The sequence below is a fragment of the Leptodactylus fuscus genome, chromosome 2 (genome assembly GCF_031893055.1).
Source record: "Leptodactylus fuscus isolate aLepFus1 chromosome 2, aLepFus1.hap2, whole genome shotgun sequence".
Lineage (NCBI taxonomy): Eukaryota > Metazoa > Chordata > Amphibia > Anura > Leptodactylidae > Leptodactylus > Leptodactylus fuscus.
The window spans coordinates 229,113,526-229,185,614 of record NC_134266.1 but is presented as its reverse complement, the minus strand read 5'-3'; the positions used below and the strand labels follow the sequence as shown (position 1 = coordinate 229,185,614).

General features: G+C 42.4%; 4 protein-coding genes across 4 annotated transcripts in view; all 4 read left to right on the top strand.

Moving 5' to 3' along the window:
* Nucleotides 1–3,113, top strand: part of LOC142193886 (keratin, type II cytoskeletal cochleal-like) — a 3,924-nt gene extending 811 nt beyond the window's left edge. Inside the window, exons 2-9 of the mRNA XM_075262900.1 lie at nt 155–363; nt 452–512; nt 598–693; nt 1,221–1,385; nt 1,521–1,646; nt 1,941–2,161; nt 2,256–2,290; nt 2,866–3,113. Of these exons, the coding sequence (XP_075119001.1) occupies nt 155–363; nt 452–512; nt 598–693; nt 1,221–1,385; nt 1,521–1,646; nt 1,941–2,161; nt 2,256–2,290; nt 2,866–3,113 (1,161 nt within the window). The remainder of the gene's footprint in view (nt 1–154; nt 364–451; nt 513–597; nt 694–1,220; nt 1,386–1,520; nt 1,647–1,940; nt 2,162–2,255; nt 2,291–2,865) is intronic.
* A 5,931-nt stretch (nt 3,114–9,044) lies between these two features.
* LOC142195789 (keratin, type II cytoskeletal cochleal-like) lies at nt 9,045–16,477 on the top strand. The gene is made up of 9 exons (XM_075265822.1): nt 9,045–9,522; nt 11,026–11,234; nt 11,357–11,417; nt 11,505–11,600; nt 13,285–13,449; nt 14,146–14,271; nt 15,542–15,762; nt 15,856–15,890; nt 16,349–16,477. The coding sequence occupies exons 1-9, from the start codon at nt 9,085–9,087 to the stop codon at nt 16,447–16,449; spliced, it is 1,452 nt and encodes a 483-aa protein (XP_075121923.1). The 5' UTR covers nt 9,045–9,084; the 3' UTR covers nt 16,450–16,477.
* Nucleotides 16,478–40,823: 24,346 nt separating this feature from the next.
* LOC142193885 (keratin, type II cytoskeletal cochleal-like) lies at nt 40,824–53,159 on the top strand. Its single transcript, XM_075262899.1, has 9 exons — nt 40,824–41,279; nt 43,821–44,029; nt 44,195–44,255; nt 45,710–45,805; nt 50,024–50,188; nt 50,769–50,894; nt 50,978–51,198; nt 51,885–51,919; nt 53,011–53,159. Exons 1-9 carry the CDS (start codon nt 40,860–40,862, stop codon nt 53,127–53,129), a joined length of 1,452 nt encoding a protein of 483 aa, XP_075119000.1. The 5' UTR covers nt 40,824–40,859; the 3' UTR covers nt 53,130–53,159.
* A 15,402-nt stretch (nt 53,160–68,561) lies between these two features.
* Nucleotides 68,562–71,881, top strand: LOC142195788 (keratin, type II cytoskeletal cochleal-like). Its single transcript, XM_075265821.1, has 9 exons — nt 68,562–69,025; nt 69,165–69,373; nt 69,685–69,745; nt 69,838–69,933; nt 70,018–70,182; nt 70,370–70,495; nt 70,750–70,970; nt 71,254–71,282; nt 71,612–71,881. The coding sequence occupies exons 1-9, from the start codon at nt 68,597–68,599 to the stop codon at nt 71,779–71,781; spliced, it is 1,506 nt and encodes a 501-aa protein (XP_075121922.1). The 5' UTR covers nt 68,562–68,596; the 3' UTR covers nt 71,782–71,881.
* The last annotated feature ends 208 nt before the right edge of the window (nt 71,882–72,089 follow it).

The window sequence follows — 72,089 nt, the reverse complement described above, 5'->3', positions numbered from 1 at the left end:
ATCCGTGTTGCTGGACATCCCATTTTATCATATACTGATCATTTTTACCACCTTTTTTACAATGTTCCTTATTTTATTTTTATTTTTTTTTACATTTTCTAATAATGTAGTAATAAATATTATGTAATATCAATATATAAATGTCATTTTATAGGTGCGGTTTTTAGAACAGCAAAACAAAATGTTGGAGACCAAATGGCAATTGTTGCAAGACCAGAAAACTTCTCAAAGCAATGCCCAGCCACTTTTTGACTCCTACATAAGCAACCTCAGAAGGCAGTTGGACTCATTGGAATGTGAGAAGTCCCGTCTTGAAGGAGAGAGAAGACACGCGCAAGATTTATTGGAAGACTTCAAGAAAAAGTATGGTTCTATTTCAATGTTTCATAAATGCTAATACAATGTACCACCCGAGTAACTAATTCCCAATGACTTGTGATTTTCTACAAAGGTATGAAGATGAACAGTGCAAGCGTACAGCAGCAGAAAATCAGTTTGTCGTACTGAAAAAGGTAACAAATCTACAATATAGGATTTCTGTGAGAGTAAAAGGTGAACGATCACTAGGGGTAAGTGAAATTTGTTTTCTACCTACAGGATGTTGATGTAGCATTTATGAACAAGGCTGATCTTCAGGCAAAGGTCGATTCCTTAACCGATGAGATCAACTTCACAAGGGCTATGTATGAGTTGGTAAGTTCAAATTTGGGCTGAAGTATTACATACATACTTTACATTATATAAACATTATATACTTTTAGAAATGGCCATGTCTAGTTATGTGTAAAACCCCACCTATTAGATCAAATGATTATTCTGAGAGTTCAAAAAATGTTTATAAAAATTTGATACATTTTATGGAATTCAGCACAATATGGAATTCTACCCTTTGCTACAAACACATTTCTTTAAGTTTCAAGATCAACTATAAAAACTTTCCAACTTTTTGGGACTTCTGATCGAGACCAGATTTTTGTGACCGATTTTTAGTTCCTTATATCTCCATATATCCCGCTAGACCATTTTTCATGAGAATTGAGACCTCGCTGTACGATGACACTTAATACTACCACTTTGGAAGACTAGCCCTTTATCTATAGCAAATTTCCCGTGATAGAGCTTCATATCCCTCATATACATCCGGGATATCTTCTTTGTCATGAACACTTCAAATTGGTTTTACTGAATATTCTGCAATAATACAATTTACTTCTTCATAGGAAATAAATCAACTTGAAACTCAGATCTCTGACACCTCCGTTATTGTGTCCATGGATAACAGCCGAAACCTAGATATGGAAGGCATCATTGCTGAGGTCAAGGTCCAATATGAAGAGATTGCCAAGAACAGCAGAGCTGAGGCTGAATCCTGGTATCAATCAAAAGTAAGAACAGTCTGACAAAAACAGCGCCTAAATCTAGACAATGCACTTTTTGTGAATGACGCAGTACAATCTGAAATCTACTATATGGACGTATATTCCATTGACTTGCTGAAAAGATGTCTTTGCTTTGTCCAGTATGAAGAGCTGCAGACTACAGCAGGAAAGCATGGAGATGACCTTAGAAATACCAAGAATGAGATTGCAGATCTGAGCAGAACAGTTAACAGGCTCAGAGGAGAGATTGAAACCGTAAAGGCCCAGGTAAATAAGCAATATAACCACCATATAGTTAACCATATAATAGCAAAAAAATACATTTACCTACATACATTTGTATATATTTCTAAATTTGTCAATTTGTGTGTATGATTTGCATACATTTTCAGAATTTTGTAAAAAATTACAATACGATATAAAGGCCTTGTTACTGGACTATGACTAGAACTGGTTATGGCCACAAATACTTGAGTTGACGCGTACGTGCACATATGTTCATGAAAGTACTGTCACAGCTACTATATAGTTTTACAGTAGAATTTACATTCATGTTTCTAGAGAGCCAAGCTGGAGTCTTCCATAGCTGAAGCGGAGAAACGTGGGGAGATGGCTATCAAAGATGCCAAGGATAAACTGGCTGATCTTGAAGAAGCCCTACAGAAGGCTAAGCAGGAAATGGCTCGCCAACTGAGAGCGTACCAAGAACTGATGAATGTTAAACTGGCTCTGGATATTGAGATCGCCACCTACAGGAAACTGCTGGAAGGAGAAGAATGCAGGTAAACATAATACAAACGTAATTTTAAGTGGAAATTCAGAAGTCACGATGATGTCACTTGATAAAGACACTAAACCAAATTTTTTAATTTGTAGGATTTCTGGAGAATGTGCCGGACCTGTTAAGATATGTAAGTATTGTTATGTTATGCCATGACTGCATTATCCCTGTTGTCATCCATAATATGTCAGCCAAAAGTTATGCTAGGGTCACACTATTGTTTGGGTTTCCATTCTTTGGGTTTGCTTGAGGATCCAAAAAAACAGAAACCCTATCTATTTAAAAAGCAGTTATTTGACCCACATGTAGTTCTCCATGCAGAGAAAAAAGTCCTGCTTTCATGGGGGAATTGGTGGACAGAGTCACCAAATGGTCACACAATGCTAGTGTGACCGTACCCTTCATTTGTTTGCCCACTACAAGCAAAATGCCAACAAAGGACACCAACATTAAACATATAGCTAAAAAGAAGTAAAATGGTGAAAGGTCACATAAGAAAAGGTGCTGATGCTGTAGTGTATCAAAGCAACTGCATATTATACTAACCCATATTTTCAAGCAATATTAACCCCACATACCTATGATGTAAGAGTAAGGGTAGAATAAATATACTGACACATACAGACCACAATTGCCTGAACACTCATTTTTTGTTTTTCTATCAATATTTCATATATAATATTTCTGCAATCTTTTCTTATATAGCTGTCGTTACAAACACCGTGGGAAGTTCCTCTTACAATGCAGGAGGCTTTCAACATGATGGTGGAATGAGTTCTGGAGGTGCCAGCGGAGGAATGAGCGGAATGAGTGGCAGCCGTTTCGGTGGTGGAAGCAATTTTAGCTCTGGCAATGTCAACAGAAGTCACAGCTCTGGATCCGCATATAATTCTGGAAGCAGCTCTAGTATGACCTCATCTAGAGTCACCTCTTCAAGCTGCAGGAAAATGTAATCCTAAATCGGTCTGAATGATTGAATGAGAAGTATTTCTGGCTGGCTTATCTGGGGTTTTCCCATATTCTTGTCCCCTTTGCCTGCCTGTGTTACCCTAATAAGTACATGACAAAATAATGTAAGCTTACTAGTTAATGGTCAAGGAATTATTAATATTGCCAAAATAAATTGGATTCCAATTCAGATGACAAATCATATAAATCATTAAATCCAATTATAAGGACTGAAAATAAAATGAGTAAATAATTCTGTTAAACTTTTCTAATTCTCAAAATGATAACTAGCAAATGTATATAATATGAGACACCAAAGTGCCACACACCATTAACTTGTCAATCCTTTTTCGCTGGTTGTTCATGTGCCATTCTTCTTCGCTTTAACCACTGCCTTCTACTTTCTGTACAATTTCACTCTTTATTTCAATTCAATAAACTTTAGTTCATGAATATTTTCTTGGTATAGTTTTTCTTTCAGTCATGGTATGATATGCATCCATCATGAGAGCATTGTGTTTCCTTAAAGTAGTTGTCTCGGGTCCACTGGGTTTCCACCAGAAAAATGCAGAGAGAAAAGTCCTGCTTGTAAGACTTTTCTCTCTGTATTTTTCAAGTGGAATGGGGGATGGAATCCCCGAATGGTCATTCAGTACAAGTATGACCATAGACTTATGCTTTAGTTACAGGGGTTGCTAATGAAAGAGACAATGACCAACTATGCATAAGATATGTGGGATTACTGGGGATCCAACTGCTGTGACTTCCAGAGATCACAAGAATGTGGCTCCTGTATCCCCCATTGGAATGGAGCAGTGGTCATGTATGTGTGGTCTCAATTGGATGGATAGATATTGTACCTGAGTACTTTAAGCACCACTTTTATATTATCTCTGGTAGTCCCATGGACTTTGAATGGAGCAGTAGTACTGTGAAGGATCTTGCCTCTCCAAAGCCACTTTGACCCAGCCTCTAGCCTACCTGGCCTTGCCATGGGCAAAACTGCGATCACCTACTTACCTTTACCGTCCGCTCTCACCTTGAGAGAGGGACCCGGTCTTATAGGATAATATGAGACGAACTTTCTAAAGTTTTATATTTATTAACCCAAGAGGGTCGATACTAGACAATCAACATACATAGAGTTATATGCTAGTGTATACAAGCTTATATGGTTACAGAAAGGTATGTTACAGTGCAATAAAATAAAAAGAATAAAAGATTAGAAACAGAATTATAATACCCAGTTGGATCTCCGGCGTTAACCTCATGAAATCCAGGGCACAGTCCTTTAGAGTCCATAAGTAGTTTGAGTCCATAAGTATTCCTTAGGTGGTAAGGGTTTGACTGCCCATTAGCAGAATAGTCCAGGGTGCATAGTATCTCCATAGGCAATAGGGACCTTAGTCCAAGGGATTAGCTTCCACAGCATCACAGCACTTTGTGACACATCCCAGCAGTCCAGGAAAAAAAAAAAAAAAAGAGCCCGGGGTTTTATCATGTGTGACAATATATCTCCACTCAGCCCCCTCCCACGATGAGGTCAGCAAGGTGGGCAGCTCTCCCCCTCAACTTGTACCAGTATGACTATATACGGTCATAACTCTTTGAAAGTCTCCTATGGAGTCAGCTTGTCTGCTAAAAGGTGATAGCAAGGCTCTCAGTCCACTGATCCCAGACACCCCCTGCTAAGAATAATGAAGTTAGCACAATCATGACAATGCTGTGCCCAGGTTGGGACAAAGGGATGAGCCAAGCTACTTCCAGGGAGGACTTAGGTTTGGACAATTGGACACTATCTCTGTCATCTTGCTAATCAGGTCGAGTAAATTAACAGGGCAAAAGGGAAATATATCTGAGAAGGCAGTGGAAAAAAAAAACCATAACTCAGGGCCATTCATCACAAGTACACATGACCACACCTCTATTCAGTCAGGGAAACAGAAACTCTAATATCATGTTCAGTAGGGGTCTTAAAAATTGGACCCCTAGAAATCATATATCCTTTGATATGTGTTTCATGCAGCAGTCCCTTTAATTTTGTTTTAATGGGGGGTCTCCCATGTACGTGACCATATTTAGAGTTGTAGCCAATTAAAAGTAAAAAAATTTACATATAAATAATTAAAGATTTTCTTTAACCATCTTAATGGAGACAGTCTGTTGTCTTGAACGGTTATGGCCATGAATGTAGGAACTTTCTATGGTCTGGGATTTGTCAGAAACCCAGCCATGATTTCCTTATTGTGGCTTGGTTATTAGACGGGGGTAATACATGCACAAGAAGATAACCCGACCACAATAACAAAATAGTGGCTGGATTCAGGGTATAAAAAGTTCTTGCATGTACGGTTGTATCCATTGGCAACCACTCAAGACAATAGACTGTCACCACTAGAAGGTTTTAGAAAATCTTACACTTATTATCCCATTCATGAATAATAAGCTTTGTGCGTTGCATCAGTATTCTGCTGATGTCAGTTTCAAATTCCTTTCTTCTATTCTTAACTCTGCCACTATAGCTTATGAGTAATGTACTATAGTTAAATATTACTCATAATATAGTTCCCTGAATCCCTAATATTACAGTATATCATTTGCTCCAAACAGAAAACTTCACATTAAAGTATGAGTTTTCACTATTTTTGCTATTGTGTTGAGAGGGGTTTGCAATCTACATTACTGACTTTGAGGCCCCACATTGTGGAAATGCAGTTTTATTTGTTGCAGATTTTGCTGCGTTTTTTGAGCCAAAGCCAGGAATCAATTGAAGAAAAGGTAGAAGTATAAGACCTTCCTATATATTCCCCATTTCATTCTTGGCTTTGGCTCAAAAAAACTGCAACAAAATCTGCAACAGAAAAAGCTGCAATGTGGGGCCTTAACCTTATTGTACTTTCTTTTAGCAGAAAACAAGTTCTAAAGTTATTTGTTAATCTATATAGCACCATTGAAACCTATGGTGCTGTATCTTCGTGAAGGAATTTACCTATATAGTACAAGAACCATACAGGGTATATAAGTATAAACAAGAAACTAACCATAGAACGGTAAATTAGAGCTGTAACTAAGAGTTATTACGGAGATCCCTGTATTGCCAGTATATACAGAGATAGCATCAAATAGCTATATCTTCAGTTTTATACTACCTGAAATACTACCCAGTATATGCAGTACATAAAATATTCTAGACTTTGTTTTTAACTAGAGATTTTTTTGTTTCTCTTCTAGAGCTTCAAGATTGGTAGCATATGAAAGATGGGAGTCTCAGCTATCAAATGACACCAGAAGAACTTTTCTATGTGTCAAAAAATAACACTTAGTTACAGCATTGCTAGGGAGAATTTGACATTTTTTTTGCTATAAGAAGCAAAATAGATTAATAAAGTATATCACAAAAATGTTCAGCGAAAAAAAAATGTAAAGCAACACTTACACTTTAACATTAGCAATTGGAATGAGAACTGAAATATATAATATTTCACACTTTGTTTCCCCAAAGTGACTGTTCCACCAGTAAGCTCTATATTATATATTGTACAGAGTTTGAAAAATTAACATTATTTGTAACCCCAATTCCAAAAATTAAAAATGTAAAATGTAAAGAAAATAAGAATGCCATGATTTGGAAATATCATATAACCATATTTTGAAACACAGAACATATATCAGAAGTTGAATGTTAGAAATTTTTTCCATTTCATGGCAAAAAAAAAAAAATTAACTCATTTAGAAAATCTCAAAAACATTGGGACAAAGCCATGTCTCCCAGTGTGCAACAACCAGGTATCGGTTCCCAATTGGCCACTGGTGCACAAACACCCCCTCACCAATTCTGTCAACCTGTACAAAACAGAATGCATGAGTATGGTAGAAATATGCAAATCTCTTCTCCAGGATGTAATTAAGAGAACAGTGCCTCTGTAGGCCACCCTCTAGAGGGCAGCCCCCTTAACATCATGCATGACTCAGTTAATAAGTCTACTAACATGATGCAGATTTTATTGCCAAATTAGTATTTCTATCCCAAAAGGAACAGATTCCCAGCTATGGACAGCGCTGTTTCGGTCTTTTGGACCTCCTCAGCATAGCGCAGGGATACTGATTTGGCAGAGTGAGAGACTATAGACCAGGGTCAGGGGATAATCATGTAGGCACACACTCTCCCTAATGTGTATGATTATCTCCTGACCCTGGTCTATAGTCTGTAATTAATATAATAATGTACAGCACCATGAAATTAATATAATATTGTACAGAGCACCATGGAATTAATAGAATAATGTACAGAGAACCATGGAATTAATAAAATAATATACAGCACCATGGCATTAATATAATATTGTACAGCACCTAGGGGCCACACGGTGGCTCAGTGGTTAGCACTGTAGCCTTGCAGCGCTGGAGTCCTGGTGTTCAAATCCCGCCAAGGGCATAAAACCATCTGTAAGGAGTTTGTATGTTCTCCCTGTGTTTGCATGGATTTCCATCCCATATTCCAAAAAAGACATAATGATAGGGAAAAATGTACATTGTGAGCTCTATGTGGGGCTCACAATCTACATTAAAAAAATAATAATAATAATAATAATATTGTACAGCACCATGGAATTAATATAATAATGTACAGAGAACCATGGAATTAATATAATAATATACAGCACCATGGAATTAATATAATAATGTACAGAGCACCATGGAATTAATATAATAATGTACAGAGAACCATGGAATTAATATAATAATATACAGCACCATGGAATTAATATAATATTGTACAGAGCACCATGGAATTAATAGAATAATGTACAGAGAACCATGGAATTAATATAATAATATACAGCACCATGGAATTAATATAATATTGTACAGCACCATGGAATTTATATAATAATGTACAGCACCATGGAATTAATATAATAATGTACAGAGCACCATGGAATTAATATAATAATGTACAGAGCACCATGGAATTAATGGTGCTATATAAATAAACAATAATAATGTGTTAAGAGTCAGATTCCCACCTATCTGACATTTTTTGTCTCATGTTATACTTCAAACATGTTTTCCTTTGTGCATGGATTGGAAATAATAATAATAATAATAATAATAATAATAATAATAATAATAATAATAATAATATAAATAATGATAAGAGTAAAAGGAGGACATTGAAAAGGTGGCCACGAGTTGGAGAGGTATGGTCTGCTTGGTGGAGGGATCACCATGGAACGTAGCTGGCGACTGCAAATAGGGTGTACAGATGGGTAGAAGTGAGTGAATCACCGATGGAAAATGTATTATACTGATGTGTATTATGCATTAATATATTTTTTTTTTTTACTGTCATATTTCAGTGATAAATTTTACAAAAAGACAAAATTAATCAAATAAAACAATTACATTTATTGACATGGATTTAGCAGGTTGATTTACAGTCGATCACGATAAGTTATACTAATACACCTTATTAATTTGGCATTAATGGTCTTTCTCCCCAGACATTTTATCACAATATAAAATTAAACAAAGTCCCTATAAACCGGAGTAACTTGGAGTTTATATGACACCGTGTGACAAAGTGAGGACTATACAGTCTAGTAAAGAGCAGTTTACAAGCTGACCCCATTTACGTAAATGACAGTCGTGACACTCAAAAACAGAAGATAAGGTGTGCTGGCTTGCTGAGAAAAGTCACCAGTATTAAGTGCTTTTCATCTTTACTAATATTCTAGGTGTGTTGTCCCTATGAGTTTTATTTAACTGTTCCATTAAATTTCATTAAATTGCGATGATGGAGGTGTAAAAATGCCAAAAATGAAGCTCACATGATGCAATTATAAGGTCTTAGCGTTCTTTAATGTCACCAAGCCCACAACTCCAGATGTATAAAAGGGACAAATTTCAGCATTGAGTTCAGAGGCATTCATCTGAAGCTTATTCTACAACTAGCACCACAGATACTCCTCAAGTATGTCTCACCAGTCTGGACATAGCAGCCACGGAATCAGGAGCTTCAGCTCATCCTCAGCTTGCTTACCATCCGTGAGTAAGCATAGTTCCATTGGTTCCATCACATCTAAGAAGATATCAATTGGCCACAAAATGCACCCATCATTCAGCAGTAAGAGCGTCTATAGTGTTGTACCTGGAGGACATAAGATTTCAAGTGGATTCAAGAGTGGACATGCCTATAGTTTGTCTGGACATGGATATGGACATGGATGGAGTGCTGCCGGTCATGGATTTGGTGGATCATTTTGTTCCCCTGGTATCAACCCGGTTACCGTTAACCAAAGTCTCCTGGCTCCTCTCAATTTGGAGATTGATCCCAATATCCAGAAAGTCAGAATTGATGAAAAGGACCAGATTAAAGGTCTGAACAATAAGTTTGCCTCCTTTATCGACAAGGTAAGTAAGACTGGTCCTATTATACACATTAGAAAGTTATTCCTTAATATGCACGCATGGTTCGCTTGCTAGGGCATGCATATATTTTCAATATGGAGAGGGGAGTAAATGCTGAGAGATGCTTCTGGTAGTGAGTTATATCCCCATAGAACAAATGGAGAAGACATTGAAATTAAACATAAGCAATCCTTTATTTTTACCCTGACATTACCAGTCACAGGGATTCAAGAGACGCCATATGCATAAGATGGTCAGCTGGTCCCCCAGGGGTTAATCTGACATAAAATGTAATGTGTGTGGCCCTACGAACCATACATACCTCTCCTTGAGATTGTCATGTAGAAAACCTAATGGACAACGATTATAATGGCCAACCAATCTATGTAAGAAATATAGAAATCTTCATACAGAACCCAATAGGACAGGGATACAAGGGAATCCATTTAATACAGTTGTCTTTGTGTATAAAGTATTATTCCATTGAAGGGCCTGGTTTGGGCATAGTAGCATGTTTATAGGATCATACATAGAAGAGCTATTCATAGAATGACAGAATTGGAAAACCGTATAAAGATTTGGTGTCGTTGTCGTATCCAACCATTACATGACAAAACTTTATCTGCTTCTTTTTGAAAATTTTTAAATTCATTCCCTAAATTACAGCCATAATTCTTTTCCAATTCATATTTTAACTTGCAATAGGTTTAGTGACCGGCACAACCACAGGTCTATGCACGTTTCTGTGCCTTGGTAACCAAAGATGGGGATAGTGAGCTCATTGGAGCGTCAAAAGTTTCAGACCATCACCGGTCTAATAAATGGCTTGTACAAAGGATAGACCCTCAATATTAAACATAAAAATTTCTTTAAGCTGAATACATTGAAGAAAACCTTTCACCACCCTCACTAACTCCAACTCTTTGCCTCCTTCAGTTGGTGTTGCTCCACTGATTCCAACGTAGCTGGAATTTCTCTCTAGCACCCACTATTCCTGAGCAATCGGTGCTATTAGTTTCAGCACCCAATATGCTAACTAAGCTCTTTTTGTCAGGTAGGTGGTCCTTGGCTGGAGCAGATAGACAAGGACCACCCACCTGACAGTAGAGAACATAATGAGTATACTGAGTATCCTCAAAATAACAGCAGAGATTGATCTAGAGAAGCGAGGGCTAGAGAAAAAATTCCAACTGGAAATTGTGAAAGGTCCTTTTTTAATAATATAATGCTCTTACTTTTGAAGACGGTTTGGGATATGAATAGAGATGAGCGAACACTGTTCGCATCAGCCGATCCGAACAGCACGCACCCATAGAAATGAATGGAAGCACCTGGCACGTACACTTTGCCGGCGGCCAGTCGCCGTGCCAGGTGCTTCCATTCATTTCTATGGGTGCGTGATGTTCGGATCGGCTCAGTTGCTCATCTCTAGATATGAATATTTAGCCCCAAAGTTTTTATTCTTTAATTTCACTTCTAATTTTCCCCCTATCATGTTTATTGTAGGTGAGATTTCTAGAGCAGCAGAATAAGATGCTAGAGACAAAATGGTGTCTTCTGCAAGATAAGAAACCTGCAAAAAGCCACATCGAACCTCTCTTTGAGGCCTACATCAACAACCTCCGAAAACAGCTAGAGAGTCTTGGGAGTGAAAGAGTTCGTCTAGAGGCAGAAAGAAGGAGCATGGAAGATGCAGTGGAGGAATTCAAGAAAAAGTAAGTGATTCAATTAAATAATGAATTAAAAAATAGTATAAATTCTAACAAAAATATATCTTAGATGGATTGTGATAGCAAATTGATGTCCTTCTAATAATTAGCCATGTATAACCCAACAGGTATGAGGATGAGATCAACAGACGTACTGCAGCCGAGAATGAATTTGTTGGACTTAAGAGAGTATGTATAAAATGTTATATGAGGATTGTACTATTGTAATGTACATTAGCTATACTGTACTAGCAAATAATCATCTATACCTTGCAGGATGTTGACGCTGCTTTCATCAACAAATCTGAACTACAAGCTAAAGTGGACTCACTAACTGATGAGATTAACTTCCTGAGAGCCCTCTTTGATGCTGTAAGTACTTTGTAAACTTGTCTGCAGATCTCCACCCGTCTGTTACTTGCTGTACATTAGGTTGTGTCATAGTACATAGTCTATTGAATTAAAAGTTTTTTGACTGAGTAGTGTGGATGGCAGAGAATACGTCATCTTCCCCTATACCACCAGCCCCAGGGTGCATCTGATACCTCCATACCCCCTATAGCTATGTCCATGACTGTACCTTTGTGTCACTCAGATTTTATTTAGACTCGTTCAGAAATACTTTTAGATAATATTAGCATATTTTCCCCATTGTGTTATGGAACAGAATTTGAAACCTCATGGGGGCAAAAGAGGGTGACATGCAGATTGCTAGTAGATCTATAATACAGACCAATGGGATTCTCTTCATGTGGTTTTTCTATTTGCATGGCCACTAATATCTACAATGATTTGATAGCTTGTACTGGTACTAGCTTAATATAATAGTTTAAATAACAAGGCACTATTGCAGATGCCAAGGGAAGCATATGGCTAGATCTGAAGGACTTTCTGTACCCCTTTATTGCTACCCCATGTGTTTGTTATACTTTTAATGCACCATTTGGGTATGAGGCTTAAGGTGCCCATATACACAATAATAAAGTCAGCCTAGCCCACTGATGCTGATGGAACCAAGTGACTGTTATGTGTATGGATGTCGGGCTGGCTGAAGGATTGGGCATGATGAATTTCAATGCCAAATCCTTTAGTTTCTCTGGGAGATAAGTTGTCAGGCAGTGACTAACTCTACATTGACCACTGTAATTAATAATAATAATAATAATAATACATTTTATTTATATAGCGCCAACATATTCCGCAGCGCTGTACAATTTATAGGGTTCAGATACAGACATACATAACAAAGAACGTCATTTCACACAATGGGACTGAGGGCCCTGCTCAAAAGAGCTTACAATCTATGAGGTAGAGGGGGTGACACAAGAGGTAGCAGGGGCGGCATTGCTTATACAGTGTTCAGACAATTTTGTGCATTAGGAATTGTGATAGGCCTGTCTGAAAAGATGCGTCTTTAGTTTGCGTTTGAAACTGTAGAAGTTGGGAGTTAATCTGATTGTCCGGGGTAGAGCATTCCAGAGAAGTGGTGCAGCTCGGGAGAAGTCTTGTATACGAGTGTGGGAGGTTCTGATAATAGAGGATGTAAGTGTTAGGTCATTGAGTGAGCGGAGAGCACGGGTTGGGCGGTAGACAGAGATGAGGGAAGAAATGTAGGGAGGTGCGGCATTATGGAGAGCCTTGTGGATGAGAGTAATAACTTTATATTTTATTCTATAATGAATAGGCAGCCAATGTAGCGACTGGCACAGACCGGAGGCATCGCTGTAGCGTCTAGCCTGATAGATGAGCCTGGCCGCTGCATTCAGAATAGATTGTAGAGGAGAGAGTTTAGTGAGGGGAAGACCGATTAGTAAGGAGTTACAGTAGTCAAGGCGAGAATGAATCAGAAAGACAATAAGTGTCTTTAGTGTATCTCTGGTAAGGAAAGGGCGTATGTAATTCTCCATATTGGTCAGAACATTAAATAACCTGGATCTGCATAACTTCCTTTCTTCCTTTCCTCCCTTCCTTCCTTCCTTCCTTCCTTTCTTCCCTCATTCATTCATTCATTCATTCACACATCATTTACAACATTGTGTTACTTTCCTCTTCTTAGGAGATTGCTCAGCTCCAGGCTCAGATCTCAGACGTCTCCGTCATTGTGTCCATGGACAATAGCAGAGAATTGGACATGGACAGTATCATTGCCGAGGTTAAAGCTCAATATGAAGAGATTGCTAACAGGAGCAGAGCTGAGGCCGAGGCCATGTACCAGTCAAGGGTGAGTCAAACTCAGATTTGGTTACTCATTTCTGAAAAATCAGTGCTGCCCTCAACAATCCCTGCTAATCCACAAGGCATGTTAACATGGTTTAGTAGTCTGAAGCTATTTTGTTAGTAACCACACTTTAATCTACCCATGTTTACTCCTACAAAATACACTTGCCATATAAATTAATTATACTTAATCTGTGGGATTATCTGTATTACCTCGATCTGCCATGTTGTTCAAAGTTCTAGGGTTCTGAGTCCTGACCAACTTGCTAATCCGCTCCAATGTCAAATACTGCATAGTGAATATAGTGACGACATCACAGAGTGGAGAAAAAAATACTGAATTATAGCATCATGATGTACTAAGGTTTGGATTATACGGTAGCACAAAATGATATTGAAGGGATATCCCAATATAAAAATAAAGAGGTCTGGAGTGGAAAGTTTTGAGCTGAGTTTCGTAACTGAAGCCTTCCCGCTTGAGCTGCAATACCAGACACAAGCCATAGTCAAGAGCGGAGCTGTTTCCTAGAAAATAAAGCTCCACTTGGGAGGTCTCCTTAGAGCGCCCAAATAAAGCAATACCACAGTTTGTTAAGGCATATAATAAAGACTATATAGCACTATCAAGATATAGTAGTACACTTGACTTCATTGTAGATATGTTTCCTAAGTTTTTTTTAACCTGTTTTCTCCTACTTAGTATGAGGAGCTGCGCTTGACCGCTGGAAGACATTGTGATGACCTGAGAAACACTAAGCATGAAATTACTGAACTGACCCGCCTGATCCAGAGACTGAAGGGTGAAATAGAGAGTGTGAAGGCGCAGGTAAATAACATGTACAATATGGAGATATGGCTTTGTTTTAGCCAAGGGAGCAATTGTTTACTATATAACCATGTGGCATTGGAGTATATAGGACTAGAATATAATGCAGATGACCTAAGGATACTTGTTTTAGTCATTTGTTCTTTAAGATGGTAACACTGATATAGTCATTCACCTTGGGTAGTCTTTTGTTGGATGGTTCTCTCCAATAGCAAAGATAATCTTCTTAGGCCAATGATGCTTAGATAGGATATTGTTATATCAAACATTCTTGAGACTACTTTTTCATTATTTTAGTATTCTGAGCTTTCAGATACCATTGACATGAGGGTGCCCTAACATTCAATAGAATTGCCAAGCAAGGCAGAATATTATGGACGAAGCTGGAAGCAGGAAGGAGCTTGTGGCAGGGAAAGATTAACCCAGTACGATCTGGCAATGGCCTCAGGTCTGGCACAATATTAGGCATCAAACAACAGGTTACCAAAAATACAGAAGACAACCCATTTTCAGTTGACACCATTGTTATTCAGTTTCCATTAAAGTCTACTTTTTATGGGTTCTTTCATAAATATTAGTAAAGGACAAAACATACCAGTATAGACTTCCAAGATAGACTGTAGCATAATGTTATAGAAACTCACTGGCATTAGTCATTGCAACATTAGAATGCTAAATCTGAGTACGTGTATATTGTAAGCCAGTCTGTAGTCAATATAAGACGCCTGCTTAATATGAGATAATTCACAAAGTAATAGGAAGGAGGTGGAACTGGTTGAGATCCTAGGTGAGGCGTGGGAGAGCTTGTTAAAGAGGATGTTCTGATATTACTCACATTGTTGCACTGATTTACTTGTCATACATAGGCCTGTGATTCATCTGACACTATGACACCATGAAAGTATTGCATACAACATGGACCATTGTCTCACAGTTGGTAACCATGACTAAAACATTTAGGGTTAATGGGATCATTTATGAACACTGTAGAGGTGCAGCACGATGATAGGTGCAGAGATGTCCATGACAGTCAGAAAGTGTCCAAATTAGAGTAAAACATACAAATGATCAGAGAACCTTTTGTAATGACAAGGTTTATATGAGTGTGACCAGTGTTTGGTGTCCCTGCAGCACCACCACTGGGGATAGGAAGTATTACACCATGCCGATCAATTGGTTACTCACATAAATGTATTGCATTTTATGAGTATTTTTGTTTTTGTATGTTTTCCTTACTAAAAAGTTCAATGCTAAATCTTCTTATACCTAGCGTGCTAAACTAGAAGCTGCTATCACAGAAGCTGAGGAACGTGGAGAAGCTGCTGTCAAAGATGCCAAGAACAAACTGGCCGAACTGGAGGCGGCTCTACAGAAGGCCAAGCAGGACATGGCTCGCCAACTGCGCGAATACCAGGAACTCATGAATGTCAAACTGGCTCTGGATATTGAGATCGCCACCTACAGGAAGCTGCTGGAAGGAGAGGAGTGCAGGTGTGTAAGATTTTCAGCAACAGATTTTTTATTAAAAAATACTTTGTAACAAATATATAAATTAATTTTTGTACATATTTTTTTTATTTTCAGACTTGTTACTGATGGGCATGGAGCTGTTAGCATCTGTAAGTATAGAAAATGTAACTCACAACTTTTTCAAACCATCTCTGTACAAGGGCTCAATTGAAGTTGACTGATGCGTCCATGCGTAACTTAGCTCATTTATGGTTAAGGACTCAAATATCTCATGGAACCAAATAAATTAAATCACAGAACCCTTAAGTGACTGTAACACATAACACAGACACTGGGTGACCATACATAGACACACAGACACATAGAACAACACCACAAAACAATATTGATAAGATGGTCATCCCATAACTGGTCACATATCTGGACATGTGCAGCAAAGAACAAAGATGAAGAAAGACGCATTTGCATATTGTATGCTCTTATATATAATATTTGTAGGCCAACTCTCCTGACAAATCTCTTCAGCACATATAAAGACCAGCAAATTAGAAATATCTTTTCCGCAAATGTCCAAACTTTGTATTGATATTTATTTTATACGTTTCAGCCGTGGTCAGCAACTCCAGTGGACATAGCTCCAGTGGCCAACATCATCATGTGGGAAGCTTCAGCTCCAGCAGTTTATCCAAGGGGAAGCATCACTTTTAAGCCTCAGCCATCTTGGACACGCCACACAAATAACTGCACTGTAATGAGCCAATCTTCAGTGGGTTGTGCCACGAGATATGAGCTACAATATGCCCCTTGTCTAAGCTAAATCTACAGCCCTTCTTCTCTGCAATTATATTCTATTTCTGTGAAGTGGCTTTTGTCTTCCGCTAACCAGATTTCTGTGTTAACCTCTATGTGTTTATTGTATGTTGACCCCCATCCCCATCATTAAAATGATGAACAGCAATATTACCTTGCATGTCTTTTTTTCACAATTTATATAATACTTTATAATACATTCAGAACATGGCATAAATGACTACATAAACCTATGTAACCTACTAACTGTATGTGATACTGATTGAGTTTGGCAATAACCAATGTAACAGAAAAGACAGAACATTATATAGTATATAAGCATACAGTATAGGTCCCATAGCGGCATACATTTCATAGGAGTCCTCAAGAAGCTCCAGGCCTGGGTAGGTCAAAGATGAAGAGACAAAAAAAAATGTTGACATTCATTCCTTGTACGATAAAATATAATATATAATAACTATATACACTATTCCACTTAGTGCCACCATACAGTAGAATAGGTGTAAGGGAGGAAAGGAAGGGGTTGGGGTGGTGTAGGGGTGAGTGGTCCACCTTGTACATGCCTGCTCATCTCAATGAATTTGGTAATCCTTTAGTTTGCATCTAAAGACTTTCCAAGGAGACCAGATTTGTTCAAAAATCTCCTTCATCCTGCATTTATTTTCTACCTTCTCTTACCACCTATGTAAGCTTGACAGGGAAAAAGAAATATATTTTAGGACAGGGCTTCATGTAGCATAAACGCTGCGACGGAAGAAAATGTGCCATTTTATGGTTACTCTGTAGTGGATGACCTTCTCAGGTGTGTGGAGACTTATACAGCCATAGTTGCTCCACTGCAAGGAAACATGGGAAGAATATGCAAATCTGTCTCCCAAGATGTGAACAGGGAGACAGTGCCTCTGTTATGCTGCCCTCTATAGCAAGCACCCTGAACAACATGCCCGACTTCCCAGAAGCCTTCACTGCATGATGTGAGGTTATAACCAAATCAATTTCGCAGCTACGGACGGCACCGTTTCTGTCTCTTTGGACGTCATCAGCGCAGCCTAGAGAGAATTGATTTGGTTGACTTCCAAAGAGACAGAAACTGTGCTATCCGTAGCTGAGAAATTGATTTGGTTATAACCCCGCATCATGCAGTAAAGGCTTCTGGGAAGTCCGGCATGTTGTTCAGGGTGCTTGCTATAGAGGGCAGCATAACAGAGGCACTGTCTCCGTGTTTACATCTTGGGAGACAGATTTGCATATTCTTCCCATGTGTAGTGGATGGGATTCTAGCGAATTCTAACCTCACAGTGCAGTAAAATAAGTGCAGCGGACGACACACGGCAATTTCCTAAACCGTATAGTGGAAGCAGAAAGTCCACAGAGGAAACCTCTGCGAATCTTCTGTAAAAAGTGCTGTGGTTTTTCCCAAAGTGTTTTTTTTGCTGCAGCATGCAACGTGAGGCCTTAGCGGGATAGGCAATTTCAGTGCAGCTAGGAGTTGGGTAGACAGATCCTCTTTATAGGGATTGGAAGTGGTCATTGGGTTCCAGAGCAAAATTAGAATGAGGAGGGAGCAATCTTACACTCTGTTATATGCTCGGTGATTTTAAGAACATCCTGCTAAATAGGCTGTCTGAGGAAGCAATGTCTTCTTTACAGCAGCAGCAGTGACACTGCAGAGAGAATTCATTTAGCTATTCTATTTATTTTCCTCCCCTTGTAGTATATTGTTAGTTTGTGGTCTGACTACTGCTTCCTCTTGGTTCACACTAGCGCTTGGGTCTCCGTTCTTTGGGTCAGGGACTCGAAAAACAGAGACCCAATAGCCTTAATGGGGTCCACTGGGTTTCCGCAGAGAGAAAAGCAGGACTTTTCTCCTCGCAATTTTCAAGCAGATTCAGAGATGCAAACCCTGAACGGAGTGCGAGCACTGGTGTGAATTCACCAATACTAGTAGTCTGCGACACACCTCATGTCTCATTATTGGGTTAGGCTGATGCTCTCTACCTCCCTCTACAGCTCTGGCTCCTGAAATTGGCTACTAAATATAAAGTCTATCACCGGTACACCAGAAGGTCAATGCTTAAGACTACATTTGAAGTGTGAAACATACAGTTGCAATTGCTATGGGCCCCAATCACTAAGGGGGCGCATTACCATGAGGCTTAAAATGCAATTTTGGATGATTGAAGAAGTTGTGAAAACTGAATGCTCCTACTGGAGGTAGCTAGAGGAGGACATTATATTGTATAGGGCCAATAGGGAGGCATTATACTGTGTGAGGGCCACTGAGGGGGCATTATAATTTGTGCAAGTGTGGTATTTCTAGGTGATGGCGATGGGGGGGGGGGCATTTATGAAACCTTTGCACTGGGCCCACTAATGTGTTAAAACGGCGCTGATTGGAAGTTTCGGCCATAATCAACTAAGTGCCCCAAATACACCCCCCTCTGCCCCCCTATGGCTTTTGTGCAGTAATTTTCCTGTGTCACCCTATGACACAGGGGCTCCCTACTGAATTGGAAACCCATAGCCTTGAATGACCAAGAAGAAGATTAGAAAAAGGAGAAAAAAATTTGGATTTTCAGCCCCTCAGAAACAATGAAGACGTAAATGGCTCCATTGGGTATGTTGCCCATGTGCTTGAGCTTTTCACAGAAAAGAACTTACAGAGACCCCTACAATGCATAGAATGTATTAGTCGTATATATGAAGGATTCTGTATAGTATTATTTGGGGTTATACATGTTACTTTGAGTATTTTGTGCGCGGATTAATCTAAACATTTCTTTAGAGACGATTATAAAGCTTTTAGCATTTACTGTAAATCGTGGATTCAGATTTTATGGGCTTGGAGCCAGTTCACATCACTTAATATCCTTTGTCAGATTATAAACCTGTTCTACAAGAGAAGTGGTAATGCGGTCTTACTGTATATGTTTTCTTTAGGATTTGTGCGTTACACATCTTAATAAATCTTTCATTGCTGTCACACATTAGTTTTTGACAGAATAATAATCTTTTATGTGGCTGAAAGACTTCAGTGCAACAAAAATTGCTGATTTTCTCACACTTTTGAAACACAAGTCTTGGGGCATTTTCATCTCCATCTTCTTCCATGTACTATAATAGTCGCAGGTGCTATTTTTGGTCAAGTGCCAGAGATCTATGTATGTTACCATGTTTGGACTAGCCCACCAGGGCACTGGTAAATCCCCTGATTGCCCCATGCATTTAGGGGGCCCTACTGAACCCCCAATATTTTTTTAAATCAAGATTACACCAGCCGGTGATGGCTCCTATTAACTTACAGATCCCAGCTCCTGCCTTTGGACTTCCACTACCTCTTCAGCCTCCAGGGTGCACCATGCACCAGACTTTACATCATCATGTCACAGCATGATGTGCTCCATACAGGGCCCCTTGAAGGCTGAAGTGTGAAGGAGAAGCCAAATTGAATTTGTTGTCTACAAGTTGCGTGGAATAAGTGGTAAGTATTTAAACTTACCTTTCTGCTCCCCAACCCCTCACACTCCTTCCCGTCTGGGCGCACATGACATCACAGCAGTGAGTCCAGAGCAGAGAGACAGAGTAGTACCAGGGAGCAGACAGGTAAAGAGACAATGAAGGGGTCATTATATGGCCCATACAATGGTCCCTTTATTGGTCCCCCCATACAGTGGTTCATTCACTGATCCCCCTATACAGTGGCCCCTTCACTAGTCCTCCCCCTTCTAGTCCTCCCCCTTCACTAATCTCCCATACTGTATGGAGACCAGTGATAAGGTCACTGTATGAGGGATCAGTAATGGTGTCATTATAGTATACGGGGGCCAATATCCTGTGGAGAGACCTTAAAGTGTGTAAGGCATTAGTGGTGAATATTAAAGGGGTTGTTTATGAATTGGAGCGACCCCAGTGGTGGCCGGAAAAGTGTAAAACATTTTTTTTTAAATCTCGCCATACAATGTGTAGTGCTGGGTTTTAATACTGCAGAGATGCACTGCATATGGTGGCTCCTGACATGTTAATACCTGTTGCATACCTCCCAACTTTCGAAGAACTGAAAGAGGGACAAAATGTGCGGCAAATTTAGCCCCGCCCACTTTTGTGTTGACTCCGCCCATTCTCATTAATTTTTCATGTGCCCACACACAGTATAATCCTCCTACAGTCACCCGTAAATTATATGTTCCCCCACTATCTGTCCCCCAGTTTCATATACACCCTTCATCTGCCCCCAGTTTCATGTCCCCCCTCCATCTCTGCCCCCAGTTTCATGTCCCCTCCATCTCTGTCCCCAGATTCATGTCCTCCATCTCTGCCCCCAGATTCATGTCCCTGCTCCATCTCTGCCCCCAGATTCATGTCCCTCCATCTCTGCCCCCAGATTCATGTCCCCCATCTCTGCCCCCAGATTCATGTCCTCTCCATCTCTGCCCCCAGATTCATGTCCCCTCCATCTCTGCCCCCAGATTCATGTCCCCTCCATCTCTGCCCCCAGATTCATGTACCCCCATCTCTGCCCCCAGATTCATGTCCTCTCCATCTCTGCCCCCAGATTCATGTCCCCTCCATCTCTGCCCCCAGATTCATGTCCACATTAATTATTGACCATTTCAGATAATTGAAGATCGATAAACTAATAGGACAATGGAGCTCAGTAGAGATCAGAGCCTAGAAAGGAATAACTTCTAATCTTCACTGACACAGGACAGCTTTAACAGCATTCTTCTAGTATACCTGTGAACGTATTGAGCAAAGAATATACTAAAACAATGAAAATGTGAGATCAGCATATACTGCAATGATCCAGCATGCCACTAGGTGTCAGCCTACTATATCATTTATAATGTACTACTGAAGGCAATTAAATAAATCAGCAAACTGTCTAAACCTGGAGTGCATCATACGGGGATGAAATGTTGTGTAGCTATATTACTAGATGCCATATTTCACCTATGCTAGGTTCACACCTGCGTTTGGGTTTCTGTTCTTTCGGTCCTCTTGGGGACCTGAAAAACGAAAGCCAACCCGCTTAAAAAACAGTTACCTGCAGAAACTCATGGACTCAATTGATTATAATGGATTCCGTCGGGTTTCCTCCCAAAAATATGGAGAGAACAGTCCTGCTTACAGGACACATTTATCAAGCGGAATGGGGGACAAGATCCCTGAATGGTCATTGAGCGCAGGTGTGAACCCAGCCTTATTCACTTAATCTTTTAGTTACCATATGTCAAATAAGAATATTTGACAGAACATTTTGCCACATGGCATACAATCCTTGATGGCTTTTGATAGTAATTTAGCTCTTTATTGGCATTACAGATGAGCGAACCTTTTAGACTTGGTTTGGCTTGGGGTTAATTGGTCCAGGTTCTGTTCTGAACCAGGAGCGCAAAAAAAAAAATAGTTTTAAAAAGATGTGCTAGACACGGATGTCATTGTGTGCTGCTTGTGCACCGACCGTGCTTCTGTTGCCCCATTCATTCAATGATTAGTAGCTGTGGAAGTGGATGCAAAACTGGACAGAAATAGGACCTGGATGGTCGGCCCACACACAGGACCATGTAATTCATGGTTCTGTACGTGGGCCAAAAGAAATGTATGGTTCAGTGCCATCCGGGAAAAACCCACATAGCATGCTGACACACGCCACAGTCATTTGCAAGGGGCCTTAGAGATATTAAAATGAAAGCAACAAATATAATTATGGGTAAATCAATGGTAGTCCCTGGCAACAGTCTAAACACTGCCGGTAGTCGCTAGTAACAGTTTAAACCAGGGGTGCTCACACTTTTTCAGAATGTGAGCTACTTTATAAACTGACCAAGGGATAAGATCTACTACCCACTTATTGTGGGCGGGGCTGGGATGGGGCCTGTGGGCGCAGCGGCGTGTGAGAGCAGGAGACAGCTCTCCAGTGTCTGCTTGTTCACAGCGCAGGCTGAGAATCATCTCTGGACACTGGCAGGCCGGAGCCTTGCACTCGTTCGCAGTCAAGGCCCCGCCTGCAAGTGTCCAGAGATGACTCTCAGCCTGCGCTGTGAACAAGCAGCACCCCGGCTCCCTTCATCCCTAAGAGCGGGGAGCACGTCATCCCCCGGAGCTACTGCTGCCCGACCTGCAAGTGTCCGGAGTGTTTGTTCACAGCGCAGGCTGAGAGTCATCTCCGGACACTTGCAGGCGGGGCCACCGCAGCCCTAACTGCGAACGAGTGCAAGGCCCCGGCCTGCCTGTGTCCAGAGATGATTCTCAGCCTGCGCTGTGAACAAGCAGACACTGGGGATCCCTGGCTGCATCCCGCGATCGACCCATACGTCCTTCGCTATCGACTGGTAGATCGCGATCGACGTATTAGGCACCCCTGGTCTACACACTGCCAGTAGTCCCTGGTAATAGTCTAAACATTGCCGGTAGTCCCTGGTAACAGTCTTAACACTGCTGGTAGTCTCTGGCAACAGTCTAAACATTGCCCTTAGTCTCTGGCAACAGTCTTAACACCGTTTGTAGTCCCTGGTAACAGTCTAAACACTGCTGGTAGTCCCTGGTAATAGTCTAAACACTGCTGGTAGTCCCTGGTAACAGTCTACTTAATAACACACTGGCTAGTTGTTATTGTTTACACTTTTTAAAATTTCAGGGTTTTTTGCTGTTCGATATAGTGTGTTTTGGCGCATAGAAAAAAAAATGAAATAAAAAAAAATGAAACTAAATTGTCTGTTACAGTACAGACTGAATGAAAATATTTTGTCTCTGAGAATTGAGAATGAGGTGTCTTCTGCAGTACAATAACACATTCCTCCACTGACACACATCGGGCGACAGACACACAAAGTGACTGCTCTCTCTGTGAATTAGGCTGAGGCCCCACATTATGGAAAGACAGCTGTTTCTGCTGCATTTTTTAGAGCCAAACTAAGTAGTGGCAGCACAATGAATGGGAAATATATAGTAAGTTCTTATACTTCTGCCTTCTGCCCAATCCACTCCTGATTTTGGCTAAAAAAAAAAAAAAAAAAAAGCAGCAAAATCTGCAACAAAAAAAGCAGCTTTCCTGAAAAGTGGGGCCTTAGTCTTAAAGGGGTTCTCCCATGTCAGCCTTTCAGCCAGGCTGTATGCAGCGTCTGCTTCTCACTTCCTGTATTTCTCTCCCTCCCCCTCCTCCCTCCTGCTGAATGGACAAACAACACTTCTGCAGGTCAGATAATCTGCAGATTCTTGCACAGAACAAAGTGTTATCTGTGTGTTTAATTAGAGAGATAACAGATTTATCAGATAACTGCAATTATCTGAACTGATTACCCTTTCGGCAAGAGAGGTGAGTGAGTGACGTCACTTGTCCTATAGGTCTGTGGTTATAAGGTAGCAACACAGTGTAAACAATGGGGGGAATAAATTTACATACCAGGCAAACAAAGCAGAATTTCTAAAGTAATATATTTAGGAAAAGGCTTCAATTTACATAAGCTACCAGCATAGATGGGATCATTGAGCTGGGACAACCCCTTTAAGGTTTTTTAAGGCTATATAATTTATGACCTATTCATAACATAGGTCATCAATTACAGATTGGCACAGCGCTGTACAGTGGTTGTGCTTGGTATTGCAGCTATTCACTTGAGTCGGACTGAACTGTGATCATGCCATGTGACTCCTGAATGTGACATCAAAAGGCCTGTGAAGCGAAATCAGTATTTAGGGAGTCCCACTGCTGGTTCAACTGGCTGGTCCAGTGTCGGACCATCAAGGGTCTTCAATTGATAACCTATCCAGATATTTCAGATAAAAAATATGCTATAATATCATTATTTGCTATGTGAATAGTTCCCGTCATACTCGGAAACTAGCAAGTCTATGTTTAATGGTTCCCTCCTCTATCCTTCTACATCCCGTCTGGACTAGTGGTCTTTTTTCTATATCTCTTACATAACTGCCTCTGCCTAGTGCAAGGGGTCACAGTAAAGCCAACTCAAAAGCTGAAAGACAGCACCAATTGGTACATTGTGTAAAACCAAAAAACGGGCAAAATTCAGATATGCAAATTAGGAAATATTCTCATGTTGGTATGTTGTGAACTAGGTCACAGCAACCATAAATCGCGATAGAACCAATTTAGCAGAGGGTTTCTCTCTGGGCAGATGTAACAGCGAGTTCCAATGTCACCCGGGGGTGTCAGAAGTTGCACTTGTATGGACCAAAAAAAGACCCACAGCCTGGGTCTCACAGTAAGGAACCACACTCCAGCAAGGATCAATCTACAAAAGATAAACTTTCTTTACCAACACTACGCATTTCGGGGATTCATAACCCTTTATCAAGTGTATAAGTAAAATACAGTTCTATATTTTTACTTGCACACGTGATAAAGGGGTACGAACCCCAAAACGCATAGTGTTGGTAAATCCGCTAGCGATTTTTTTCAGCTAGTGGGAAAAAAAAGCGACTTGACCTAACCTCACATGATTTCCGTGGACAGCAGGGCTGAGCCGATCTTGACTTTTCAGGATCGATTTTGAAATCCGATTTCCGATCATTTTTCATTCGAACCCGATCTCAATCCCAATTCTGATCCCAATGCAAGCCAATGGGATTTTTTTTACTAATCAGAGATTGGATTTTAAAAACAATCCTATTCACTATACAGCATGGAATCCAACAATTGAACGCTTTAATTGTTAGAATCCACGCTGTGTAGTGATTTTTTTTTAATCACTAAGTAGCCAGAGGATTTTTTTTTTAATCCTCTGGCTACTTAGTCCCCCCTGGTGTCCACTTACCTGCAAACATGGCTGGTCCGGTGCCCGTGTTCTCTGTCTTCTTTGCCTCGCTGCCCCCTGCCTCCCAGGTTAGGAGAGTGTGGGCAGGTTAGGAGAGTGTGGGCGGGTACTGGGAGGGGAGAAGTCACATCTCCCCACCCTGTACCCACCCACACTCTCCTAAGCCACAAGCCCCGCCTTCTTCCTAGCTCTTTAACACTAACCTGGGAGACGGGGGAAGCGAGGCAAAGAAGAACGAGAACACCGGGCACCGGACCAGCCATCTCTGCAGGTAAGTAACTACTAGAGATGTTAGCTAGTTTCCCATTAGAATGAATGGACGCAGCCGTCGCGCAAGGGGTTAAGGCTGTGTGCCAGCTGCTTCTATTCATTCCTATGGAACCGCAGCGGAGCCTTCACACTGAGTATACACTCTGCTTAGAATGAACGGAGCGTATACTCAGTGTGAAGGCTAACATTGTTAGCTTTTCCCACAATGCTTGGCCAGTAGCAAAGCATTGTGGGAAATAATCACCGATCTCAATCCCACCTAAAAAGATCGTGTTCGGAATTCCGATCGCGATCGTGAAATTTTCTCGATCGCCGATCGGAATCCGATCTTTTCCAAACACAATCGCTCAACCCTAGTGGACAGTCCTCCAGATGCAGATGAGTTGAAACCGGAACATACTTCCCACCGGCTGGGACTGCAGGACAGGACCTGGAATTCGGACCGTCCCACTGAATCCAAAATCGCTGGGAGGTAGGGATTGTCCCAGTCGTATGATTGTCACTGAGGAGAGCAAAAAAGAGTGCCAGACACCACAAGGAAGCCCGAAAGAGGTGAAGGAAGGTGAGTAGAAATGTTTTCTATTTTTACACCTCCACTGAACCTCTGAAGAGACCCCGGAGAATAATAATTCCATTTCCGGTTTTCTCCAAACTTGTACAACACCAAAACAAATCAGAGACCTGAGCTATCCAAAATAAATCTTTGAAGGTTCGCCCATCTCTAATGCTTACATTAGAGGAAATACAGTTGTACATTGTCTAAATGCATGCTAGAAAAATAAGTGTGTAATATTTTCCAAATGCCGCTGATGATAGTTCTCATAAACTGTACGTAGTTCCTCCAACCCACTATGTCCATAACTGCTGCAGTATACCAGACAAGAAAAAAAATAGTAATCTTTTATTAAAAATTCAAAAAAAAACATAAAAAATAGCTAAAAAAGAGCAATTCACAAATAGGTCACTAGATGTCAGATTTCTCCATTCTGTGAAGTCTTAAAACATGGTGACATAGTTAATAAGGTTGGATAATGATGCAGGTCCATCAAGTTAACTTATATCCCAGAGGCGGACAAAACCCCCAATGAGGCGAACGCCAATGACAACAGATTGGAGAAATTCCTGTCGAACTCCAAATTTGACTTTCCTTTCTTAATATGTATATCATTAGTAATGAGCCTTTGATTTCTGTCTCCTAAACAATTCTTTACCCATGTGCACATATGATCCAGTAGCCTTTACTAGAGATGAGTGAGTAGTATTCGATCGAGTAGGTATTCGATAGAATACTACAGTATTCAAAGTACTCGTACTCGTTCGAATACTACTCACTATTCGCAGTAAAGATTCGATTCAGAACCAGCGTTGAAATCAACGCTGGTTCTGCAGCAGGCTCGTCCTTGCTAGTCGAGAGAGCTGGCAGCTTGCCATTATGCGGGAGCTGACTTTTCCTCATAGGAATGCATGGACCAGCGTTGATTGGCCTAATGCTATACAGTGTACAGCATTTGGACAATCAATGCTGGTTCTGCCGGAGGCTCGTCTGTGAGGAGGCGGAGGCTAAGATTGGACCACAGCAGTCTTCATCTTAGTGATCTTAGACTCCGCCTCCTCACAGACGAGCCTCCGGCAGAACCAGTGTTGGTTGGCCGAATGCGGTACACTGTATAGCATTCAGCCAATCAATGCTGGTCAGTGCATTCCTATGAGAAAAAGTCAGCTCCCTCGTAACAGCAAGCTGCCAGCTATCCCGACTAGCAAGGATGAACCTGCTGAAAAACCAGCGTTGATTTGCCGAATGCTATACAGTGTATAGCATTTGGCCAATCAATGCTGGTTCTGCAGTACGAGTAAGGGCCGGTTCACATTAGTGCTTGCCTCCCGTCTGGAAGGAGTCCGCAGGAGGACCGCCCCCCCACCGTGAACGGAATATTAGCGCAACTGCAAGCGCTGTGCAGTTAAAGCGCACGGACCCCATAGACTATAATGATTCGTGCCGGCAGTGCGCTGCAAGCACACGGATATGTTATAGTCTATGGGGTCCGTGCACTTTAACTGCACAGCGCTCCTCCTAAACACTCTCCTCCTGCTATTCGTGGACTTGGTGACTCTCCTTTAGTCGAATAGTGGTTTCCCTTGAAACGAGCATTTTTTTTCCCATAGACTATAATGGGATTCCATATTTGTTCGAGTAGTCGAATATTGAGGCTCTACTCAAAACGAATATCGAATCACGAATATTTCACTACTCGCTCATCTCTAGCCTTTACATGTGTAGCTTTAGAATAAGACTGTTGTGTTGTGAAGTAGCAAATCAGCAGCAAACCCAAATCCAGATTTGCACTTACCTCATCATAAAAAATAAAGCATGTTAATTAGACAAAACCGGTTCATTGTGCATCCATGCTGGTTATCAGTTATTACATTTTTTGGCTCTATACAGCCTCTATTGGACAAACCATCAGCAGATTTGGCTTCCAGTAACATCTTTATGCTGATAACAATCAACTATATACCTTATCCTGTGACATCAGCTCTGCACTAATACAAAACACCAGTCACTGTCTCTCTGCTGTCTCTTACATCCTGTCTTCACTTTATCTAAAATTGAATCTGTTTTACCATCTACTAACTGACCTAACCCTGATGTTTCGATGTCAGTCTGCAATCTAACCATAACTCTGGGGCAGCATGACTCTGACCTTTCCTTTACCCCCCTTATCCAATTACTCGCTCGCCAATGTCATTTCCACCTCAAAAACATCTCCAGAATACACCCTTTCCTTACCAGAGATACACTAAAGACACTTATTGTCTCTCTGATTCATTCTCGCCTTGACTGCTGTAACTCTCTTATAATGGGTCTTCCCCTCACTAAACTCTCCCCTCTACAATCTATTCTGAATGCAGCAGCCAGGCTCATCTATCAGTCTAGACGCTACAGTGATGCCTCCGGTCTGTGCCGGTCGCTACATTGGCTGCCTATTTATTATAGAATAAAATATAAAGTTATCATCCTCATCCACAAGGCTCTCCATAATGCTGCACCTCCCTACATTTCCTCCCTCATCTCTGTCTACTGCCCAACCCGTGTTCTCCGCTCACTCAATGACCTAACACTTACATACTCTATTATCAGAACCTCCCATGCTCGTATACAAGACTTCTCCCGAGCTGCACCACTTCTATGGAATGCTCTACCCCAGACAATCAGATTAATTCACATCTTCTACAGCTTCAAGAGCAAACTAAAGACACATCTCTATTCCTAATTTCAATCAGTTTAATATCCCCCTTCATCTGCCCCAGGTTAATGCCCCCAGTTTAATGTCCATCCTTTCATCTGCCCCAGTTTGATGCCCCCCATTCATCTTCCCCCAGTTTAATGTCCCCCTTCATCTGCCACCAAAGTTTAAAGGGACTCTATCATTGGTGAAACGTGATTTGAGCTAGTGATATGCCTGAATAGCCTTTAAAAAGACTATTCAGACGCTGCTACTCATTTTTGAAAAGACCCCCCTCCCCCATTTTTATTAAATATCAGTAAAACCGATATGTAAATGAGCCTCTCAGTGTACCCTGGGTGTTTCCCCAAGCCACCGTGCATCCCTCTGCATCATAGCTTGATAACGCCCCCTCCTTTGCTTCTGCTCCATGATTGCTCTCCTCCTCCGTTGTTGTAACCACCTCCATTCTTGTAGCCTTGATCCCTGCGCATTGAAATCTTGAGCATGTGCAGTAATGCTCCCTTCTGGGCGCTACTGCACATGCCTGAGCACCATTTTGTGGACAATGGAAGAAAGCGAACAAGAAAATGGCAGTCGGGCATGCGCAGTAGCGCTCAGAAGGGAGCGTTACTGCGCATGCCCTCACTCCCCTTCCCTCTCCTCGCTCCCCTGCTGCTCTGTAGAAGTCTGTTCTCCTGAAGTCTTCAGGGAGTGGCAGGCGCGATGTGAGTGATGTCATCACATAGTGCCTACAGGTCCCAGGACCGGAGCACACAGGGATGGATATGCTTCACACAAAGTGGTGAAGCAGAAGCTGTCTGTGGATGTCTCCTTCTTCTTGTATTTAACTCATCTGTGTCTGGAGGACTGTCCTGCTAAATCTTGGATGGGTGGGAGGTAAACATCTTATGTCATCCCACCACCTCATAGATTGTAAGCTCTTGTGAGCAGGGCCCTCAGTCCTATTCTGCGAATTGATTTATTAATCTGTAATGTCTTTTTGTCTGTATTTTCACCCTATGAGTTGTAAAGTGCTGCGGAACATGTTGGCGCTATATAAATAAAATGTATTATTGTTATTATTATTATTTCCACAGATGTCAAACTTACTGGACAGTAGTTACATGGTTCCACATGAGCCATCCTTCAATCTTGTGGCACTGAACCTATTATAACAGAGTCTACAAAGACAAGATACAAAAGTCAATTACCATGCTCAGTTCCCTCAATACTCATAGATGAATGCCATCTGAACTTGCGGCAAACATTTACTTTGCTCAGACACAACTTTTAATTTTCAATTGTTAAATTAGCAATAGAGATGAGTGAATGCCGTTCGATCAAATATCATGGCGTTCGATGTATTAGTTCACAATCGAATACAAGGCCGCATACGCAGTAAAAATTTGTGTCCCCTCCCACCTTCCCTGGCGCTTTTTTTGCACCAATAACTGCGCAGGGCAGGTGGGACAGGACCTATGACAATGGAGGCAGTGAAAAAAAATTGATAAAACCCATTGGCTGCCGAAAACATGTGACCTCCCATTCATAAGAATGGCTGCCGCCCTATTCGCCATTTTAGCGGTCAGAGATAGGGAGAGAAAGACATCTGCTGAGGGCTAGATAGCAATTAGCTTCAGATAGGCAGGCAAGAAATAAAGAAGAAAACCAACAGCTCTTCTCAGAGTTATACACTGTGGGGACATCAGTCCAGCTTTCCCCGGACGGTGGAAAACAGGGATATACAACAGATACAAGTTCACATATAGCGGAGAAACAGCTTTCATTGTTGGCTGTCCGCACACAGAATAGCTGGAATACACAGCAGTGACTAGATCATATAGAGCTGAAAAAAGCCTTGGATTTTGGGGGGGCCTGAAAAATAGCAGCAATCCACTGCATTTCCAAGTTCATATACCTGATAAAAAGCCTTGAATTTTTTTGTTTCTTGACAAATTGCAGCAATTCAATACATTTCCAAGTTCATATGGCTGATAAAAATCTTGAATTTTGCTGTTTCTTGAAAAATAGTAGCAATCCACTGCATTTCCAAGTTCATATACCTGATAAAAACCTTGAATTTTGGGGGAGCCTGAAAAATTGCAGCAATTCACTGCATTTCTAAGTTCATATAGCTGATAAAAATCTTGAATTTTGCTGTTTCTTGATAAATAACAGTAATCCACTGCATTTCCAAGTTCATATACCTATTATAATAATAATAATAATACATTTTTTTATTTATATAGTGCAACATATTCCGCAGCGCTGTACAATTTGTAGGGTTCAAATACAGACAGAAAGATACATTACAAAGAAAATCATTTCACACAATGGGACTGAGGACCCTGCTCGCAAGAGCTTACAATCTATGAGGTAGAGGGGGTGACACAAGAGGTAGCAGGGGCGGTATTGCTTATGCAGAGGTCAGACCCTTTTGTAATAGAGGTTACTGTCATTGCATAAGACTTTATGAGCCGTCGACAGTCGTGTCCTTTAACATGTGGATGGAGCTTGGACCTATGAAGTTAGCATGAGATGACATCATATCATGTGGGGAAATGTGGGAGCGGGGACAGAGGAGGGTTAAGGGTTAACGTTAGACATTGTGATAGGCTTGTCTGAAAAGATGCGTCTTTAGTTTGCGTTTGAAACTGTAGAAATTGGGAGTTAATCTGATTGTCCGGGGTAGAGCATTCCAGAGAAGTGGTGCAACTCAGGAGAAGTCTTGTATACGAGCGTGGGAGGTTCTGATAATAGAGGATGTAAGTGTTAGGTCATTGAGTGAGCGGAGAGCACGGGTTGGGTGATAGACAGAGATGAGGGAGGAAATGTAGGGAGGTGCGGCATTATGGAGAGCCTTGTGGATGAGGGTGATAACTTTATATTTTATTCTATAATGAATAGGCAGCCAATGTAGCGACTGGCACAGACCGGAGGCATCACTGTAGCGTTTAGCCTGATAGATGAGCCTGGACACTGCATTCAGAATAGATTGTAGAGGGGAGAGTTTAGTGAGGGGAAGACTGATAAGTAAGGAGTTACAGTAGTCAAGGTGAGAATGAATCAGAAAGACAATAAGTGTCTTTAGTGTATCTCTGGTAAGGAACCTGATACCTGATAAGAAACCTTGAATTTTTTTGTTTCTTGACAAATTGCAGCAATTCACTGCATTTCCAAGTTCATATAGCTGATACAAATCTTGAATTTAGCTGTTTCTTGAAAAAAAAAGCAGCAATCCACTGCATTAACAAGTTCATATAGAGCTGGAAAACAGCTTTTCTTTGTGGTGTATAGACCATCAAAAAGGGAATAGTACATCCAAAATGCGCAAAGCTAGCGCAAGGGGACGAGGACGGGGGCGTGGAAATGCAGATGTTCAGCAAGGTTGCCCTCATCCAAGAGCATCTACTGCACCTACAGCTCTCCAGCAGTAAGCATTTCGCTTCTCCACAGTCCCTGGCTTGATGACCATATTGAGTAGGCTGCAGGGTACAAACCTAAGTAGGCCTGAGCACCAGGAAGAGGTGTTACAATGGCTGGCGGACAATGCTTCCAGCACATTCTCCACCAGCCAGTCAGCTTCTACCTCAACTCCTCCTCCTACCCAACAGACTGCTCCTCCTTCCTCACAACATGCCCAATCTTCCCAGCAAACTAATCCCACCTTTCTCACCTCCCCGGAGCTGTTTTCAGCTCTATTCACTGTCCCTCTCTCTGTCCCACCATGTCCTGAATCACCAGAGGTAACAGATGACTTCCCTGATGCACAAACACTGGAGCATCCGTTATCTCTGGTTGTTGTTGTTGACCAGCAATCGTCCCTCAGTGACGACGATGATGACACACAGTTGCCATCAGGGGAGCCTGTTGCCGTCGTCGTTGCGCAAGAGGAGGAGGAGGAGGAGCTGTTGGAGGGTTTGGAAGAGGAGGTGGTGGACGATGAGGCCACTGACCCGACCTGGACAGGGCGGATGTCAAGCGGGGAGAGCAGTGGAGATGTGGAGGGAAGTGCAGCACCAAAGAGGGTGGCTAGAGGCAGAGGCATGTCGAGAGGCAGAGGACAGCTGCTTCACCGAAGCCAGGCCACAGCCAGCAGGGCCCAAAATGTTCCCTCTTGTAGCCAGCCTAGAAAAACTCCCCCATCGAGGCCACGGTCTTCGGTGGTGTGGAATTTTTTTTATGTCTGTGCTACGGACAAAGATAGTGCCGTTTGCACACTCTGCAACTCAAAACTGAGTAGGGGTTCTGAAAAGAGCAACCTCACAACCACTGCCATGCACCGTCATTTGGAAGGGCTCAAGGGCCTGTAACTTAATTAGGAAGGGCTCATGTTAAGGGCCTTAAAAGTGAATTTTGGAAGGTCTTACCACATCACACACACACATCCACAATGACAGTTCAGGGTGGGGACTGAAGGATTTCCCATTGCCTATTCCATCTGTGGTTATCATGCGGAACGTGATTTAAAGGGGTGCTTGTTAATGTTTGTTGAGCTTAAATTGGGGTTTGTGTCCATCCATTTGGGGAGTAAAGAAGGTTTCCAGGTATTTTCCCACTTTGATAGAGGTTTTTTTGAATGTGGAAAGTGTGTAGTTGTTAGGCTGTGATAGTGGGGTAATAGAGGGACTTTAGTGTGTTAGATGCCCCCAGGCATGCTTCCCCTGCTTTCCCAGTTGCATTTTACAGGCGTTGGCATCATTTGCTGAGGTGTGATAGTGGACTTGGTGACCCTCCTGAGTCGAATGGTGGGATCCTATGAAACGAAGCATTTTCTCCCATAGACTATAATGGGGTTCGATATTTGTTCGAATAGTCGAATATTTAGATGCTATTCGAAACAAATAACAAACATCGATTATTTTTCTGTTCGCTCATCTCTAATTAGCAATAATGAGTGGAGGATCTTGACTAATGTCAAGGTTATAGGTTGCACTTGATGGACTGATGTCTTGCCCAGAGACACCAAAAAGAGGGGAACCTAGATATTGTACATTTTGCCTTTCTAAAAGGCTTCCTCAGGAGGAATGAGAAAGGCAAAACGTGTCTAGATTCTCCTCTTTTTGGTGTCTCTGGGCAATTAGGTGGCCATCAAGTCATCAGGTATACCCTATATCATGTAATATTGCTGTACATTTACTATCTGTTTTTGGCAGTGCTGTGTTGTCATATTATGGGTATTGATCACTACTGATCGTGGCTTTTGGTTACTCGTATTATTTCCTGTTAGCAATTTACATTTATTGCTAGGACGCCCTTTGTTAATATTCATTGTTTGATATTCAATATATGGATATTGTATTTGATTGCATTTAGTAAGCGTATTATTGTACATTATATCCTCTTGAATATCAGCTAGTCATATATTTATTAATCATCTTTATGACTTTGAGCCTATGAGTCCCATGTCCATGTCTTGCGTTCTGTGTTTCTATTTGCTTGTGCCATCTGTTCTGCTGCAGTATGTGTGATTTTAATTCATCATGATTGTAATTATTTATCAATAAATTTACATTTTTATATTACAGTGTAATTTTGGTATATTCTTTGACTTATATAGTTTTTGGTTTCCCCTTTTTTAGTTGTTTCGTTGGAAGCCATAGTATGATTTGTATGATGAAGTTTTTTTTTTGTGTTGACTGAATTTTAGTCCTAAGGATAGGCCATAAAAACCTTAATCATGGACAACCCCTTTAACTTAAAACAAGGCAAAAAACCTCCCACTTGTTAACCACTTCTTCCCCTTCTCTTCATTATGTGTGCAGTGAAGATATCATAGTAGGCTAGTCTGCATCAACCAGCTCAGGGAAAACCGACAATTAGAGTGAGGATGGGTGGTGGGGTGAGAATTGCTAAAAATGCAGTATAAAAGCTATATAATTATCAGAAATGTGGTTATTCCTTAAACGTACACACAGTTCATTGTGACAAGTCATCAGAAAGTATATACCATATCATCAAGTAACTGCAAGGCTAAAGGGCAGTAGACTTAATTCTCCTGGTGTGAGTTAACATTAACAAGGTCATTATGGGCTTTATGCTATTGTCAGGTAGTCGTATTATGGCCTCTCCCTCATTATACATTCATTTACAATATTTAATAACATTAAAGTAGTCTGATAGATTTAATTACTGTAACTTGTTGTAGTTTTAGCTTCCGTATTACTGTGAGTCTATAGCTGCAATGAATACCTAGAGCTTAGGTGAATAGAAATAGTATTCTGAAGACATAGTCCAGTAAAGACCCTTTATAAAGAGAAAAAAGGGTAAAGTGCCATTGATTTTATACAGGACTAGCAGGAGGACCCGACTTTGCACGGGTATATTTCATTTTTTGTTTGTGTATTGGCCCCATAAGAATTGTCCAGTTTTGCAATGGTGTATTTTGCATATCGTTTGTGTGTGTGTCCATAAGCATCTCATTTCAGATATCAGTGAAAAATCTGTGATCGGTTGTTATGGAGACCTGGAGTAAAGCTGTGTGTATGTGACCTTGAGTAACAGTGTCATCCACAGTGCTCTGCCCCTGTAATGCTGACATAAAGCAGTGAAGAAAAATGGCTGGGTTGCTATGGAAACCTGGAGTAAAACTCTAATATGTTACTATTATGTTAATATGATACTCTGTGAAGAGCCATGTATCTAATCTTCTGGTGTGTGCTATTGTGTGCAGTGGTGCTTAGCTAATCCTCTGACATGTGGAATTGCGCGAAGATGCGTGTATCTAATCCTCTGGCGCTTGGTACTTTGTGCATAAGCGCGTATCTAATCCTCTGGCTTGTGGTACTGTGTGCAGACATGCGTATTTAATCCTCCGGCGTGTGGTCCTGTGTGCTGACTTGTGTATCTAATCCTCCAGTGTGAGGTATTGTGTGAATACGCGCGTATCTAATCCTCTGGCATGCGAAACTGTGTGCTGACTTGTGTATCTAATCCTCCAGTGTGTGTTATTGTGTGCAGATGCGCGTATCTAATCCTCCAGTGAGTAGTACTGGGTGCAGACACGCGTATCTAATCCTTTGGCGTGTGGTACTGTGTACAGACGCGAGTATGTAACCGTCCCTGTGTGGTATTGTGTGCAATAGCATGTATCTAATCCTTTGGCGTGTGGTATTGTGTGCAGTGTCGCGTATCTAATCTTCCATCGTGTGGTATTGTGTAAAGACGTACGTATCTAATCCTCCAGTGTGTGGAAGTGTGCACAGACGTGTGTAACTAATCCTGCGGCATGTGTAACTGTGTATAGATGTACGTATCTAAACCTACAGCGTGTGGTGCTGTTTGCTGACATACGTATCTAACCCTCCCCGTGTTGTATTGTGCGCAGTATTGCATATCTAATCCTCCACCATGTGGTATTGTTTAAAGTGGCGCGTATCTATTCCTGCGGCATGTGGAACTGTGTGCAGACATGTCTATCAAATCCTGCAGCATGTGGTATTTTGTAAAGACGTGCATATCTAATCCTGCGGCATGTATAACTGTGTATAGACGTACGTATCTAATCCTCCGGCATGTAAAACTGTGTGAAGACGCGAGTATCTAATCCTCTGGCATGTGGTACAAAGTATTGAGGTGCGTATCTAATCCTCTGGCATGTGGACCTGTGTGCAGACTCATGTATCTAATCCTCCGGCATGTTGAATTGTGTGTACATGCATGTATCTGATCCTGCGGCATGTGTAACTGTGTGCATTGGCGCGTATCCGATCCTACGGCGTGTGATATTGTGTGCAGTAGCGCATATATAATCCTCTGGAATGTGGATCTGTGTGCAGATCTGCGTTTCTAATCCTCCTGCATGTGGTATTGTGTGCAGTGGTGCTTATCTAATCCTCTGGCATGTGGTATTGTGTAAAGATGTGCGTATCTAATTCTCCAGCGTGTGGTGCTGTGTGCAGACGTACATATCTAATCCTCTGGTCAGTGTGTAGTACTGTGTGCAGACGTGTGTATCTAATTCTCCAGCATGTGGTATTGTGTGCAGTGGCGCATATCTAATCATCCGGCGTATGGTATTGTGTGCAGTGGTGCGTATCTAATCCTCTGGCGTGTGGTATTGTGTGCAGATGCACGTATCTAATCCTCCGGCCAGTGTGTGGTACTGTGTGAAGATGCGTGTATCTAATCCTCTGGTATGTGATACTATTTGCTGACTTGTGTATCTAATCCTCTGGCATGTGGTTGTTTGTGCAGACATGTGTATCTAATCCTCTGGTGTGTATAACTGTATGCAAACATGCGTATCTAATCCTTTGGCATGTGGAACTGTTGGTAGACGCGTCTATCTAATCCTCTGGCGTGTGATACTGTGTGCTGACCTGTGTATCTAATCCTCCAGCGTGTGGTACTTTGTGCAGATGCACGTATCTAATCCTCTGCTGTGTAGAAATGTGTGCAGACATGTGTATCTAATCCTCTGCCATGTGATACTGTGTGCTGACCTGTGTAACTAATCCTCCAGTGTGTGGTATTTTGTGTAGACACATGTATCTAATCCTCTGGCATGTGGAACTGTATGCAGATGCGCATATCTAATCCTTCGGCTTGTGGAACTGTGTGCAGACATGCGTATCTAATCCTCTGGCATGTGGAACTGTGTGCAGACGCGTGTATCTAATCCTCTGACATATGATATTGTGTGCTGACCTGTGTATCTAGTCCTCTGATGCGTGTATCTCAGCTTGGTTATCAGTGTTGGATTGTACATGTGCAGTGACTGTGTGTATTGCATTTGGAATATGAGTGAAAGACTTGCAGGTTTGTTTTGGCTAATGGAGGGTCAGGGTCTTGGGAAAGCTGTATCTCCAGAACGGTATGTCCGAGTGAGTTGGGTTCTTGTCTTAAACCTTCCCGGACACCTGAAGTATCTGTGTACCAAATTTGGTGAAGGTCGGTCCAGTCGTTTGGTCGCACATAAAGAACAGACAGACAGACAGAAATTCATTCTTATAAGATAGAGAGAAGAGATATACAATCTAATGGTATATACCACAGCCAATTATCCTACTGATGTGAAAGTTTGGATGTTTGTTCCTCAATCACACAAAAACAGCTGAACGGATTTAAATTAAATTTGGCACATAGATAGTTTGTAACCTCAAATAAAATATAGGCTACTTTTTATGCCGGCAAATGACATGGCTTTATGACTGTTATGAATTTATGTTCACATACTATATTACACTGCTCTTATCTCAGGTCCTAGGTCTGTTATCTTTCTATATAAACACACACTAACACACACAGTAGATTGTGTACATGCATTAGCATATTATCTGATCTGCTCCAGGAATTGCTGACACACTGGATGGGAAAACACCTTTAATCCACTTTGGCAGTTTGCCAATTTTTTTTTTTTAAATGTAGATTGTGAGCCCCACATAGAGCTCACAATGTACATTTTTCCCTATCAGTATGTCTTTTTTGGAATATGGGATGGAAATCCATGCAAACGCGGGGAGAACATACAAACTCCTTGCAGATGGGTTTATGCCCTTGGTGGGATTTGAACACCAGGACTCAGCGCTGCAAGGCTGCAGTGCTAACCACTGAGCCACCGTGTGGCCCCCAGTTTGCCAATTTTAAACATGCCAGGAAAAAGAAAATCTAATTTGTAGCAAACAATGAGAGCTATGAAGGTAGCCAGAAGTCAACAGAGTTCTCCTTAAGTGCACCTGAGGGGGATCATCGACGCCAACAACACACTCATTATATGGCGTCCCAGCGAGGTGCTGAGATGCTGGAACAATCACAGGCAGGGTGCGAGGAACAACTTCAGTGCCAGGCCAGCTTGACAGCTGCCGAAACGTAGGAGCATGCAGATCATTGACACCAACAACACACTCATTATATGGCTTACCAGCAAGCTGCTGAGATGCCAGAACAATCAGGGGCACAGCGTGAGGAACAAGTTCAGCAGCAGGCCAGCTTGACAGCTGCTGAAACGCCAGAGTAGGCGGATCATCAACGCCAACAACACGATCATTATATGGCGTCCCAGCAAGCTGCTAAGATGCCGGAACAATCACAGGCATGGTGCGAGAAACAAGTTCAGTGGCAGGCCAGCTTGAGAGCTGCCAAAACACTGGAGCATGCGTATCATCAACGCCAACAACACACTCATTATATGACTTCTCAGCGAGCTGCTAAGATGTCAGAACAATCAGGGGCACAGCGCGAGGAATGAGTTCAGTGGCAGGCCGCGCTTCACAGCTGTCGAAACACTGGAGCAGGCTGATCATCAACGCCAACAACATGCTCATTATATGGCATCCCAGCAAGCTGCTGAGATGGTGGAACAATTACAGGCACGGTGTGAGGAACAAATTCAGAAGCAGAAGAGCTTGAGAGGTGCCGAAATGCCGGAGCAGGCAAACCATCAACGGCAGCAATTTGCTGAATATAAGCGGATCATTGACACCAACAACCCGCAGACGAAGTCGTGGGCAGAGGCTAGTAGTATATAAATGCTTTATTAAAATATAGACTATCATTAGACAAATGTATGTATGTAGGCTCAGCTGAATTTTTCAGCGTTCTGCTTCAATCTCTGCCTCCCATTGAAATCAACAGGAGGCGGAACTTGGCGCTAACATTCTGCTATTTCGATGGGACCTTAGATCCTTTTGGGCTGAGGATTGACGGTAAAGGTACTGCAAGGGATTCCATAGTATCAGTTTATTTAACACCTACTTTTCTAGTAATATGATATGACGTTCCATATCTTCACAGTTATTACACAAAGATGGTCTGTTAAATAGAATCAAGCTGGCCAAACACAAGAGATTTTAGATTTGGATACAGATTATTTTCTGTTGTATTGTTTTTTCTGGTTCTTTAAAAATCCTTGGAAAATCCAGTGATGTAACTAGGAATGGCTAGGCCCCAAGGTGAACATTTGACATGGGACCCCGACCCAGGTCCCACCTCTCCAGACTCCCACCTCCCCGCACAAATCACATTCATGTACACACTATTATACCCCATAGTGGCACCTATACACAATATTATACACCACAGTGGAGGTAACGGCCTATGAAAAATATCAGGGGCTTGCCGGGACACCTAATGTCCCAGGCCCTGTGGTGCCCCGGTAGTAACGCCACTTGGAAAGTCATTCATGCCAAATGCCAGGTCTGAATTCTATCAATAGAAATCTAGACCAGACTGCAGATCAAGACAGAGATTAGTCTACGATTTGTCACTTGAACCTATGGCATAGTCCACAACTTCAGTTTTTACAGACCAACCATATACGACAAAAATTGTTCAGAATACAACAATCTACAAACACAAAATTTCATCAAAATATCTTGACAAATTTCCGCAATGCTTCTAATCGGCAATGTACATAATTCTGAATATCGTGCAGACTTTATTCTCTAGGACTCATGCACATAGCTGATATACTGTATGGTGCCGTCAGGCCATTGTATTATACTTGATATATTTTTTACATAGCTACCCACTAAAAACAAGTGGTCTCCAGTTCAACATTAAGTACAAAAATATGGCACCTTCTTAAAAGTTATACAGATGTTTCATATGGATCATCCAGTCCCTACAATTCAGGTCTTGAAGGTCTTCATTGACTTTTTTGTAGAAAACTAAGCTGGCATGATACTGTATGCTAAAGGGAATGTTACAGGATGTGAGAAATATTTCTCCAAATAAGTGGAATCTCTTTTTAGTAACTTCTAGGTGTTCACAATCCTTTCCTTAAATGGTCCTTCTTAGTACAGTCAGAATTGGCACTCTAGAAAGGAAGCTCAAAGGGATTTTTATGGTGAGAACTTATGCTTTTCATCTTAATATCTGAGGTGTGTTGATGCTGTGTCTGCTATTAAAGTAGGAGGACCACAGTCACATAATGTCACAACTCCAAGCTCATAAGAGACAATTACGTGGTCTTAGTCAAACATCAAAGTGACCAAACCCAGTTCTATGAGAGTATATAAAGACTGTGACTATGCTCTGTAGACATAAAGAACCACACAGAACGTATAGCTCAGTCAGCTCCCAAAATCTAAGCACCATGTCTCATCAATCCCACCAGTCTTTCCAGACTAGATCAGTAACTGGACACAAGAATTTCAGTTCATCTTCTGCTTGCTTACCATCTAAGCACAGCATCGGTTCTTTTACTACAAAGAAAATCGCCATTGGCCATAAAGCATTACCAAATTTTGGTAGCAAAAGTGTGTATGGCGCAGTCACAGGTGGACATAAGATATCAGCTGGAAGATTTGGACATGGGTACGGACTTGGCTTTGGTGGATCTAGCCATGGTTTTGGAGGATCTGCCTGCTCTACAGGAATTACCCATGTTACTGTTAACCAAAGTCTTTTGGCTCCAATGAACCTGGAGATTGATCCAAACATTCAGAGAGTGAGAACCGATGAAAAGGATCAAATCAAAGGCCTTAATAACAAGTTTGCCACTTTCATTGACAAGGTAAGGCAAAAATTTTCCTCCTGCATATGTAGTGATATTTGATATATGTGTAAATGTCCCCTTCTTTACCTTCGGCTGGATATGTCCCGATATATTTACACAAGAAAATTTTTAAAGACAAGATCATTTTGCAGTATTTTATCACAAATGTTTAGCTATATGAGTCTGTGCAGCTATGTGGTATCTTATGGACATGTTGGTTTCGTAGGTGGACACATCTGTATTGTTAATACAGTGTGACATCTTTTAGACAACCACCAAAGATTGCAAGAAAGTGTAGTCTTCAAGAGAGGTGGTCTTCTCAAATAAGATGACTAGTATGGAAAAACTGAAAATCCATCAAAGAAAATATGGTCTGGGTATGGACATGGTATTCTATAACTATAGAGCAAACATAGGGGGCACAACGATCCCAATACCATGTATTATACGTATAAACTACCAGATGGGGCTTTGTATCAGATTTTACATTTGGATTCGGGAGGTTCAACAAGCTTTTGTAGTTTTCACCTGTAAAGGATCCATGAAAATCTATGGCAGAACCATTCTAAAAAAGATACCAATCAACTCCTTTGGGTTTCATAAGATCCATCAGATTTGGGATCCCTTTAAACAACATGTATATCTGTAAAATTCTTTCCTTTGAGCATAACAGAAAATCGAGACAATGGGATCTGATAGGATTTACCAGTATCCGCTTAAAAAGGAAACTGGTCAGGGCTCTTTTCTAAATGGAAGCCTGGAAGTAGTGTGAATAGAGCAAAGTCTGATTAAGGATGGACATGTGTTAGACATAGTGAATCTATTATCTTTAAAAGAATGGAATGACTTACCACTAGGGTTGAGCGATCGGGATTGGCGATCGAGCAAATTTCACGAACGCGATCGGGATCAGCTGGAGAATGATCGAAAATCAGGTTTTAAAAACGATTCTGAAATTTCAAGATCAACTCAACCCTATTCATGTATATATCATTAATAGGGTTGAGCGATCGGGAAAAATTGGATCCCGATCGGCGATCGAGCAAATTTCATGACTGTGATCATGATCGGCTGGAAAATGATCGAAAATCGGATTTTAAAAACGATCCTGAAATCTCAAGATCAGCTCAACCCTATCTATTACCATATTATTATTTTTATTTTTTTACTGTACCAATCTCCTCTGAGATTAATATAATATAAAATGAGCACAAACAAAGATGAATATTAATACCACAATAGTTATTTATCCTCTGTCCATAGCATAGAGGATAAATTGCTGATCAGTGTGGGTCTGATCTCTAAGACCCCCACTAATCTTGAGAAATGGGGTGTTTCACTCCCATTCAGAATATAGCTGTGGACACAGAATGCTCGCCCCTGCTCCATTAATTCCCATGTGAGCACCAGAAATAGCCAAATGCTATTTCTGGCACTCCAGTTGAAATGAATGGAGTGGGGTGAGTAAAACACCCAATTTCTCAAGATCAGTGGTGGTGGTGGTGGGGTCTCAGCAGAATCAATAGCATAACACAATTAGGGCATAAATGCTGTGTTTTACAGTACCTGCAAAATGGAAGGGATGGATTCTGGCTAATCCCATCCACAAATTGCAGAAAAAAATCTGCAACAGAAAACATGCTTTTTCAAAAACGTCTACATTTTTTAAAATCAGAGCATGTCAATTATTTCTGTATTTTTACCACATTTTTTTCCAGTGTTTTTTTGCTGCAACTCATTACATGTGGCCTTAGCCTTAAGGTCATTTTCAGTTGTGCATCAGTTTTGTGTACCATCACTATTAAGGGGCGGTTAACACTTGGTGTCTGGTGTCCTGTTTGTGCATTCTGATGGGTTTCCGTCTTCAACCCCGACTAAACTGGATAGGGGATGGAAACCCGGCGGACAGTTTTAGTCGGACATGCAGAACTTTGTGTTCAGTTAAATAAAAAAAACGGTTTTCCCGTGGACAGGCCACAGGTGGACACAAGCGGTCACCTTTGCAAACCCATTCAAGTGAATGGGTTTTAAAACTGACCGCCGGGTTTCCATCTCTGTCCAGTTTCGCCAGGGCTGAAGACGGAAACCCGATGGAATGCACACACCAATATTAATTTCTAGTCCACAATATGGCAGGTTTATATAGCTCTTTACACTGAAAAAAGGCTTGGAAATTATCTGACAACAATTTACCATACATGGGATCATTTACTGTGATAAATGGGAAAGACCTCCATACAAGTAGAGGATCCCTGGCAGAAGCCTAATCTGGATTGCTGACATCTCAGTTTTAATGGGTGGTGAGAATCTGAGGAGGGTTATGAACTTCATATGTTCTGTAATTCTACCAAGAGAGGAATGAGAAATTGTATGGAAGTGATAAAAATGACATGAGGGCACTAAGTGATTAAGAAAATGGTGGCACCAGGACAAATCTGAAATAGGCAAAGTATATAAAAGGGTGAGGAACATCCAGCCACTATATGGGAGTATCATTGTGAAGGATTTTGAAGAATCACTGAAGGTCAAACAATGTTACACACTTTTCTTTTATCCTAGGTAAGGTTCCTCGAGCAACAAAATAAGATGTTGGAAACTAAATGGTCTTTACTACAAGACCAGAAAACAGCCCGATGCCAAATCGAACCTTTGTTTGAAGCTTTTATCAGCAATCTGAGAAGACAACTAGAGAGCCTGACATGTGAGAAAGCGCGTCTAGAGTCAGAAAGAAGAACCATGGAGGAAGCAGTGGAAGAGCTAAAGTCAAAGTGAGAATAATAATAATAATAATAATAATAATAATCATATAAAAATATGGAAAGTGTCAGGGTTGGCATGTAAGACATACAATTTACTGTGTTAGATAGCAATGAGAACTCATACAACGTAACGCTTGTCTGTAAATTCAATGAATTACCATTGTGCTCTAATAGATATGAAGAGGAGTTGAATAGACGCACAGCTGCCGAAAATGAATTTGTGAGCCTTAAGAGGGTAAGAGTCTATCTATCTATCTATCTATCTATCTATCTATCTATCTATCTATCTATCTATCTATCTCATGTTTTACAATATTGTTGACAGTCTGTAAGCTGTGACTCTCCACAAGGAGTTGTAGTTCCACTATATCAGGGGCACCATATACTGCAGACTGTTGCATTTTATCACCCACAAATTAATATCTTCACTTTTCTAGAAAACTTCAAGAATTGATTTTAAAGGGGAGTCTGTCAGCAGGAAAATCACTATCAGGCTAACGATAGGACCTTGTAGAGTGGTCTTACAGTTTCTAAATATACCTTTCTTATTCTGTATTGCAGCTCAATTTTCATACAAATTAGATTTTATTCCCATGCAGATTAGCTGTAAAAGGACCTTAGGGGTGTTTAGGGGCTTCTCTTGCTGGAGCTTCACTCTCTACTCTAGATAATCTCCCCTTACTGTTGCCCCATTGCTTGAGTGACATCTTCCACTTTGTCACACTTTACCTGTAGTTACGGTTAGTTATTAGAGATGAGCGAGTACTGTTCGGATCAGCCGATCCGAACAGCACGCTCCATAGAAATGAATGGATGCACCTGATACTTCCGCTTTGACGGCGGCCGGCCGCTTAACCCCCCGCGTGCCGGCTACGTCCATTCATTTCTATGCGAGTGTGCTGATCGGATCGGCTGATCCGAACAGTACTCGCTCATTTCTATTAGCTATCTAGAGAGCCATTACAGGAGAGGAAACACCCTTCAATCCCTTTTCATCTAATTTGCATAAGAATAAAATCCTGATTTTTATGAAAATGGAGCTGCAATGTGGAATAAGAAAAGCATTTTTGGAAAGTGTACAAGTGTACAGTCATCAGTTTGATACAGATTTCCCTGCTGACTAACTCCATTTAAAGGAACACTTAAGCAAAATGCACATTTGCTAATAAAAAGTCCATCCCTTAATATCCTCTTTTCCCTACTTGGTCTTATATTAGGAATATATCAAGAAATCTCCTTTCTTTATCCCAGGAATTTAACCATTTCCCCCATGTCTGGCTGTAATAGAATTGGCTTGAGCAGAAACCTCTTTGTTGTACTCTTTCTATAGCTATTGTTAAACCACGCCCCCTTGTCTAAGCCTAACCTCTCAGTCTCCAACCAAAGCTGGAGCGGATCCAGATATTAACCCCTTCTCTGAGAGACCTCTGCAAGACTGTGTCAGGAAAATGCCGAAAAATTCTGCAAGCTAAGAAATAAGGGGGACCTCTATATTTCTCATTTACTTTTAGGATTTATTTCTAGCATTAGGTTCATAAGTAACATTTCAACCATTTGCATCTTCTTTCTTCAATTAATATTACAATTTGATATGATGTCTAATTTTTCTGTACTTTACTAATATTCTATATTTATCAGTTACAAGGACATTGTATGGACAATGATGACACGGTACGTCTTCTCTTGTAGGATGTCGATGCTGCCTTTATGAATAAAGCAGAACTACAAGGCAAGGTTGATTCACTAACAGATGAGATTAACTTCTTGAGGACCTTGTTTGATGCGGTATGTCTGTCATTTCCTTATCTCCTTACACTTATGTATAGAAACATTCTCCTCCCACTGTAATAAAGAGACTAAAGACTTAGAAACACACAACTCCTAATGTACGGTCAGAAGAAGACATTTTGGTTAAGACTTATAAGTAGAGATGAGCGAACACTAAAATGTTCGAGGTTCGAAATTCGATTCGAACAGCCGCTCACTGTTCGAGTGTTCGAATGGGTTTCGAACCCCATTATAGTCTATGGGGAACATAAACTCGTTAAGGGGGAAACCCAAATTCGTGTCTGGAGGGTCACCAAGTCCACTATGACACCCCAGGAAATGATACCAACACCTCTGGAATGACACTGGGACAGCAGGGGAAGCATGTCTGGGGGCATAAAAGTCACTTTATTTCATGGAAATCCCTGTCAGTTTGCGATTTTCGCAAGCTAACTTTTCCCCATAGAAATGCATTGGCCAGTGCTGATTGGCCAGAGTACGGAACTCGACCAATCAGCGCTGGCTCTGCTGGAGGAGGCGGAGTCTAAGATAGCTCCACACCAGTCTCCATTCAGGTCCGACCTTAGACTCCGCCTCCTCCGGCAGAGCCAGCGCTGGTTGGCCGAAGGCTGGCCAATGCATTCCTATGCGAATGCAGACTTAGCAGTGCTGAGTCAGTTTTGCTCAACTACACATCTGATGCACACTCGGCACTGCTACATCAGATGTAGCAATCTGATGTAGCAGAGCCGAGGGTGCACTAGAACCCCTGTGCAAACTCAGTTCACGCTAATAGAATGCATTGGCCAGCGCTGATTGGCCAATGCATTCTATTAGCCCGATGAAGTAGAGCTGAATGTGTGTGCTAAGCACACACATTCAGCACTGCTTCATCAAGCCAATACAATGCATTAGCCAGTGCTGATTGGCCAGAGTACGGAATTCGGCCAATCAGCGCTGGCCAATGCATTCTATTAGCCCGATGAAGTAGAGCTGAATGTGTGTGCTAAGCACACACATTCAGCACTGCTTCATCAAGCCAATACAATGCATTAGCCAGTGCTGATTGGCCAGAGTACGGAATTCGGCCAATCAGCGCTGGCTCTGCTGGAGGAGGCGGAGTCTAAGATCGCTCCACACCAGTCTCCATTCAGGTCCGACCTTAGACTCCGCCTCCTCCGGCAGAGCCAGCGCTGATTGGCCGAAGGCTGGCCAATGCATTCCTATGCGAATGCAGACTTAGCAGTGCTGAGTCAGTTTTGCTCAACTACACATCTGATGCACACTCGGCACTGCTACATCAGATGTAGCAATCTGATGTAGCAGAGCCGAGGGTGCACTAGAACCCCTGTGCAAACTCAGTTCACGCTAATAGAATGCATTGGCCAGCGCTGATTGGCCAATGCATTCTATTAGCCCGATGAAGTAGAGCTGAATGTGTGTGCTAAGCACACACATTCAGCACTGCTTCATCAAGCCAATACAATGCATTAGCCAGTGCTGATTGGCCAGAGTACGGAATTCGGCCAATCAGCGCTGGCCAATGCATTCTATTAGCCCGATGAAGTAGAGCTGAATGTGTGTGCTAAGCACACACATTCAGCACTGCTTCATCAAGCCAATACAATGCATTAGCCAGTGCTGATTGGCCAGAGTACGGAATTCGGCCAATCAGCGCTGGCTCTGCTGGAGGAGGCGGAGTCTAAGGTCGGACCTGAATGGAGACTGGTGTGGAGCGATCTTAGACTCCGCCTCCTCCAGCAGAGCCAGCGCTGATTGGCCGAATTCCGTACTCTGGCCAATCAGCACTGGCTAATGCATTGTATTGGCGTGATGAAGCAGTGCTGAATGTGTGTGCTTAGCACACACATTCAGCTCTACTTCATCGGGCTAATAGAATGCATTGGCCAGCGCTGATTGGCCGAATTCCGTACTCTGGCCAATCAGTGCTGGCCAATGCATTCTATTAGCTTGATGAAGCACAGTGTGCACAAGGGTTCAAGCGCACCCTCGGCTCTGATGTAGCAGAGCCGAGGCTGCACAAGGGTTCAAGCGCACCCTCGGCTCTGATGTAGGAGAGCCGAGGGTGCACTTGAACCCTTGTGCAGCCTCGGCTCTGCTACATCAGAGCCGAGGGTGCGCTTGAACCCTTGTGCACACTCTGCTTCATCAAGCTAATAGAATGCATTGGCCAGCGCTGATTGGCCAATGTATTCTATTAGCCTGATGAAGTAGAGCTGAATGTGTGTGCTAAGCACACACATTCAGCTCTACTTCATCGGGCTAATAGAATGCATTGGCCAGCGCTGATTGGCCGAATTCCGTACTCTGGCCAATCAGTGCTGGCCAATGCATTCTATTAGCTTGATGAAGCAGAGTGTGCACAAGGGTTCAAGCGCACCCTCGGCTCTGATGTAGCAGAGCCGAGGCTGCACAAGGGTTCAAGCGCACCCTCGGCTCTGATGTAGGAGAGCCGAGGGTGCACTTGAACCCTTGTGCAGCCTCGGCTCTGCTACATCAGAGCCGAGGGTGCGCTTGAACCCTTGTGCACACTCTGCTTCATCAAGCTAATAGAATGCATTGGCCAGCGCTGATTGGCCAATGTATTCTATTAGCCTGATGAAGTAGAGCTGAATGTGTGTGCTAAGCACACACATTCAGCTCTACTTCATCGGGCTAATAGAATGCATTGGCCAGCGCTGATTGGCCAGAGTACGGAACTCGACCAATCAGCGCTGGCTCTGCTGGAGGAGGCGGAGTCTAAGATCGCTCCACACCAGTCTCCATTCAGGTCCGACCTTAGACTCCGCCTCCTCCAGCAGAGCCAGCGCTGATTGGCCGAATTCCGTACTCTGGCCAATCAGCACTGGCTAATGCATTGTATTGGCGTGATGAAGCAGTGCTGAATGTGTGTGCTTAGCACACACATTCAGCTCTACTTCATCGGGCTAATAGAATGCATTGGCCAATCAGCGCTGGCCAATGCATTCTATTAGCGTGAACTGAGTTTGCACAGGGGTTCTAGTGCACCCTCGGCTCTGCTACATCAGATTGCTACATCTGATGTAGCAGTGCCGAGTGTGCATCAGATGTGTAGTTGAGCAAAACTGACTCAGCACTGCTAAGTCTCTGCATTCGCATAGGAATGCATTGGCCAGCCTTCGGCCAATCAGCGCTGGCTCTGCCGGAGGAGGCGGAGTCTAAGGTCGGACCTGAATGGAGACTGGTGTGGAGCGATCTTAGACTCCGCCTCCTCCAGCAGAGCCAGCGCTGATTGGTCGAGTTCCGTACTCTGGCCAATCAGCGCTGGCCAATGCATTCTATTAGCCCGATGAAGTAGAGCTGAATGTGTGTGCTTAGCACACACATTCAGCTCTACTTCATCAGGCTAATAGAATACATTGGCCAATCAGCGCTGGCCAATGCATTCTATTAGCTTGATGAAGCAGAGTGTGCACAAGGGTTCAAGCGCACCCTCGGCTCTGATGTAGCAGAGCTGAGGGTGCACAAGGGTTCAAGTGCACCCTCGGCTCTCCTACATCAGAGCCGAGGGTGCGCTTGAACCCTTGTGCAGCCTCGGCTCTGCTACATCAGAGCCGAGGGTGCGCTTGAACCCTTGTGCACACTCTGCTTCATCAAGCTAATAGAATGCATTGGCCAGCACTGATTGGCCAGAGTACGGAATTCGGCCAATCAGCGCTGGCCAATGCATCCCTATGGGAAAAAGTTTATCTCACAAAAATCACAATTACACACCCGATAGAGCCCCAAAAAGTTATTTTTAATAACATTCCCCCCTAAATAAAGGTTATCCCTAGCTATCCCTGCCTGTACAGCTATCCCTGTCTCATAGTCACAAAGTTCACATTCTCATATGACCCGGATTTGAAATCCACTATTCGTCTAAAATGGAGGTCACCTGATTTCGGCAGCCAATGACTTTTTCCAATTTTTTTCAATGCCCCCAGTGTCGTAGTTCCTGTCCCACCTCCCCTGCGCTGTTATTGGTGCAAAAAAGGCGCCAGGGAAGGTGGGAGGGGAATCGAATTTTGGCGCACTTTACCACGTGGTGTTCGATTCGATTCGAACATGGCGAACACCCTGATATCCGATCGAACATGTGTTCGATAGAACACTGTTCGCTCATCTCTACTTATAAGGTTCAGTAGGATTGGAGTGGTATATACTCATTTCATGACAAAACTTAAGGACGTTATGGTCTTCTATATCTTATAGGAAATTGCTCAGCTCCAGGCCCAGATCTCAGACACATCTGTCATTGTGTCCATGGACAACAGCCGAGACTTGGATCTAAACAGCATCATTGCTGAGGTTAAGGCTCAGTATGAAGAGATCGCCAACAAGAGCAGAGCCGAAGCTGAGTCGCTCTATCAATCCAGGGTGAGTCTATGACAGATTTAGCTTTATAGGATAGGATATCAACATCAGATCGGTGCAGGTTCCAAACCAAGCACCTCTACCAATCAGTTGTTCGGATGAGCAGTGTGGCCTTTTACCTGCATACCAAATATAATACTATTTACCCAAGTGCTTCATATAGTGGCTCAGTCCCATTCAAATGAGCTGCAACCAGACCATGTGACTCATGAATGTGACATCACAGGCCTATAAAGTGGCTGCAGCACTCATACCAGCATGCGATTTTAACAACTGATCAGCTAGGGTGCCAGGTATTGTATATAATAGACTAGATTGTGAATGTTAAAATCCTGGAAAATCTACCCAATTATTTAGGGAACAGGCCTCATAATCAATGAGCCCAGATTCTCCATTGTTATATAGCTGACATTATTGTATGCTTAGATTCATACATGTCATTGGAAGCAACTAGGCTCCGATGAAAATGATTAATTGGGTCCCCAACTATTATATGTCATTTATAGTAATGAGCTGGAGTCTTCATATGGGGTAGAGGCTTTGCAGACAGTCCATATTAACAAGTTGTGTATTGTCTATATAGTATGAGGAACTACGTATGACTGCAGGCAGACATGGCGATGATCTACGTAACACCAAGCATGAAATTGCTGAACTCAACCGTGTTATTCAAAGACTTAAAGCAGAGATTGAGAGTGTGAAGGATCAGGTAATGTGAACAGTTCTTATATTCATCCTGCTTTCTTAAAATCTATTATTCCATATCAATAATTTATCTGTTATGTTTCCCAGAGAGCAAAACTGGAATCTGCCATATCAGAGGCTGAAGAGCGTGGCGAGATGGCGGTCAGAGATGCCAAGAACAAACTGACAGAGCTGGAAGAAGCTCTACAGAAAGCCAAGCAAGACATGGCGCGCCAACTGCGAGAGTACCAGGAACTGATGAATGTCAAGCTGGCTCTGGATATTGAGATCGCCACCTACAGGAAACTGCTGGAAGGAGAGGAGTGCAGGTAGGAGTATTATCAGGGGGGTTCGGTTTTCATCACTCGGAGGAAATTGGGTCTCTTAGTGGAGATGCCAACTAGTGAAGTTAATATTGCAGAAAATATTCTATGGAAAAAGTTATGCAGAGTAACATTATTAAAAAATGAAGAACAGTCCTTCTAGTCCCACCTGTAGATGGCTGTCCTATAAGTCAGTGTACAACCCATTATAGACCTTTGAAACATTACTAAGAATTTTAGCCAAAGAAAAGTTACAACCTAAACATGAAAGAGAATTATATAGGATATCATCAATCTCTTTGTGGTTAGCTATTTTACATTAACCACCCCTCCCCCACAATTCTGAATAAACCCTCTTGGCGCTTCAGCAAAGTGCATCACATATTAGCCCATATGAAAAGGTGGTTATGGTAAAGTGAGACCCCATTACCCCAAGTTTTGCTCTGGGCCCCCATGGTCACCTGTCATACAACTTTTGCACAGTTTGTACATGAGTCTTATTTTCTTCCATATACTACAGTTAATAATCTGGTAGATTTGCTGCCTTTATCATTGTGACAGGTCTCTTTATAGCATTGCAGAATATGAAGTTGCTATATAAGCAACTAAAAATAGATACATGATAGAAATAGTACTTAGGTGTGTATGCTTTCTCTATATTCTTATATTTATATACACGTTATATGTTTTAGGTTATCTGGAGATGGAAACGGCTCTGTTAGCATCTGTAAGTATAAACTTTTGTACAATATGGATTTGCTTTAGGTCGACCATTGTACAGTTGCTTGAAGCTATTGTAGTAACTGTCTGGAAGACTAGATCTTTTTTGTGTTTGAGGTTCTTGAAATACTAAAAATAAATAAGTATCTATCTATCTATCTATCTATCTATCTATCTCCTATCTATCTATCTATCTATCTATCTATCTAGCTATCTATCTATCTATCTATCTAGGTATTACCATCTTAGCTATCCTTCTTTATGTGACAATATTAATTTTAGCAATTTTTTTTTTTCTCTAAAGGGGTTGCACTGGGAAAGAAAGAAATGGCAGCTATTTCTCAGAAGTAGCTTAACCCCTGTCTGTGTGTTGTGTCTGGTATTACACAGCTCCATTCACTTCAATAGAGCTGAGCTATAACATCAGACACAGCTCATGGGCAATGTTGATGCTGTTTCTGAGAAAAAAGCAGTCAAATTTTTCTTATTCTGATCCAAGCCCCTCAGAAAATTTTTCACTTTACAATTTTTCCATCTAGGGTTGTTGTCCATGGTTATGGCCACCTCTGCATTCCAAGAGTGGTGGCCAATATTACACAGTGGCATTTAGTCAGGATGGTTTGGATCTGGTATTCTTGAGCATGTATAGTTACTCACTTTTTGGACAAATCTCTACTTCTCTAATAAAGTACATAAAATGTCTGTCAGAAATGCACTGTCCTGTAGCTGTTCTGTAGCACCACACACACAACAGCATCATGGGTCTGTTTATCGCCAACAAATCGTCCAGAAGCAAGCAGAAAGGAGTGGCATGAGATAAGAGATATAACTTGAAGCTCCTGACCCCCAATATAAAATCTGTAATGGGCCCCTTTCTACCATGTGCCATCTATAATATTGGTGTTTTCTTACATTAGAGAGGCTTTAGGGCTTCAAGATACAGTAGCAATTGCTACCTCTGCACTCCCTATAACTATGGAGTGGTGACATTTACTATCTAGGCTTTGGCCACGGGGATTTGCGCTGCAATAACATAGTGCTGCTATCATTCATGATACATAGACACTGATCTGTGATTTTCTGATTTCTTCTCTTAAGCTGTCCTGCATTCCAGCAGTGGAGGTCATGGAAGTAGCGGACATCACCACAAGAGCGGATTCAGCATGGGAAGTCTGTCGGCGGGAAAATACAGTTCTGGACATGGTCATAGCTGTTAATATAAATAAGACAGTGCCTTTTATTCTATAGACCGCCCTTTATAGCTTTGAATAACATTGACCTGAAATATCCGAGCAGATAAGTGGAACTCTATTGACCGCTCCTGTGACTATCAGTTCTTGAATGTGTATACCAGTAAAAGTGTGTCCATAATAGTCATGGTCTAACTTAAACAAAGGAGGATAAAAATCCAGATTGATGAATTATAACCCCCTAACCACATGGGGCCTTAATGAATTATTAACTGAAATTATTGGAATATTTGGAACCACATGATGTTATGTGCTGTTCATTTACTGATAATACACATACTAGAGTGGTTGTCATAGAAGCTGCTCGTACTTTACCTGCTCGGTAATGGAAGGGCTAATTCTAGATTCTTTCAGAGAAATAATTACATTTTATAATATATTACATTGATCTACTAAGCAAACATAGTAGAAAAAGCTTTCATCAATATCTCTACCACAGGATTTACATGTTCAATTTTGACCATTTTTACAAATTTTTACTGCCCAAATATAGTTTGCCTTAAAGGAAAATTTGACATATCATTTTTATTTCCACAATCCAGTGCTGATTCATTTCTTAATAAATCTATAGTGGTCAGAGTGAAATTTCTCTGATATATAGATCCAAATTATCTGCATAGACATAGAAGTAAAACTTAACATTTTGACTGCTCAGCACCACCTCTAGAGGGAGCTCAAGAGCTTACTATACTTATCCAGGTCAGTGTATACCAATGTATAGTAAGATACACTGCCTCTAGTGGTGACACATTATGCAAAACAACCTGTGGACATGCACTATGAACTGTCTGAAAAATCTAGAATTACTCATGTGTCTGAATGTTGTGTTACTGCTGTGAGTCTTGGCTTTCTGATCTGTGTGTTCTGCTTGTAATAAACTAGTCATGCTGGTGTGAAAAAAATGGTCTTGTTTTTTTTTCCCAGAATAAAAGATGTAATTTATAAAAATATTTTTGGGGGGATAAGGTTCACCAATTTATAAAGAAGCACACAATTGTATTGCCATGTTGTACAGACTAATACAAAGCAAAACATAAGTCCACGTCATATCAATATGAGAGATATAGTAAGGCTGGATTCACACTAGCGTTGGAGATTGTGCCTCTGAGTCTGCCTAAAATGAGTGGAGAGAGGAGTCCTGCAAAGACTTTCCTCTCCCCTCTGGTTTTACCAGTGGAAACTGGGTGAAAATATGACAGATCCCATTACAGTCTATGAGGTCTGTGGGTTTCCGCATGTAACTGCTTTTTAAGCGGACAGGGCTTCCATCTTTTGGGTCCCTGAAGGATGTAAAACCGAATGCTAGTGTGAACCTAGCATAAGTAACATTGTGAATTTATTGTTCTAAAAGCAGATCTATTGTACCATCAGCCTTTGCTGATTAATGTAACGCGACAGACCTCTGTTCTATTGTACAGAAATATCTGTATACACAGCAGCCCAGCAATCACAATAAGGGAATACATCGGACTCATAAACGACTGTACATGTCCAGTGTTTTCTCTGATTTCTTGTACTATAAGACGGCACAATAATTTTCTTGCATTTTGGCAAATAGTAGACATAATCTTTTCTCATATATTGGGCAGCATTACTGTGACCACAGATTGGGTTTAATACTGGGTCTATAAATACATAATACACATGATAACATTTCTGTATGCTACTGTATATTGAATAAGTAGAACAGACAGCTCTATATACTGGCACAGTTCTGTTTGGGCACCAACATTTGTGAAATGGAGCAGCCCGGTTATTCTTCTTCTATGGACCTTTTGGAATAAGAGAAGGCTGGCATTACTGTAAAAGTTCGGAAAGTAACATAAGCTGTTCCATGATGTTTGTGTAAAGGCTTTGGGGTCTCCACCATGTAAGAGGCTGCCCGAATCTAATGAAACAAGTCTACTAAATACAGATATTTCTATGAAAAGACAAGAGATGGGAAATAATTCCTCTTAATATGACAATAAAGCAACTAGTAAACCTTGCTGGACATGAGAACAAGGGATTATGTAGATAATCTTGTTTCCCTTAGTCCTAACAGCGGCACAATGTGGGGTATTTCGTGCCCCTGTGTGCTGGTAGGACAGGCGGAATTTTAATTAGCCATGTATTAATTTCACATGGCTTGTTCCCTTTAAGAGGGCACAGATACCTCCCCCCTGTGCGTAAATAACAAGTAATAATACATACATTCCAAAATAAACAACAATAGGGGGGGAATCCTTGTGCCGCTGTTAGGACTAAGGGAAACAAGATTATCTACATAATCCCTTGTTCCCTGTCGTCCCTACCAGCGGCACAATGTGGGGAAATAGCAAGTAATCCCCATAAGGGTGGGAGATTAAACACAAGCAGAATGTAATACAGTACGCCCGAAGGCAGTAGCTTCTGAGCCATACCGATCAAGTCGGTAGTGCTTCACAAAGGTCAATTCTGAAGACCAGGATGCTGCTGCACAAATCTGGTCCAATGTGAGAGCCTTGACCTCTGCCCAAGAGGTCGATACTGCCCGCGTCGAATGGGCCCTTAGGACGGTCGGCGGAGGTAAGCTCTGACTCACAAACGCCAACTTGATTGCTTCCTTCACCCAGCGAGAGATGGTGGTCTTAGAAGCCTTGCGGCCTTTATGGCCCCCTACATAATTTATTAACAAGTTCTCAGATCTCCTGAAAGCGCGTGTGCGCTGAAGGTAAATCTGCAGGTTCCGGACTAAATCTAGGGTATGCCACTTCTCCTCCTCAGGGGAAGTGGGCACGGGAAAAAAGGTTGGCAAGCAAATGAGCTGACTCACATTCGCCCTAGAAGAAACTTTCGGCCTGAATCCTGGCAGAAATCTCAACTGAACACGGTCTTCAAAGAAGGCAATGTAAGGAGCTTCTGATGAGAGTGCTTGAAGCTCCCCTACTCTTTTTGCCGAGGTGATAGCGAGGAGAAAAGATACCTTATAGGTCAGCCACTTTAGATCCACCTCCTCCAGAGGTTCGAATGGAGCAACACAAAGTGCCGTTAGGACCTTGCTGAGGTCCCATTGGTGGACAGGAGCAGAAACTGCTGGTCTCAGCCTAGTTGCCCCTTTGATAAAGGTGCTCACTAAAGGATCCTGAGACAACCGCCTCCCCAGATAGGCGGACAAAGCGGCTACATGTACCTTCAGGGTAGAAGCTGCAAGCCCTCTGTCTAGGCCGTCCTGAAGGAAATCCAGGATCGCCCTCACAGGGGGATCGGAGGAGTCCACTTCGTGTTCCGTGCACCAGGCCTGGAAAATATTACCGATCCTACGGTAATTCTTATTGGTCGAGGTGGCTCTGGCGCTGGCTAAAGTCCTTAGGACGCCTTGAGACAGTCCTCTATTCCTTAATAGGGACTGGTCAACCTCCAGGCTGTCAGATTGAATCTCCTCAGATCGTGGTGTCTCAGCTCTCCTTGTGTCACCAGATCTGGGAGGGGGGGAAGCCTCCAATACCTGCCTTGACTCATCCACATGAGCTGGGCAAACCAAGTCCTTTTCGGCCAGAACGGGATTATGGCAATTCCCGAGACTTGGTCCTGTCTGATTTTCATCAATACCTTGGGTATGATGGAAACTGGAGGGAAAATGTATATCAGCCTGAACCTCCATGGGATGGACAGGGCATCCACTGCCAAGGCATTGTCCTCCTGGTACAGAGAGCAGAAGGTTTCCACCTTGGCGTTGAGTCGGGTTGCCATGAGGTCGACATCCGGAAGGCCCCATGTTTGGACAATCTGATGGAATATGTCTTGATTGAGAGACCATTCTCCTGATACAGGGATACCCCGACTCAACTGATCCGCTACTATGTTCAGGGAGCCCTTGATGTGAACAGCGGATAGGTGGGTCAGATTCTTCTCTGCCCACGTGAAGATCAAGTTCGCCTCTCTCAGTAGGGCTGGAACCCTGGTGCCGCCCTGTTTGTTCAAGTATATTACCGTCGTCATATTGTCTGACCGGACCTTGACTGCCTTCCCTTCGAGAAAGGGGGCGAGTACTTCAGCGCCAGATACACTGCTTTTAGCTCCTTCAGGTTGGAGGTTCCTACCTCTGGATTCCTCCACAGACCCTGGACAGTCCTGCCGTCCAGGTGGGCTCCCCATCCCGAATGGGACGCATCTGTTGTCAACAGGGTCCAACGAGGTTGAACCGAGGACCTTCCGTCTTTCAGGTGTCTCCACCATCTGAGGGAAAGACGGGTACCGGGAGAAAGGCAGATCTTCCTGTGCAGTCCCCGTGGAGATCCGTTCCAGGCTCTCAACACTTCCATCTGAAGGGGACGCAAGTGCCATAAAGCCCAAGGGACCGCCTTGGCTGAAGAAGACATCAGGCCTAGGACCCGCATGGCGGTGCGAATGGTGATCCATCGGGACCTGAGGAGGCCCCGAACCGAAGCTTCTATTTTTGCTCGCCTTGGACGAGATAGGAAAATCTGCATGCTCTGGGAATCCAGAACAAACCCTAGGAATTCCTTCCGGGTGGATGGCACTATTTCTGACTTCTCCCAATTGATCAGCCAACCTAACTCCTGGAGGAAGGCGATGGCTATCTGGAGGTGGTGATGGAGAATTGAAGTAGACTGAGCTTTTATAAGCCAGTCGTCGAGGTAGGGAACCACGAAGAGGCCTTGAAGTCTGAGAGCGGCGGCAACTGGTGCGACCATCTTGGTGAATACATACGGAGCTGACGATATGCCGAATGGCAGAGCAGTGAACTGTAGGTGCTCTCTGTGACCAGCCATAAGAACGGCTATACGTAGATATTTCCTGTGTGGCGGGAAGATGGGGATATGTAAGTAGGCATCCTTCAGGTCCAGGGTGACCATGACCTCGTTGCGCAATAGGAAACTGGTTACTGAGTCTATGAACTCCATCCTGAAAGGTTTTTTCTTTATGAAGAGGTTGAGGAACCGAAGATCTATAATCATCCGCCACCCTCCTGTGGACTTTGGAACCAAGAACACGGGTGAATAAACTCCTTGACCCACTTCGGGAGGAGGGACCCTTTCCAGGGCCCCCTTTAAGAGATATTCTGCGACGGAAGCCTCCAGGCAGTCTTGTTGTAGGGCTGGTAAGACCCGCGTAGTGATGAAACGATCCACCGGAGGATGGGAGAACTCTATTGCGTATCCTCGCTGAACAACTTGAAAGACCCATGGGTCCAGAATGCGAAGATGCCATGCCACAAGGAAATTCGAAAGGCGCCCTCCTACGGGAGAGCTGGTCACAGAGAGCGGCGTCTCCTCAAAACCCCTTCTTCTTAGGGTCCTCCTTGGGGATCCCGCGACCCGCCCCTTTCGGACGGTATCTGGGGCGTCTCTGGCTTCCTTGTTGAGGCCTGTATTGAGACGTGGAGCCTCGACCCCTAGAAGGGGGAGGCCTTCCTCCTCTGGTTGCTTGTGGTAGTGATCTCCCTCTACCATCAGCCAATCCCTCCATCAGATCGTCCAGCCCTTGGCCGAAAACCTTCCCAGGTTGAAAGGGGAGGGAACACAAAGAAACTTGGAGGCGACATCAGCCCGCCAAGGTTTGAGCCACAAGGGCCTCCTGGCGGCGGTATTGAGGGCCATGGCCTTGGAAGCCAGCTTCACCTGCTGTCTTGCCGATTCTCTCAGGAAATCCGTAGCGAGACGGATCTCCCCCATGGATGCCAGGATGTCGTCCCTGTTAACCCCGGAGTCGATATCCCGTTCCAGGCGGTCCAGCCGGGCTTGAAGCTTATCAGCTACTTCCGTTGAGGCGATGCCCACCGTCACCTGGGCTGAAGCAGACGAATACGCCTTCTTGAGCGTTGAATCCACTCTTCTATCAAGCAAATCCTGAAGATTTGACCCGTCATCGATGGGCACGACAGTGCGACGGGAAAGCTTAGAGATGGCTAAATCCACCTTGGGTGGTGGACCCCAGCGATCCAGCTGGGAGGGATCAATCGGATACACTGCTTTGAAAGCTCTGGTGGTGACGTAAGCCTTCTCCGGCTGCTTCCATTCTTGTTCCATTAGGCTGGCCATGGAGGCGTCCACTTGGAAAACCCTCCGCTTCCCAGAGGTGGACGCAGAGGCTTCCCCCTCGCCAACCTGGTCCCACGACCGGATGGCCTTCAGCAGTTTATTAGTCTTTTCCCGATGGAAAATTGGTCTGCTGGTACAGGAGGACTGATCGTCCGATGATATGGACACCTCCTCCACCTGGAGGCGCTCCAGGGAGGGCAGTGAAGCAGAACGCCTTTCCACGCGCTGCTTCTTGGTGAGCTGAGCCAGTGAAGTACGGATATCCTTTAAAGAATCATCCTGCAAAAAACACAAGGATACTTAGAAGCCGGAGGGGACCCTTCCCCTCTTTGCGGCAACCGTACTCACCATGTACTCCTTGACCCATGCTACCATATCACTGGTAACGGGTTCCTCCCGCAGAGGTCCCCTGCATTGCTGGCAGCGTGACCAGTCATAGCCTAAAGGCAAAACAATGACATTCAGGATACTCCCACCATTGGGAGAATTAGCAGACGAAAAAAACGCACCTACCATCAGGTAGTGGAACGTCACAATCAATGCAAGCCAGGTGTCTCCTTTTAGAAGACTTCTTCCGTCTTACTTGATCCCCGGGAGGGGTAGAAGAGGAAGACATGACAAATAGAAGCTAGCTTTCAGCGATACCTAAGCATGGAATATGAAACATCAGAGGAGTACATTCAAGGAACCATATGAGGAGACTCACCCAGCTTCTGCAGACCACTTACCAACCTTCAGCAGAGTTTGCAGTAGAATAAATGCAGTTTGAAGCGGTAACCACAAGCCACAGCGCAGAAACCAGCTAGGGATTAGACTAGCAGGCAATGAGGGATGCAACCTGCCCCCTTTTTACAGCCCCATATCCGGAAGGGGCGTGGCCTTAGTCAAAAGCTCCGTTCCTTTGCCCTTCATAACACTCCTAGCCCTTCAAGTCACGCTCCCCCCTTGAGCCAACTACATTGGCACGTACCTTAATCTCCTGAGGACCTCCAGTGTCCAACGCTGCTGTTCGCGTGGTCCCGGAGCGGCGAATGCCGAAAAACCGGAAGTTGCCGGTGTTACACTTCTAAACGACCGGCCGGAACCCTCCTACGCAGAGGAAAGGTTCCGCGAAAACCGGAAGTTCCCCTCATGGAGCCGCGCGAACACGCCGGCTGGCTGCGCGCGGCTCCGAAGCCCAGCAGGACTGGATACCGGGGAACAGGAGGTAGGATTGCGTGAGGGAGGTGGGCAAAATAGGTAACTTTAATCTTACCTATTCTCTTTGCAGGACCGACAGAAGTCCAAAGGGGCAGAGTGCATGATTGAAGACACCTGAACAGGTCTGAGCAGGTAAGTACCTGAAACTTCTTCTTACTCTTTCTCTTTAGGAGGACACAGAGTCCTCCCCACCTGTCCGATCCTTTACACAGGACAGAAAAAAACGCACAGGGGGGAGGTATCTGTGCCCTCTTAAAGGGAACAAGCCATGTGAAATTAATACATGGCTAATTAAAATTCCGCCTGTCCTACCAGCACACAGGGGCACGAAATACCCCACATTGTGCCGCTGGTAGGGACGACAGGGAACAGGCCATATCATAAATAAGAGATGCTTATATAGACCATAGGGTGAGCGGAAACTGAGCTCAGAGCAAAACTCAGGTCTAGGAGAAATGACAGAGGAACCGCACAACATAGTGCTATAATAATTGTATATATACTTAACTATAAGTATGTTAGGAGAGGTGACAGACCTTCTTTAAAAATGTATTTACTAAAAAAATGCAATCCACAAATTCACATGTTTAGTCTTAGCTGGGTTCACACCAGCGTTCGGCACTCCGTTTTAGGTTTCCTTCTTCTGCCGGCAGAAGACGGAAACCTGTCATGCCAAGTCCGGCCGTGAGCGCCGGTGAACGTTTTGAGCTCTCCGCGGCTAAACCGTTTTTTTTAAACCGGACACAGAGTACTGCATGTCCGACTCAAATGAATGGGCTTGAAAGATGCCTGCAGGTTTCCGTCTTCTGCCCTGTTTTGTGCAGGAAATGGACACCTGCAGAACGAAGTCCCGGGCGCCGATGTGAACGAGCCCTTAGTCTTTCACCCTGGTCAGGCTAGTGCAGTGTTCTGCACATTGCGGAGTTAAGTGACGAATTTGAGATGTTAGGTTGACTGTGACTGGCCAGAGATAAAATCCGTTACCTGAACAGCACCCCCCATTTATTTTATGTTGAAATAAGGACAGACACCAATTCACCTTTTAGTGGGCGGTAGTTCGGCCACAGCTTTATTAACTCTTATGTCACTCTTAACTGCAACCAAATTTGCCTAACAACTTTGCATAGCAAAAATAACTGAACTGGAGGAGTAAGCCCCACCTCGGACATCCAGAGGGCCCATCCGGCTTCTGGTCCACCCCTCATCTTTTCTGAACCACCGACCGCCAGCTGTGACTTGCCATAATCAGGTGCGGATTCACGGAAAAAGAAATTGACAGTGAAGTACCAATAACATAACCACACATAACTAAAGACACTGCCGAAAGCATAAACCAAAAACCACAGCAGAGCCATCTCAAAACACTACACCGATATATAGAGCCAAATGTTTTTTTGTTTTTTTTTTATATATATATATATATATATATATATATATATTTATTTATTTTTTTAAATAAAGGACCAACAAAACAAAAGGGGAGGGAGGGTGAGCAACTGTCTTAGCCGAAGAAGAAAATAGCTGCCCGGCCCGGGCTTATCAAGCACTGGACTGTGCCAATCACTGGCCCACCCCTCCTATCAAAGGGGGAGCCAGTGGCTCAGAGTAGACACATCACCCCTTTTAAACAGCTTTATTTATATTAACAACACCACTGATTGAACATGGACAGGCCCAGAAGCGGACATAACCCGTGACCCTAGTATTTTTACCTAGAGGAGATAACGATTGGCTAAAATAGCACAAGGAGGTAGGAGGAACAAGAGGGAAAGGTCAGAATTTGGCACAAGCAGCATGAATCGATGAACCCTTCCTGTCACGTGTCAACAATTCAAGCTGGTAGAGGAGGAGTAATAAGAAGACAAGTAAAGCTAAGGCCCCATGTTCCAGCTAAAAAACACTGCATAATACAGTACAGGCAAAGTGAATGAGATTCTGGCTAATGCCATCCACACATTGCAGAAAAAAAATGCTGCGAAACATCTGCCTTTATGAAAAACGCAGCATGTCCATTTTGCAAGTGTCTATTTTGTGCGTATCCAATTTTTTTCCGATTTATCTTCATTTTGAGCATGTGCAGAAAAGAATGAAGAGGAAAAAATGGATTGCAAAATGGACACAAATGGATTACCAGCCATTGATAATTGGTTTATGTCCGCCTCTATAGACTTCAGTGTTAAATAAAAAAGACAAATATGTCGCTGTCCGACCTGTATCCTTATTTTTTGGAGTGTCTCAATCCGAAAAAAGCACATACAGTTAGGGCCAGAAATATTTGGACAGTGACACCATTTTTGCGAGTTGGGCTCTGCATGCCACCACATTGATTTTGAAATGAAACCTCTACAACAGAATTCAAGTGCAGATTGTAACGTTTAATTTGAAGGGTTGAACAAAAATATCTGATAGAAAATGTAGGAATTGTATACATTTCTTTACAAACACTCCACATTTTAGGAGCTCAAAAGTAATTGGACAAATAAACATAACCCAAACAAAATATTTTTATTTTCAATATTTTGTTGCGAATCCTTTGGAGGCAATCACTGCCTTAAGTCTGGAACCCATGGACATCACCAAACGCTGGGTTTCCTCCTTCTTTATGCTTTTGCCAGGCCTTTACAGCCGCAGCCTTCAGGTCTTGCTTGTTTGTGGGTCTTTCAGCCTTTTGTCTGGATTTGAGCAAGTGAAATGCATGCTCAATTGGGTTAAGATCTGGTGATTGACTTGGCCATTGCAGAATGTTCCACTTTTTTGCACTCATGAACTCCTGGGTAGCTTTGGCTGTATGCTTGGGGTCATTGTCCATCTGTACTATGAAGCGCCGTCCGATCAACTTGGCAGCATTTGGCTGAATCTGGGCTGAAAGTATATCCCGGTACACTTCAGAATTCATCCGGCTACTCTTGTCTGCTGTTATGTCATCAATAAACACAAGTGACCCAGTGCCATTGAAAGCCATGCATGCCCATACCATCACGTTGCCTCCACCATGTTTTACAGAGGATGTGGTGTGCCTTGGATCATGTGCCGTTCCCTTTCTTCTCCAAACTTTTTTCTTCCCATCATTCTGGTACAGGTTGATCTTTGTCTCATCTGTCCATAGAATACTTTTCCAGAACTGAGCTGGCTTCTTGAGGTGTTTTTCAGCAAATTTAACTCTGGCCTGTCTATTTTGGAATTGATGAATGGTTTGCATCTAGATGTGAACCCTTTGTATTTACTTTCATGGAGTCTTCTCTTTACTGTTGACTTAGAGACAGATACACCTACTTCACTGAGAGTGTTCTGGACTTCAGTTGATGTTGTGAACGGGTTCTTCTTGACCAAAGAAAGTATGCGGCGATCATCCACCACTGTTGTCATCCGTGGACGCCCAGGCCTTTTTGAGTTCCCAAGCTCACCAGTCAATTCCTTTTTTCTTAGAATGTAGCCGACTGTTGTTTTTGCTACTCCAAGCATGTCTGCTATCTCTCTGATGGATTTTTTCTTTTTTTTGAGCCTCAGGATGTTCTGCTTCACCTCAATTGAGAGTTCCTTTGACCACATGTTGTATGGTCATAGCAACAGCTTCCAAATGCAAAACCACACACCTGGAATCAACCCCAGACCTTTTAACTACTTCATTGATTACAGGTTTACGAGGGAGACGCCTTCAGAGTTAATTGCAGCCCTTAGAGTCCATTGTCCAATTACTTTTGGTCCCTTGAAAAAGAGGAGGCTATGCATTACAGAGCTATGATTCCTAAACCCTTTCTCCAATTTGGATGTGGAAACTCTCATATTGCAGCTGGGAGTGTGCACTTTCAGCCCATATTATATATATAATTGTATTTCTGAACATGTTTTAGTAAACAGCTAAAATAACAAAACTTGTGTCACTGTCCAAATATTTCTGGCCCTAACTGTATATGGCGGAAGTGTTCCATCTGAGGATGGTTTTAAATACCCAATGAAATCGATGGCTTTTTCAAATCCAAACTGTTATCGGTTTTTATGTTCTTTCGACGGATCACAGAAACTGATTAGGTGCGGAGACACCAACGCAGATATAAACCCAACCTTATACTATACTTACCATACCTATCCCTTGCTGCTGCTCGCATGTTTTCAATGCTCCAATAATCATTTTTTATTCTCTTTTTTTTCTTTTTGGCTTATTAAACGCAAAGAACAACGTCTTCGAGATGACCACATCACAACAGATGGAGCAGTAATGACATTTAGGAAATAAAATTTCATAGCTTACTGCATCCATTGGATTTGTAGAATTCAGTCAAAGTCCCAGCTTATGTGTCATCAGAGGAGAAAGAGTCAGAAGGGGGTGAAGATATTTTATATCGACATGTGACGCAATCACATGTGACATGTAACCAATCACAGCCAGCCAGATAGCTAGGTATGGGATGGGAATTACTCTCCACAGCAACAGAGGCAAGAGGACACATTGCTCAGTTAAGGTTTCATATCCTCAGACAAATGTGGTTTTATATACCGCTAGAAAGCTGACAGTCTACTGAATTCAGCGCACTGTTGGCTTTCCCTTTCTGTGCCCAGATACTGGAGATTCCGGTGCCATTATAACAGCACTGACCTCTGCCCACTATCAGAAGGGTGTTCCTGACAGTCCACCTGAGCTGTGAGGAACCTCTCCCTTGACACTACTCATACATAGCCCTATACTGTCAGAGGGGGCATTCCTTACCGCCCAGCCATGATGCTAAACTGTGAAGAACGCCCCCCAGTACTGGTCTATGGATGAGTACAGTCGGGGGGGGGGGGCATTCTTCACAGCTTAGCGTCATCACTGAGGAGTAAGGAGCGCCCCCTCTGACAGTACAGAGCTATGGATGAGTAGTGTCAAGGGGGAGGTTCCTCACAGCTCAGGTAGACTGTCAGGAATGCCTTTCTGACAATGGGCAGAGATTGGTAACAGCACCAATATCTCCAGCCCTGGGGAATAGAATGGGAAAACGCATCAATTCAGCACATTGTAGGCTTTCTAGTGTTATATAAAACCACATGTGCCTTAGGACATGAAAGGTCCCCTTTAAGCACCTCTGCCCCTTTGTTTTAGCTATTATGGGGGTCAGAGCACCCAGACACCATTGATCAAATCCTGACATGTGAAAAGTTTTTAAAAATGTACAGGTACCCTTTAAAAACTCTACATTTATGCAAATTATTTTCCATTTCCATTACATTTTCCATTTCCTTGACAAACTAACTGCACCTGAACCTTATAAGGGTATATTCACACGGCAGAAAGTGAATGTACCTATTAGCATGGAGCCTCAAGCTGCAGACTCCATGACTGAATTAGCTGTGGAATCTGTGGAAATATTGAGCTGGACTCTTATTCTTTCCACACCCTGCTGTGATATTTGCCTACCATTGAAAACAATGGGAGCTAGATTCTAGGTGGAATTGATAAGGCCAAAGCTGTGTTTATGACTAATTGACCAATAATCCTGAGTAACTGTCATCGTAATTAATTAGGCTGAGTGCCAGCAGTAAGGAAATGCCACCAGACACACAATGTTGGTATTAGTTCCTCTCTCAACCAAGAAGGAAATACTGATGCACGTTTATTAAAACGACTTGGGGTTAAATAGTAGCAGAGAAAGGAAGAGAGATAACAACAATGTAAGTTTTCATATTCATTCCTGATTGGTATAGTACATTTTAATCAAACAGAAAAAGTTTAAGCAGTTCCTTATATAGCCAGCTACTCCTGATCCTGCGTGGTAACCTTGGGGAGCTGTCTTCTGGCAGCAAGCCAAGCATTTGTTTTGCTTGCACCCATCCTGGATGCAGGCGCCATCTTATAATATGACATTATACCAGTTTCCAGCATAAGCAACTATATCTAGCATTCAGCTTTAAAAGATAACAATGTTTTTCATACATTACATGATTATAACCTTCACAGAATCTGTCATGGATTCGGGGGTGAAAACTGCCCCAAAATTTGCTGCAAGTTCCGCCATGGGAACTAACTCTTAGGGTGCATTCACACGATGTCTTTTGGCACGAAATGTGGCACGTAGACGCAGCGGGAGCTTTTGTGGCCCGTAAATGCTCCCTGTCAGGATACGGAGTCGCCGCGGTCTCCTTGCTGCGCGGCGTCTCCCTGGGAGACGTGTTAGGAGTTCTATTGGGTGTGCTTAGGTCATTAAGGGTTAATCTTTTCCTTGACTTCAGTCTCCATGTCATTAGCCATCAGGTGTGTTTTTCTGCTGCTATTTAATCCCCACCCAGGCATGGATCCTTGCCAGCCATTCACTTTGTGTTTCCTGGTCCCCCTGCTCAGTCTGATTCCCTGTCTGTTTGTATTCCATATGTTTCTTGGTTTTTAGACCCGGCTTGTATTTTTGACTATCCCTTGTCTTTTGATTTGGTACCTTTTATTATATCTCCTGGCTTGACCTCTTGCTCGTCTGACCTCGCCTTCTCTTCTGTGTGTTGCTGGGACTTGTGGTCCTCCTTGGTTCCATGCTGTTTAGTCTTTTGTTTTGCATTGCATTTACACTGTGCTTTCTGTTTAGGTGTGACCCCGTGACTCCAGTCCCTAGGACTTTCAGGGCCTCCTCTCCCCTTATCCTAGCCGCCGGATAGAAGGTTAGGAGCCGTGGTAGGCGCACTTCAATTAGGAAGTGCATTGGTCTGCCTCATCTCAGATATTACAGCATAGTTATAGCTGCAGGGCCTGCGACCCCTTTTGTCATTAGTTGCACAGTGTTGCTTTCCCAGCTGTGTCACTTTGCACTGCCTGACCCTGACTCCAATCCTTACACTCCCATTGATTTCAATGGGAGCCGGGACCGTATACAGTATGCGGCACTATTTTGCGGCGGTGATTTTGAGGCGGCCGCAAAATAGCTCCGCGTATCCCTATCTGGAGTTTTCTGGATGCTGGATCATACTGTGACTCCATACGATACATACACATGACTGTAGTGGTTTTTACTTTCCGCGAATACTGCCTACAAGCAGTACATGGTGGCATGTGGGGTCTTTTATGGTTCCAAACTACGGTATTATAAACTCCCGTACAATGCTTCATCATATGCCATTCTTGTCATATGAAATCGGATGCGAAAAAAAAGTGTGAAATCAGAGGGATGTGGTGGTACTGTGAAGGATCAAGCACCCTACATGGCTGCAGGATGTGCAAAATGGAACTTAACAGCTAAGTACACGTATGGGGGCTTCCTTTCCATTCTGTTCAGATGATTATAGAGCAGGTCCTATCCTGCTCCATGTCATTGGAACAGAATGGATTGGAAGTCCCCATAGTTGTGAATGCATCACAGAATGAAGACACTCGGATTCACTCTAAGTGTCACCTGAGTGCATTCTGCTGCAAATTTGGCCCACATTGAAACCACACTTAGTCGTATGCATGGAGCCTTAGACATCTCACAGGTGGCTGTGTATAGTCCAGTAAAACGTATCTATGTGATGGATGCATGGCTGATGCTCTTCAGCCCAACTGCAGGTCTGCTACATATTTGAGTATGGACCCTAGCACACAGTCGGGTAGATTCACATAAGTCACATTTGGTTCAGTAAATTTAGCCGTCAATAGACAAGAACCATACACAGCCATTCCAACTGCCACTGGTTGATCAGATGTTTGTGGGATATCTTATCAATACTGTCACCAATGTCTAGCATGCCACAATCCCTTTATTGAAATATTGAATTATTGCTAAAAAAATTATAAAAATATATATTATACAGCAAAATAAGATGAAAAATAACATGAATGCTTCCATACAATTTGTCTGCATTTTACAATATAAATGTAGTCGGCTTAGAAGATTAGAACTATGTAATTGTCCTGGTTATTCAGACAAGCGTCACATCATTCCATGTACAGTAACATTTTCTATCTTGTCATGATCAATGACAATTACTTCTGCTTCCATTAACAAGACAGCATCATTGTTTTATGAAGAGATGTTACCAACTAATAAAATTATGGAAGCTTTGAAAGTAGAGGTAGGTGATTGTTTTATTTTCTATGAAAGAAGGAGGAACCAATGTCACCAAGCTAGAGTCATATGTAGTAATAACATGGTCTATATTACAGACTACACCCACTCTCGGTATATAAGGGACAGAACAACAGCCTGTTCAATAGCACAACTTGCCTACGCATTACTTATAGAGCTGTACACCGTATCCTCCACGAGAAGAACCACCATGTCTCACCAGTCCATCCTCACCTCCTCTGGACACAAGCACTTCAGCTCTTGTTCTGTAGCTATGCCTAAACACTCCAGCTCTCACAGCATCTTATCCCATTCTTCTAAGCACTTGGGTCATGGACACAAGAAACAACACTGCTTTAGCAGCGCAAGTGCCCATAATATTGGATCCAAAGGACATAAGATTTCAGTTGGAAGTTTTCATTCAGGGAAGAGCGGACATGGATCTGGGTTTGGCATTGGTAGCATTGGTCGTGGATTTGGAGGATCATGTGGCAATGCAGGAATCACCAATGTTACAGTCAACCAGGGTCTTCTGGCTCCTCTAAATTTAGAGATTGACCCAAACATCCAAAGAGTGAGGACTGAAGAAAAGAACCAGATCAAAGGTCTTAACAATAAGTTTGCTTCTTTCATTGACAAGGTGAGAAATAATCATCCATTATATATTGTCTATCTATCTATCTATCTATCTATCTATCTATCTATCTATCATCCACGCTATCTATATATTATTTATAATATATTCTAAGATACATTATAAGAGATCTATCTTTTGACAGGTAAGATTTTTGGAGCAACAAAACAAAATGTTGGAGACCAAGTGGGCTCTTCTCCAAGAGCAGAAGACAGCTCGGTGTCAGATTGAACCTCTGTTTGAGGCTTTTATCAGTAACCTGAGGAGACAGCTGGAGAACCTGGAATGTGAGAGGGCTCGTCTAGATGCAGAGAGAAATAGCATGGAAGGAACTGTAGAAGAACTGAAGAGAAGGTACTTCAATATTCATTATCATTGGATGCCCAATAGCCATACCTTTTCAATAGGTGTCACCAATTCAGTTTTAACTCCTTTAATATAAAATTTGGGAAAAGGGAAACTAAAGCTTAAATTGCCGACGCACCTTCACTAATTGATCACTGAACACCCATTTGGAAGGTAGCTATTCCTCCTAGCTCCTTCCTTTCAAAAAGCAAGCCCATCCGAGCTCATGCCAATTGTAACTTAACATAAAGCTTTATAAGTAAAATACAGGTGACTACTTTATATCTGTGCAGTAAATATAAGGATTTGTCTTACTAAAGGTATGAGGATGAAGTGAACCGACGTACAGCAGCTGAGAATGAGTTTGTATCTCTGAAGAGGGTAAGTGGTGGTCTTAGGACACATGGTGCTGGTGAACCGATACTGTGTATCTTGATGTTGATGACACCTATTTTTCCTCAATTGCTTTGTAGGATGTTGATGCCGCTTTCATGAACAAAGCTGAACTGCAAGCTAAGGCCGACTCTCTGACCGATGAGATCAACTTCTTGAGAACCCTCTATGATGCGGTAAAATTTCTGATACTTTGAATTTCACAAAAATGAAAGAAGTGATTTTAGTGAATTGCAATGTTACTGTCTATTATTCTGCAGGAGATCAGTCAGCTCCAGGCTCAGATCTCAGACACCTCTGTCGTGGTCAGCATGGACAACAGCCGAGACCTGGACATGGACAGTATCATTGCTGAAGTCAGAGCTCAGTATGAGGAGATTGCTAACAAAAGCAGAGCTGAGGCCGAGGCCATGTACCAGTCACGGGTAAAATGATCTATCTATCTATCTATCTATCTATCTATCTATCTATCTATCTATCTATCATCTATCTATCTATCTATCTATCTATCTATCATCTATCTATCTATCTATCTATCTATCTATCCAAATACATTAGCAATGGTGAAGATGTTGGTAACTTATTTTTTTTGTGATATTTCTGTGTCTGCAGTTTGAGGACTTGCGTATGGCAGCTGGAAGAAACGGCAATGACCTGCAGAACAGCAAGAATGAGATTGCTGAACTAAACCGAACAATCCAGAGACTGAAAGGAGAGATTGAATGTGCTAAGTCCCAAGTATGGTTAATTTAACATTTGTTACATCTTTAATTAAAATTCTGAAGCAATAAAGAAGTATTCTGGTACCAACAAGTACTAAAGGATGAGAGTAATAAAACTAGGGGATAACTTGTTGCTACTAGAATACTCCTTTAAGTGAAAATTAACAAAATTTATGAGGAAACACAAGTGAAAGGAGGGTAAAGTTAGGTATAAATACATCTACATCTATATTCTACTTACATTGAACAAACGTATTGTTCTTGTTATAGCGCGCTGCCCTGGAATCTGCCATAGCAGAGGCTGAAGAACGTGGAGAGGCTGCAGTCCGAGATGCCAAGAACAAACTGGCTGAACTGGAGGCGGCTCTACAGAAGGCCAAGCAGGACATGGCTCGCCAACTGAGAGAGTACCAAGAGCTGATGAATGTCAAACTGGCTCTGGATATTGAGATCGCCACCTATAAGAAGATGCTGGAAGGAGAAGAGCACAGGTCAGTCTTACTGAAATATGTACTTGATAGTTTGAAATATGGATATTTATTAAAACTTTAGCTACAGTGATAATATCCCAAAGTTATTATTGATAAGTATCAGGATTAGTTTAATATGGAATGGAGACTTTTTTGACTCTTCATATTATACATGATGATATCTATATATATGTACTAGATAATAACGTACATTTGTATACCTTTTTAATCTTTCATTGAAAAATTACAAAAAAAAGTCAGAATTTCACAGAATTTATTATATTCTTTATTATATATTTTTCAGACTTGCTTCAGATGGCCATGTTAATATTTGTAAGTAAATATTATAAGATTGCTTACTGCTTTATATATCTTTGTACTAGTGTTTCTTTGGTAACTCAAGCATTTCCAATATTTGTGATATTAAATTTTCTGGCTGCTATGACTGGAGACAGATGCTGCTTGTTATACGTTTACCTATACATGTAAGACATGGATGGGGTGTGTCCGATAGAGCCATGTTTTCTAGTATAGAATGTATATAGCTAATGATGGCTGAGAGGGGCTGATAAAGCTGATAAAGTATACATGTTACCATTTCATTCTTGATCTTCTTCACGATATTCAAGCTTTTTGACCACCTATTCTTGCATATTTTTCAGCTGTTCTGCACTCCAGCCATGGTGGAAAGCACCACTCAGGAGGAAAGTCCCATGGTGGAAGCGGCCATCATCATCATCAACATAAGGGAGGATTTAGCTCTAGCAGCCACATCTCCATTAGCAAGCATCACTCTAGCCATGGACACGGCCATGGACATCATCACTGCTAAAGTGGACATATGTACAACGACTGATATGTCTGTGTAGTTAGGCTGCTGTAATATATGTGCAGCAAGCTACCTTGTCTATGTTTGCATTAACCTGCTAATTTAGCATATGCATATGCTCTGTGTTATTTACTGTATGTTGCTTTAATAAACTGCATTGCAAGTTCTATCACCAAGTGAAAATCTAGTGTTTATTCTCATCTTTATACTTCAGATAGCAGAATCATAAACCTTAATGTCCCTATTTAGCCATTGGAGGAAAAAAGACAATCAGGTCTTGTCTTCCAACTTTTCCTACTCTTTTCTACAGG

What these genes read in the sequence shown, in the direction of transcription:
- LOC142195789 (XM_075265822.1), top strand. Translation starts at nt 9,085, where the DNA reads ATGTCTCACCAGTCTGGACATAGCAGCCACGGAATCAGGAGCTTCAGC. An exon ending in AATTTGTTGGACTTAAGAGA is followed by an intron (nt 11,418 to 11,504) that starts GTATGTATAAAA and finishes TATACCTTGCAG; the next exon opens with GATGTTGACGCTGCTTTCAT. An exon ending in GCATGGAGCTGTTAGCATCT is followed by an intron (nt 15,891 to 16,348) that starts GTAAGTATAGAA and finishes TATACGTTTCAG; the next exon opens with CCGTGGTCAGCAACTCCAGT.
- LOC142195788 (XM_075265821.1), top strand. Translation starts at nt 68,597, where the DNA reads ATGTCTCACCAGTCCATCCTCACCTCCTCTGGACACAAGCACTTCAGC. An exon ending in TTGCTTCTTTCATTGACAAG is followed by an intron (nt 69,026 to 69,164) that starts GTGAGAAATAAT and finishes ATCTTTTGACAG; the next exon opens with GTAAGATTTTTGGAGCAACA. An exon ending in TTGAATGTGCTAAGTCCCAA is followed by an intron (nt 70,496 to 70,749) that starts GTATGGTTAATT and finishes TTCTTGTTATAG; the next exon opens with CGCGCTGCCCTGGAATCTGC.
- LOC142193885 (XM_075262899.1), top strand. Translation starts at nt 40,860, where the DNA reads ATGTCTCATCAATCCCACCAGTCTTTCCAGACTAGATCAGTAACTGGA. An exon ending in TTGAGAGTGTGAAGGATCAG is followed by an intron (nt 50,895 to 50,977) that starts GTAATGTGAACA and finishes TATGTTTCCCAG; the next exon opens with AGAGCAAAACTGGAATCTGC. An exon ending in AAACGGCTCTGTTAGCATCT is followed by an intron (nt 51,920 to 53,010) that starts GTAAGTATAAAC and finishes TCTTCTCTTAAG; the next exon opens with CTGTCCTGCATTCCAGCAGT.